The following is a 72089-nucleotide window of genomic DNA, read 5'->3' as shown; positions in this document are numbered from 1 at the left end:
ACAAGACTGTGATGTAAGATCGGTCTGTATAGCGCTTTTCTTCGAATGTCAGCCCCTAAATCAACATAGTTGTGTACATACGCTCCTGGATTTTTCTTGTAAGCCTGTCCCTCGATGTTGTAGGTATCATTCCGTAACTGAGGAAGAAAAATAAAAGTTCATTGTACACTAATGTACAGGAGAAACAGTTGGAAAATCAAGATTTCTCTTTATCATACTTCAGGTTGAAAACCCGTAACTAGAGATTGTTTCTACTGCCTCTGTAATGTTCACTAGAGAAAGTGTTCGATGTAGATACATGAAAAAGAATGTGTAATCTCATCTTCATATCTTCATTCTATCATTCAATCTAGAAAGTTCAGCAGTGATGACCGCATACCACATATGACTTGCATTGATATCCATCAACCATGGCAAACACTGATCCCGGTCAAGTATTCAGTTTTCTCAAAGAAACGAAATTTATGAACCTGGTTATGGACGTAACAAAACCTCCCTCCCCCAACCCTTATTCCCTTACCCCTATCTAAGAGATGCCGTAAATACTATATGTCTTCAAGTAGTACTTTGTGAGAGGGATTCGAACCCTCTACTGGAAAGCGCTGTTCTCGACCTTATCGTTCGTCCCAAGCACCTCAGTATAGAGCTACGTTTATTTCCGTACTGTGGACGCATACAAGGCTTCCACGTCATGGACACTCAACTAGTCAATATCTGTCATCTGCTGATGGAAGCCTCCACTTCACCTTAGGAGAACCCAAGACTTCTGCCGCTAAGTGTGTTTCCCACTTACTGCACAATGGGCATTTTTCCGTCGTACTTTGAGAGCCTGAGGCTCTTCAGGTTCATAACTGCCATTTATGAAAAGGAACGAGTAAGGTCTTCCTTTCAGGAGGCACTGCCCGTTTTCTATGGACCTCTCAGGAAACAATACATTTTTTTCATCCATTTGGAACACTTTAGAATCAAATTAAATTCTGCTTCGTACACTTGCGCAACAGTTGCAGCATCTCTTTTGAGTCCGAATGTCTTATATATGAAGCATATGCATATGCATTCAGTAAGATTTTAAGTCAGTATAGTGGCAAAGTTATGATCAAACATCAAGTCGTGCACATGGATCTGTAAAGGATATTATTGCTGCCTGGCTCGCTACACCAGCTGTCCTTGAGCAGCTGCCGCTCATCAACCATCTGCCTGCACTTCTCACTTTGCTTATATGGAGTCTTCTATCTTTATTTGTCGTTACCCTCCCCCCACATTTATCTTCATCCATCTACAGCACCTCTAACCTTCCCTCAGGCCCTCTCCACATACTTGCTTGTATTTAGTGAGTCATTTATGTACGTTTAAACCTCCTTCTTTCCTCTGTTAGAGGCCATCCAGAACATAAACAAATCTATAACTGACGAGCGAGAGTTACTGAGCACAAACACGGCCTCGCCAGCCAGGCGTCGCTTCCCCTTACCACTGTGGGTCGACTTGCGCCCCACACACCACAGAATGCCTTTTATTTATTATTTCCTAAAGGGGCGGGCTTTTATTTTTCCTTTTGTTGATGAATTGTTAGAATTGTCTGGCGGCAAGGAATATTTGGGACACAACCATGATTTTGTAATACAGGATGAATGTAGAAGGCGAGAATTTCTCCTCTAAATAGTTTTAAAACTATAAATTTTGAGTTCTTTGTTTTGTTTGTTACATTATTAAACCACTCTCCCCTAGGTGGAGTGGAGAACGTATCTATATATACCCTGAAATATCTGTTTTTACTATGCACTGTCTGCCTTATATGAGACCTTACTTACATCCGATGCGTGGAAAAGATACAATACCCTGACTAACACGTATTGTAACAGTTGGTTCCACAACACACACACACACACACACACACACACACACACACACACACACACACACACACACTCATCTCTCGCTTTTGAACCTAATGATGCTCCTGTGTATGTCAAAACTGAGAATGCCTCTCCAATTACATGCTATAAACCGTTTAAGTAAAACTAGTTAAGATCTTGCTGTGCCAATCATACCCTCGAGTGATTCACAAACACATCTTGCTTTTCTACCCTTGCCTCCCTGCCTGCCTGCCTGCTTGTGTACACACACGCACTCACACATCGACCTAAAGGCCCAGTGAGTCAACAGCGCCGCATAAACCAAGTGTTACGGGCCTCTCGCTTCTCCCAGCCGACCACCGACCCTCCAACCCACCTTTATACCGGCTTCTGTCCTAACCACCACCCTAACCTCTGCACTGCTCACTGTCCTGACCACCACCCTAACCTCTGCACTGTTCACTGTCCTGACCACCGCCCTAACCTCTGCACTGTTCACTGTCCTGACCACCGCCCTAACCTCTGCACTGTTCACTGTCCTGACCACCGCCCTAACCTCTGCACTGCTCACTGTCCTGACCACCGCCCTAACCTCTGCACTGCTCACTGTCCTGACCACCGCCCTAACCTCTGCACTGCTCACTGTCCTGACCACCACCCTAACCTCTGCACTGCTCACTGTCCCGAGCGCTGCCGCAGTGACTGCCCTACTGCCCCACTGTCATGATCACTGTCCTGACTGCCCGTGTCATGATCACTATTACCAACGACCAATACCCCGATCACTGCTCCAACCAGTGCCTCAATCAGTGACCCGACCACTAAACGATCACTGCTCCGACCACTGCTGCGACCACCACCGCGATCACTGCAACGACAGCTGCCAGACAAACGCCACGATGTCCACTACCACGACCATGCCCCTGACCATTGTTTTAACCACTGCTTCGACCACTGTCGCCACCACTGCCACGACCACAGCAATTATCACTGCCCTGACTGTTACTACGACCACTTACATCGCCACTGCCACGACCGCTGCCAAGAATGCTTCCACACACATAGCCACAACCACTGCCACTATCACTGCCACAACCACTGCCACTATCACTGCCACAACCACTGCCACTATCACTTCCACAACCACTGCCACTATCACTGCTAAAACCGCTGCCGCAATGGCTGCCATGAATGCTAGGATGACCACTGTCACGACCACTGCCACTATCACTTCCACAACCACTGCCACTATCACTTCCACAACCACTGCTACTATCACTTCCACAACCACTGCCACTATCACTGCCACAACCACTGCCACTATCACTTCCACAACCACTGCCACTATCACTTCCACAACCACTGCTACTATCACTTCCACAACCACTGCCACTATCACTGCCACAACCACTGCCACTATCACTTCCACAACCACTGCCACTATCACTTCCACAACCACTGCTACTATCACTTCCACAACCACTGCTACTATCACTTCCACAACCACTGCCACTATCACTGCTACAACCACTGCCACTATCACTTCCACAACCACTGCCACTATCACTTCCACAACCACTGCCACTATCACTGCTACAACCACTGCCACTATCACTTCCACAACTACTGCCACTATCACTGCCACAACCACTGCCACTATCACTTCCACAACCACTGCCACTATCACTGCCACAACCACTGCCACTATCACTGCCACAACCACTGCCACTATCACTTCCACAACCACTGCTACTATCACTTCCACAACCACTGCTACTATCACTTCCACAACCACTGCTACTATCACTGCCACAACCACTGCTACTATCACTTCCACAACCACTGCTACTATCACTTCCACAACCACTGCCACTATCACTTCCACAACCACTGCTACTATCACTGCCACAACCACTGCCACTATCACTTCCACAACCACTGCTACTATCACTGCCACAACCACTGCTACTATCACTTCCACAACCACTGCCACTATCACTTCCACAACCACTGCTACTATCACTTCCACAACCACTGCTACTATCACTTCCACAACCACTGCTACTATCGCTTCCACAACCACTGCTACTATCACTGCCACAACCACTGCTACTATCACTTCCACAACCACTGCTACTATCACTGCCACAACCACTGCCACTATCACTGCCACAACCACTGCCACTATCACTTCCACAACCACTGCTACTATCACTTCCACAACCACTGCTACTATCACTGCCACAACCACTGCCACTATCACTTCCACAACCACTGCTACTATCACTTCCACAACCACTGCTACTATCACTGCCACAACCACTGCTACTATCACTGCTACAACCGCTGCCGCAATGGCTGCCATGAATGCTAGGATGACCACTGTCACGACCACTGCCACAATCACTGCAACGACCGTTGAAACGACCACTGCCATGATCACTGCCACGATCATTGCCACAATCACCGCCATGACCACTGCCACAATCACTGTCCCTAACGCTGCTACGACCACTGACATGACCACTGCCACTGCTACAGCCACCGTCACAGCCACTGCCACGGCAACTGGACCGATCACTGCTATCCTAATCACCTCCTGAACACCCCAGTCACTGCCTAAACTACTCATTCATTGCTTGAACTTCTTCGTCGCTGTTTAAATTGTTTAATCACTACTTTAAGTGTCCAGTAGCTGCCTGATCTGTCGAGTTACTGTCTCAACCTCCCACTTACTGCCTGAAATGTCGAGGCACTGCCCAAATTTCCCATTCATTGTTTGAGCTTCTCGGTCACTGACTGAATTGTACATTAACTGCCTCAACGTCCTAGTTCTGGCTGCACTGTCCAGTCACTGCCTGAACTTCCCATTACTGCCTGAACTGCCCAGTCACTGCCTGAACTGTCTGGTCACTTTCTCAACTTTCCAGATACTGCTTGAACTGGCCAGTCACTGCCTGAACTGCTCAGTCACTGCCTGGGTTGTCCAGACACTGCTTGAAGTGCCTTGCTACTGCTTCAACTTTGTCTAGCCACTACTTAGACTGCCCTGTCACTGCCTGAAGACCATTCAGTATTTGAATGAATAGTAATTCACTGTCAAATCACTGTCTGAACACTTGAACATTACCCAGTCACTTCTGAACATGGTTCATTCACTACCCAATCATTGTCCATTCACTGTTTAGTTTCTGCTCATCACTACCTAGTCACTGCCTCAATACTTTACGTTCACTGTCTCAGCACTGCTTTGCTACCTAGACACAGCACAGTTACTGCTCACTGTCTTGGTTTGTGCCGGTAGCCCCGGCAAATTCATTGTGCACCCCATGCTCATCTTGTGAGCGGTAGCGCAAAAGAGGACTACAAGGTAGCAAAGGGTCTTTCTCAGACCCCAGGAGGCTGATATTCATTACATAAATTGCTACAACACTGATACTTTACATAAGCTGCATTACATACAGTACACAGTCCTTCGAATAGTAAGGTTTACCGATAAGATGCAAAGACTTTGATACAATCTTAGAATTTCAAGTGTCTGAACTGGCCAATCCACGCTTTAATTGGTCGGTCACTATCTAAACCACTCATTCACAGCCTAAACTGCCCAGTCGCTGTTTGAACTGTACAGTCGCTGCTTAAATACAACCCACACTCTGCCTAAACTGCCTTGTCACTGCTTGAATTGCCCAGTCACTGCCTGATCTGTCCAGTCACTCTTTGACCACACACACACATACACACTCTGAATACTTCTGAGCCAATGTTAAACTGTTCAGTCACAGCTTAAACTTGATCAGTCACTGTTTAAACTGATCAGTCATTTATGAGCTGTCTAGTCACCGCCTGACACACCACACCACTACCCTCCGACTGCCTTCAACCATGGTCTGCGTCACCAACTTCCCTCGCGCTCTGAGTTATCGCCGTTGAGATAACCCAAATGGCCTCTGGCGTCTCCACTCTACTAACACGTACTTTTTAGCGTTCCTCCAGTTTACTTCAGAGAATTGCAGCGTTGCTGGACGATTTTTTCCGTTGTTAGTTACTTTCATCCATCTATGGATGATGACGAGTCTCTGGATGACAATGGATGAGTTCAGATGATGCTGGCGTTCGCGTCCAGCGAGGTAGAGTCACGCGTCTTGTTTGTGCTATCATCTGGCTGTAGTGTGCCTAACGTTTAGATAATGATGGTATCGTGTTATGGTGGTGACCTGTACGACACTAGGATGCTTCGGGGTAAGAGTGTGCTGAACGACTGGTGTGAATGCTTTTAAAAAAAGTGCTAATTTATGGTAAACACATTAGGAATGAGATTCATTCCCTTGTGCTTCACAATGATGATATCGAAGCATTGCCCTCAGACATCTACCTTTGCACCACTGTCGGTCTCTCTCATGATTCACTAATATATCTGACCTGAAAACTATGCTTCGTGATTGCCCACACAGACAAGTGTTGGTGTGGGTATCAACATTACTAAGAACTTGTATTTGTTGTATGTAAGATCTGTAGTAGTTTATTGTGTCGTCCATCAGTTGATGGTTGATCCAGAGCGTCTTCGTCACTTTGATGTGGTACAAAATAAAGCTGTGATACTAATATCATTTGTCCCATCTCGACCAAGGTAATGAATATGACTGAACTTGCACAACCTACAATCACTAACTTACTCAAGGCTTTAATGCAGATTTCAGTGCCAAGTGTCTCAGTATCCCCGTATGCACACTTGGTTTTGTACATCGCCTTTTGAAAGTCATCAACAACCCCATTTTCCTTCATGAAACAAGCCGCTATCATTCATCAGGATACCGCAGGTAGCCTGAGCTTAGCTGATTCCAGCTACGACCGCTGTGTGAAGTAACGCCAATAGATTCTGAAGCAGTATTCTTAAAACCTTGACTCATCAGGCATCTCTAAATTGATTACGTAAGTTGCCATTCTGGGTCAGCTCAGTCCTTATATCCTATGAAGACTAATACTTGAGCAACTAGATAATGTGCTTACCGCCATGCCTGACAATATGCTGCTTACGTATACTGATGGATCCTTGCTGGAAAACGGTAAAGCCGGCGATGTATTCACTCCCAGCAAGAAAAACTTAGCCTTTCGCCCGGCTCTACTCACTGCAAACTCTGTAGAAATTTCATGGCAATGAGATATCTCGTCCAGTTCCGAGTACATGCTTTGATCCTCTCTGACTCCATACTCGCTCTTGCAACACTTTCCTGAACGAATGCTCTGCAGGAAACTGTTCCATCAGTCATTCACTCTCTGCTTATTGATGCCAATAACATTGGCTTACGCACCAAATTTCCATGGATACCTTCACATGTCTGACATTAAGTTCATGAACATGTAGATGAACTCACAAAACATGCTTTTTTGCTCTTGGGTTCCAGCACCAGACTTGGCCTAACATATGACATAGTCCTCACTGATGAAACCACCTTTGCCCACCAAGGAAAAAATTCTTGAGACATTATGAAAGACCAAGTAGCTGTAATACTGTGTACTACGATCATTTCAGGCTAAGGTAACATCAATATGGAAGGCAACAGACCTATAACATACAATGTGTTATTGTAACTGCCACAATGCGCCCAGGCTACAAGTACAGGAACCATGATCCTGAGCATTCCAAATGCCAGCCTCTGCTCTGTACCTGATGAACATACATTAGGACGCTACTGGCGAATGTCCCAAAATCAATAATTTCAAACCTCAAGACTTGCTGTATGGACACCTCTGTTATTACTTTATTGATTGTATTGTCCCTAAAGACATTCTGACGCTATAGAGTTCGCCATGACTTGAGTTAAGTATAAATGTTGTATAGTTCTTCATAGTGCAAGTCAACAAAATATTCTGTATATGTAAGACATTTCAAACTTCATTTGCATTGCACAAATGTTGTTACCTATATCGCTGTCAACATCACTGTGATTACATAGTATGTATTTGTTGTATCCTAAACCTCATCCTCCCCCCTCGACGGAGAAGGGGCCCTTTGGGTCCCTGGACCCCATTCGGGCCACCCGTCAACCTCCTATATCGATGTATTGTACCCACTATACGCTCTATACTTGCCTCCACCTACCGCTAGATAAGTGGCCTTCACCCTTACTCTCACTGACATACTCTGCCCATCTAGAAAATAAATATTCTAACCCTGAAAAACTAGAGCTCTGTTACTGTGTGGTGAGCTCTGCTCAGTTGCACCATGACAACGCTCGTAAAGTCTCCTTAGCTGTACCATAAGAACACTGGTGAGCTCTACTCAGCTGCACCATCACAACACTGGGGAGACCTGCTCAACTGTAGTGTCACAATACTGATGAGGTTTGTTCGCCTATAAATCATTGGTGGGGTCTTTTCATCTGTATCGTCACAACACAGTTGAGGTTTGCTCAGTTGCACCATCACAACACTGGTGAGGTTTGCTCAGCTTCATCATCACAACACTGGTGAGGTTTGCTCAGCTTCATCATCACAACACTGGTGAGGTTTGCTCAGCTTCATCATCACAACACTGGTAAGGTTTGTTCAGCTGCACCATCACAACACTGGTGAGGTTTGCTCAGCTGCATCATCACAACACTGGTGAGGTTTGCTCAGCTTCATCATCACAACACTGGTGAGGTTTGCTCAGCTTCATCATCACAACACTGGTGAGGTTTGCTCAGCTTCATCATCACAACACTGGTAAGGTTTGTTCAGCTGCACCACCACAACACAGTTGAGGTTTGCTCAGCTGCACCATCATAACACTGGTGAGGTTTGCTCAGCTTCATCATCACAACACTGGTGAGGTTTGCTCAGCTTCATCATCACAACACTGGTGAGGTTTGCTCAGCTGCACCATCACAACACTGGTGAGGTTTGCTCAGCTTCATCATCACAACACTGGTAAGGTTTGTTCAGCTGCACCACCACAACACAGTTGAGGTTTGCTCAGCTGCACCATCACAACACTGGTGAGGTTTGCTCAGCTTCATCATCACAACACTGGTGAGGTTTGCTCAGCTGCACCATCACAACACTGGTGAGGTTTGCTCAGCTGCATCATCACAACACTGGTGAGGTTTGCTCAGCTGCATCATCACAACACTGGTGAGGTTTGCTCAGCTTCATCATCACAACACTGGTGAGGTTTGCTCAGCTGCATCATCATCACACTAGTGAGTTGGAGAGGTGTACTCAGCCGTGCCATCAAAACACTGAAGGGGTTTGTTGTGCTCTCCACTCACATCAGCACAGAAGACTGTTGTCTAGCAAGCTATCACACTAGAGCGATTTGTGCCGTAGCAAAACACAGCACCCAAGGTGCTTGTGCTGTTCGCTTACATCACAGTGCTGTAGAAAATTTCTTGACTTACATACACTAAATTGTCATTATCTGTAGTGTTGTATGTTCACAACAGAGAGGTAGATTTTGTCGTAAGCTGACATCAGGGGACAGCTTACCTGTGTTATGCGATTACGACTGGAGAGATCTTGTTTTGTTGTATGTCCACAACTTGGAAAGATCTGTTGTGTTGTGTCATAACGATGAAACATCTTTATGTTGTCGCATGTGCGCAGTACTGAATCTGTTGTACTGTACACCTTCAGCGTTTGGAGAGCATGTCATAAGCCTATAACATCAGGGATCCTGCTATGTTTAGTTTTCAGACATCTACTGTTTAGATATGAATTGATAAAGAATTTCACTAAGAGTATGGATAAAGGGCACATACTTACGGGTAGGTAGAGGCAGGTATAAAACCTAGAGTGGGGGCAGCGCATCGACATGGGATGGTGACAGGTGGACTCAAGTGTGACCCAGGAACCCACAGGGTCTTATCCTGCCAGAGAGGGAGGGGAGGGGAAGGTCTAGGATAAATCAATTACATGATATATTATTACGTGACAGTAAAAGATGCTGACAGCAACATTGGTAATAAAAAAATTGTGTAATATAAAGAAAGTTTTACATATATCGTACAGACATAGTGCAGCCTACAGTTGTTAACACTAATAGCAATATGAAAGGGTATAACAGTTACGGAATATAATGGCACTGACCATATTGTTAACACTGACAATGATATAAAGGACAAGTTGCATTACACACCAGACATTGAAGTTGCAGAACGTGCTTGTACTGGGCATGATTATACATGGTGAATTTTGGATATAGTGTCAGAATGTCTTCAATAAAGTTATCACATTGACAAATATAGTGCTCTAGTTTATGTTCATCAAGTGCAAAACAGAGCAAGCACTTTTGAATGTTCAGGATCATAGTTTCTCACGACTTGTCATATGTGCCTGTACCCTAAACGTATTCTGGCATTTATGATATCACGTTGCCTATCATGGGTCCAACACAGTTCTTATTACCCTGGTTGACATAGTTCATCTTAGAATTGTTCTCATAACTTTATGTTGTGCTACCTCAAAGGAACGACGAAGCTGCAGATCAACCATAGGCAGGTGGATGGCAGGATAAAGTATTACAAAACGTACGTACAACAAACAAAAACTCTTAGCAATGTTGAAGCCCACACTAATTTTCTTACCCTCGAGGTCGCGAAGAGGTTGAGGTCGACCGAAAAGTCTCGTTTTTAGAATGAATACATAAGTTCGTGGATCAGTGAGGGGACCGATATTGATGCCTAGGAAGGCGTAAGTGAGACAAGTTTCAGCTTAATCATTGTGAAGCACAAGGGAGTGATTCTCATTTCTAATATGCTCATCATGAATCAGCACTTTTGATATGACGATTTTGATGAGTAGGCCGACCACGTAAAGTGGCGGAGTGAGTGAGCTGACCAATACTGGTCAAATAGAATGTAAACTCTGCTGGGTGAGCAGACAGACTTAGTCGGCATAACACTGAACGGTAATGGGATGACGACCCCTACTTGTGGGGTTCTTTAGGCAAAAGGGAGCAAGTCGCTGAGGACATCTCTGAACAGAACTCTAGCTAGAGTGGCGGTCAGACAGGTAGAATCTGATCCATCTAAGCATCTGACCCTTTACGCCGAGCTCTGAAAGTTGCTTAAGGATGATGTCCCTATTTTCAATATCAAAGGCCTATCAAGGCTGTACATGTATTTCCTTGTTGGTGGGCAAAATACCCGGCAAAGTAATGGTGTATACTCACATCTGGCTGGAAGTCAAAGAGATGAGGAGATAAGTGAGCTAAGATGACATGCATAAGCCTTCTGAGGATGATGCTCTCTCGTACGTTACAGGAGCAAAAAAGTTGGTCGAAACTGATTAGGGTTAGGCTTGAGTATAGGAATAATAGTTCTACATGTCCAGGCTCGAGGAAGGACTCCTTGTGAAGGCTCATATCATAGAGATCGAGCAGAGAACTAGTTGAAGACATGACATCTGAGAGAAGTCGGAATACGTCATAAGTGACACCATTACCCCCAGGTACTGTGGACTTCCCTTGGAAAAGTGGACGTCGTAGATCTTCTTAGTGAATGGGACGTTGTCCTGTGCAATTATTTGTGACTGTGCAGACCACTGCTGTGCCAGATCTTTGGCGTAGCCAAGGGGACTGTCATGTATGGGTGGCATTCTTTTTTTTGTTGTTGTTGTTGGCAATCGTTCACAGTATGAGAGGCCTGCTGTGTCCTGCGTTGCATCATGGGAAAGATCTGATGTGTCATACGCTCGCATCAAGGCAAAGGTCTTTGACTAACTCTTATTGCAAAACCAACATATTTAGTGTGTACCCCTACCCACGCTGTGGGAAATGCCACAGAAATGAGTGCAAAGTGCATGAAAGGTCGAGGGACTGGGTCCCAATGATCGAATAACGATGATTACGTCAAATATCAAGGTATATGATAAGTGAACTATTCGTGATAAACAAATCTATGATACTTTTCAAGTATCTGAGGTATAACATTGCTGTGGATGAAATGCTTACACCTACCTTGTAAAGCTGTGCAGGAATCACCTCTTGGTTTCCTGATTTTACAACAATTAAATACAAAATATTGCAAGAAATGAGAAGAAATTTGAAGGTAAAGTTTGTATCTAGTCCGCTCAGGATGAGCAGGACGGGCAAATTCCCATGAGTATATACAGTTCAACGTGAGTATGAAAGTATGTAATCGAATTGTAACATACTATGTAATATCAACGCCACTGTGGTCTGACTAAGACCTTTTGTGATCTCTGCTGTCCTTTTGCGCTACCTCTCACAAGATAAGCATGGGGTGTTTCCGGCAGAAATCAAATGAATTAATCTCAGCTCAGGCTAGTGATTTGATCAAAGACTTTTGGTGAAAGTAGGGAATCATGATGATAATATGTTTACGAACAGTGGGGCTGGATGAAGCTGCTGCCGTCTCACGCAATTTGGTTCATGAATACCAATCATTTTGATCTGGGTATTAGGTACAGTAATCCATCTCGACTAGTGTCTTCCATTTGAGTAGAAATTCTGGAATGATTTTGTGCATGCCCTGGGATGTGTTTAGCATCCGGATCCCTATAAGAAAACTGAGTTCAGATTTTTCCGTCCCTGCTACATGGAAGGCCAAGTTTTTCCCCAAATCTATCGTGTTTGCTGTTCTGGATGACCGAAGATAATTCTCGTTGTTTGTGGCTTACGTTAAGCATACCGAGGAAGTCTGTCGTCTTACGTCCATATTTCTGATGTCGTTGGATCCTGGCATTAGTGAGGTCTATTCTGTGGTACACTTATGACGTGAAAAGCTTTGATCATATGGATATACGGCAGTAACACGTCTAATGATGTCAAGGCTGTCCATCAAAATAATGAATTTCGTATGCAGGAGGTTGGCTCTGTCAAAGTAAACTTATCGGAACACCCTTCATTTTTTTATATTTATTGTCTAGATATACATAGACGAAGCATTTAGTTGAGTTTGGGTGAAGGGCACATACCTAGGGATAGGTGGAGGGAAGTATAGGGCATACAGTGGCCCGAATAGGGCCCAGTGATCCAAGTGGTCTCAACACCTTATCCTCCTACATTACCTGTTTTTCCCTTTTTTCCCTCTTTCTTTATTTTCATATGTTCGTCTTGTCTTTCAGTTTTCTCCCGACCCTTCTTTTTGTTCGTCCTCTTAGTCTGCTCTAGGTTTCATATCATTTCATTGGTACCATCTTTGTATTCCTCTTTCATCATAATCACTTTACTTTCGTTAGGTTTACGATAAAGTTTATATTCTTCCATTATAAGTCTATTTATTTTTGTTACTATTATTCGGTGTATATTATTGCCAATATTCATAACTAGAGAAGGAATGCCACACCAGAGGGCAAAGTTCAGACTTGCTCATGGACCTTCGCACTCTCTCATGAGACAAACAAAGCAAGACCTGACGTGTAGGTAGGTCCTCCTGAGCACCACTGCTCGAGTAACAGATGATGTTTACGTGCCTTGTCAACCTTATATTCCCGCTCAGTTGATGACGCGTGGCATCCTTTCAAAGAAGCCAGGTGTTGGGGCGAGGGGTGAACTCATCTAGGTTGCCAAGAGTTGTGGTAGAGTGACGCGACAAAATAAATCCTTCAATAATTGTCCAAGAATCACGTCCGTCATGTCCTTGAAATACTGCACACCAATTAAATCGAATGACTCAGGGGGTGGATTTACAAGTACCATATGTGTACCGAAAAAGATATAGGTATAGTTGCAATCTACAACGCTGACAAACATTATAAGAATAGACAAAACCTTCCATGAACCAAAGTTACCCTTTTAAGTATAAGTGGCCAAAGGCCAGAGTACCTCGATAAGGCTCAGTCAATCAAGAGCGAGTCAGTGCTTAGCAGTTATGTGTAATAGATTCATGACAGTAAAGACGAATAACATGTGTGGCCCACAGGTGCTCTGTCACAAACATCGTGCCAATGTAAGAGGGATAAGGAGACAACGAGCACAGCTCATAATATCATATGAAGGATCTCGAGTCCCAGGGGAACTTCCGAAAATCTTTTCTTCATACACATTATGTACAACATCCCAACAACCGCTCCTTCAACAACAAGTCCACTAGCCATGGACGTGAGCAGAAAACGACATTGTTGTTGTAAATAGGGTCAAGGGTGACGCAAGAGACATATAGATTATCGCTACCTATACTACGTGTTTATGACATTCCAAACCAGCCTCCCGTGTGACACACACTTCAATTCTCCACACCTCTAGTTTTCCTACTGTGGGCTCCACTTCTCTCCTTCCTCGCCCTCTCATGTCTTATACTATTAGCTCCTCTTCCCCTTGTGTCATATGCCATCAGTAAGGGGGTGGTGGTGAGTCTGCTGTGACAAATGATGGTGTAGGAGAATGTCCCTTGAAGTGGCCCGGCACTGATGACACCCGGGTATGCACACGCCTCCTGAGACGGGGACCTCCTTTGGGCTCTCTTTGTGGGCGCATCCGTTGTTCTCTGGGCTCAGGACTGGTACATCATCTTCCGCTGTTGACCCGAGTATTCTGTGTCTGACACCGGCATTGCTTATGGTTCTAACGTTGATCATAGCAGTGGAGATTTGATGTTTGTAACACATATTGTGATTTTTGGCACCAAGAGCACCGACGTTACTGAGCACTCGTACACGTCCGTTGGCGTCGCTATCACCACTAAACGTAATCTCTCACAAATATATGACACTAGTATAGGCACTGGTGTTCCTTTGTTTGTAATGACAATCTACTGCTCGTGGCAAGGGTGTAAACGCGACTTGTCCGTTGTTGGTGACACTGGTATTGACTTAACTTTTATTATCTGTCACTTGGAATTGACACTTTTCTTTGGCGACTGTGGTGTCTAGTTTGTATCAGTATGTTTGCGACACTAGCACTGGTTCAAGTGGTGTGTCTATTCTTTGTAACACTGGTAAGGGTATTTTTGGTATCTTATTTATGATACTGATGTTGACGATCTTTTTTCTATAAATGTACTGGTAACAGTGGTATGTTTTATTGTGATACCAACTTCATCATGTTGTGACGCTAGCGTTGGCACTAGTGGCCTTTTGTATGTAAAACTGGCATTGGTATTAGTAATCTTTTTTATGAAACTGGCAATGGCAACAGAGGTCTTTTGCATGCAAAAGCTGGTGTTGGCACCAGTGATCTTTTGTTTTTGAAGCTTGTATTGACACTAATGGTCTTTAGTTTGTGAAAATAATGTTGGCACTAAAGGTCTTATGTTTTTGATGCTGGTGCAGGCACTAGCGGTCTTTTCTTTGACACTTATTTTGTCCTTTTTTGTGACATTAGAATAACTTCTGGCGCTGGGCAGCATATTTGCAATAGCTTAGCAATTTTGATTTTATTACCGATAATATGCTGGACACTGATGTGTTTCATTGCATCCGACACTGATGAAAAAGCCACTGATTTATGTCTAATTTCATCGTAATTTTTGCGCGTCTGGAAACATTTTCTTTCTCTTTTGTAACATTGGTATTATTCATCTGACTGACGTATTTTGTGACACTGAAGTTAGATACAACATTAATGGTCGCCTTCCATATTAGAACGTGGGTGTTTTTGATGGTGTTATATCAACCTCCGTGGTGTCGCGTTTAGCGTTGCTGAATCCGTGAGCATTCAAGGTTTGGACGGTGTTTAGCGCATAGGTTCAAATCCCGGCTTGCGGCAGTCGGTCCACAGTCAACCCTAGGGTTGTCGAAAAATGAAACAGTAAATTCCCAAGTGCACTTTCGTGTAATAAACACATCATCAGGAGAGATACATGAAAGAAATATAAGTCAACTGATATGCAACGAAGAGACGTAGCTAAGACGCCATTTGGTAAACACGTATTTACCTCTTGCCGCTTTCTTTTACACATCTTCCAGTCATTTGCACTCCTTCCTTGAAAGTAATCGTCCAAACGCCTCTCTTTTCTCTTTCACCAACAACGTTACTTCTTCACTTTTTCTAATTTGCCCACCTCCCACCTTTCTCCTGCCACATGCATCTTTTGCAAATGCCATCACTGCTTCCTTAAATACATCACATCCCTCACACACTCCCCTCACGCCATTTGCTCTCACCTTTTGCCATTCTACACTTAATCTCTCCTGTTCTTCCTCAAACAAGTGTCCTTTCCAGGCTCACTTATTCTCACCACTCTCTTCCCAACATCCTCTCTTCTTTTTTAAAACCTTTACAAGTCTTCACCTTCTCTCCGAACAAGATAGTCAGTCATCAGATATACCACCAGCTACCCCTCTCAGCACATTAACTTCCAACAGTCTCTCTTTTATACGCCTATCAATCAACACTAAATCAAAAAGGCTCGTTGACCATCTCTCGTACTCACATACATATACTTATGTATATCTCTTTTTTTAAACCAAGTATTCCTAATCACCAGTCTTTTTTCAGCTCACCAATCCACAAGCTCCTCACCACTTCCATTCCCAACTCTTAACACCCTATGTACATCATACCCTCAACTGCCACATTACTCACCTTCGCATTCAAATCATCCATCACTAATACCCGGTCTCTTGCACCAAAACTTGTGACACACTCACTCAGCTGCTCCCAAAACACTTACCTCCGATGATGTTTCTTCTCATGACCAGGTGTATAAGCACCAACGATCACCCATTTCTCTCCCTCTAGGACCTTCGCATGGTAGTCGGAACGCTTCCGCTCAGATGTGATCGCTCCTATGATTGACCATAGCCCAGCGGTTACCGTTTTCGATTACCACGCAAAGGTCCTGGGTTCGAGTCTTCGCTATTGGAGGATATTATTTGTTCTATGAAACTACGTTTTCATATGCACTATATATACATATATATATATATATGTATATATATATGCCCTTGCCGTCTCAGCTAACGTGAAAACAAATTCATTATCCTAGAAAATCATGTTTCATTGTCTATGGTAATGGATCTGGGAATGGGTGTTGTAAGATGTGACGTTTCCATTTCATGCTCGTGATTAGAGTTGTGTTTTATTCAGAACTGAAACTGCCTCATCTATGGCGCTCGAAGTAGCAATATTGCCAGTTGTGCTTAGGATGTCATTGGCACTGATTACATTTTTTTATGGCACCGTCAATGTTTCTTGCACTAATGCTCCCTGGACGTAGCACTGATTTTGGTTATTGTTCTACTACATGTTATTCGGTTGTAATCATTGATGATGCTGATAGAAATGGTGTTGTTCGTGACAACTTGTTGTGACTTACAAGGCACGGGCAAAATATGTTCCGATCGAGACCATCCCGAGCTTAAGAAAAAAGAGAAGAGAAAAAGATTGTTGACATTAATCAGACATTTGTAAACCTGACTTAAAATCAGAAAGGTCATAGGAAGAGAGAAAGACGAAAACCGGAGGGTGAAGTCCACAGCTTCACTTTTCTAGGAAACAGCAGGTATCAAAATGGTGTCTTCGGGAGTCTGGTGTCTACATAGAAACTGTAGAAAGTAGCAGTCAGAAACGTGCTTTGGGTCCAAGCCTTAGTGGCAAAGACACATGCAGACAGCTAACGGGAGCAGTAGCCAAAATTATACCTATAGGACATAGAAAGGACAGCAACATCACGGCGTACAGAAGGGATGATTGGAGACACACGATGTCTGGAGAGTGAATGAGACGAAAGGCTTTTAACTCCACTTTGGCAAGCGAAGAACTGGACGTAGAACCACTTCAGATATGTGTGCAGGACTCGATACTAGAGGGAATGAAACTCCTAAGATATGAAAAAAAATGCTTGCAAAGAAACAATGATTATGCATCTATATCATACCTTAGCTTTTGGGAAGCAGACATTGAGATGTTGATTATGTGAGGTTTCCAGGATAGAGTAGAGGACATCATTACAATCTACAAGTTTATATTAATACATAGTTGAATTGCGTTGTTTTAAAACTGAATAGAGGGGTATTGCTCATTATCTATACCATACTTAACCTGGTTACTGCTCCCCCAGTTCGAAATATTGCACAGGTCCCTGATGAGAAAAGAGGTATATTCAGTACGAGAAAGAAAGGGAGTATTAGAAAGAATAGGTAAGGGAGAGAGAGACTTCAGGTGTTTGAAGCTGATTCATCAGGATATGAGTTTACGGTGTTAGAATATAAAGAGATATCATATATGTAAAGGAAAACAGGAGTAGGCAATAGGACAGAACCTGGTGGTAGGATAAGAGTGGAAAGTCTGATCCTTAACAACTACTACTATGGAACGGCTGGGGAGGAAGTTACATTTATTTCTTAGTGAAAGTTGCCAACCTTGAGCTGCAGGAGCCTTTAAAAAGGTCTTGAGTGATACCAGGATTCTTTCATAGAAATTGGGCTTGGGATTATCAGAAACAGATAGATGCGTCTATATATATATATATATAGATATATATATATATATATATATATATATATATATATATATATATATATATATATATATATATATATATATATTTCTTCTTTCTTTTAAACTATTCGTCATTTCCCGCGTTAGCGAGGTAGCGTTAGGAACAGAGAACTGGGCCATTTTTGGAATATCCTCACCTGGCCCCCTCTGTTCCTTCTTTTGGAAAATTAAAAAAAAAAAAAAAAAGAGAGAGGGGATGATTTCCAGCCACCCGCTCCCTCCCCTTTTAGTCGCCTTCTACGACACGCAGGGAATACGTGGGAAGTATTCTTAATACCCTATCCCCAGGGATATATATATATATATATATATATATATATATATATATATATATATATTTTTCATACTTTGTCGCTGTCTCCCGCGTTTGCGAGGTAGCGCAAGGAAACAGACGAGAGAAATGGCCCAACCCCCCCCCCCCCATACACACGCATATACACACGTCCACACACGCAAATATACATACCTACACAGCTTTCCATGGTTTACCCCAGACGCTTCACATGCCTTGATATCAACCCACTGACAGCACGTCAACCCCGGTATACCACATCGCTCCAATTCACTCTATTCCTTGCCCTCCTTTCACCCTCCTGCATGTTCAGGCCCCGATCACACAAAATCTTTTTCACTCCATCTTTCCACCTCCAATTTGGTCTCCCTCTTCTCCTCGTTCCCTCCACCTCCGACACATATACCCTCTTGGTCAATCTTTCCTCACTCATTCTCTCCATGTGCCCAAACCACTTCAAAACACTCTCTTCTGCTCTCTCAACCACGCTCTTTTTATTTCCACACATCTCTCTTACCCTTACGTTACTCACTCGATCAAACCAACTCACACCACACATTGTCCTCAAACATCTCATTTCCAGCACATCCATCCTCCTGCGCACAACTCTATCCATAGCCCACGCCTCGCAACCATACAACATTGTTGGAACCACTATTCCTTCAAACATACCCATTTTTGCTTTCCGAGATAATGTTCTCGACTTCCACACATTCTTCAAGGCCCCCAGGATTTAGGCCCCCTCCCCCACCCTATGATCCACTTCCGCTTCCATGGTTCCATCCGCTGCCAGATCCACTCCCAGATATCTAAAACACTTCACTTCCTCCAGTTTTTCTCCATTCAAACTCACCTCCCAATTGACTTGACCCTCAACCCTACTGTACCTAATAACCTTGCTCTTATTCACATTTACTCTTAACTTTCTTCTTCCACACACTTTACCATACTCAGTCACCAGCTTCTGCAGTTTCTCACATGAATCAGCCACCAGCGCTGTATCATCAGCGAACAACAATTGACTCACTTCCCAAGCTCTCTCATCCCCAACAGACTTCATACTTGCCCCTCTTTCCAAAACTCTTGCATTTACCTCCCTAACAACCCCATCCATAAACAAATTAAACAACCATGGAGACATCACACACCCCTGCCGCAAACCTACATTCACTGAGAACCAATCACTTTCCTCTCTTCCTACACGTACACATGCCTTACATCCTTGATAAAAACTTTTCACTGCTTCTAACAACTTGCCTCCCACACCATATATTCTTAATACCTTCCACAGAGCATCTCTATCAACTCTATCATATGCCTTCTCCAGATCCATAAATGCTACATACAAATCCATTTGCTTTTCTAAGTATTTCTCACATACATTCTTCAAAGCAAACACCTGATCCACACATCCTCTACCACTTCTGAAAGGTCATATATATATATATATATATATATATATATATATATATATATATATATATATATATATATATATATATATATATATATATATATATATATATATATATATATATATATATATATATATTATCCCTGGGGATAGGGGAGAAAGAATACTTCCCACGTATTCCCTGCGTGTCGTAGAAGGCGACTAAAAGGGGAGGGAGCGGGTGGCTGGAAATCCTTCCCTCTCGTTTTTTTTAAATTTTCCAAAAGAGGGAACAGAGAAGGGGTCCAGGTGAGGATTTTCCCTCTAAGGCCGAGTCCTCTGTTCTTAACGCTACCTCGCAAACGCGGGAAATGGCGAATAGTATGAAAAAAAAGAAAGAAAAAAAAAAAAAAAATATATATATATATATATATATATATATATATATATATATATATATATATATATATATACATATATATATATATATATATATATATATATATATATATATAAATATATATGTAGGTTTGCGGCAGGGGTGTGTGATGTCTCCATGGTTGTTTAATTTGTTTATGGATGGGGTTGTTAGGGAGGTAAATGCAAGAGTTTTGGAAAGAGGGGCAAGTATGAAGTCAGTTGGGGATGAGAGAGCTTGGGAAGTGAGTCAGTTGTTGTTCGCTGATGATACAGCGCTGGTGGCTGATTCATGTGAGAAACTGCAGAAGCTAGTGACTGAGTTTGGTAAAGTGTGTGGAAGAAGAAAGTTAAGAGTAAATGTGAATAAGAGCAAGGTTATTAGGTACAGTAGGGTTGAGGGTCAAGTCAATTGGGAGGTGAGTTTGAATGGAGAAAAACTGGAGGAAGTGAAGTGTTTTAGATATCTGGGAGTGGATCTGGCAGCGGATGGAACCATGGAAGCGGAAGTGGATCATAGGGTGGGGGAGGGGGCGAAAATTCTGGGGGCCTTGAAGAATGTGTGGAAGTCGAGAACATTATCTCGAAAAGCAAAAATGGCTATGTTTGAAGGAATAGTGGTTCCAACAATGTTGTATGGTTGCGAGGCGTGGGCTATGGATAGAGTTGTGCGCAGGAGGATGGATGTGCTGGAAATGAGATGTTTGAGGACAATGTGTGGTGTGAGGTGGTTTGATCGAGTGAGTAACGTAAGGGTAAGAGAGATGTGTGGAAATAAAAAGAGCGTGGTTGAGAGAGCAGAAGAGGGTGTTTTGAAGTGGTTTGGGCACATGGAGAGGATGAGTGAGGAAAGATTGACCAAGAGGATATATGTGTCGGAGGTGGAGGGAACAAGGAGAAGAGGGTGACCAAATTGGAGGTGGAAAGATGGAGTGAAAAAGATTTTGTGTGATCGGGGCCTGAACATGCAGGAGGGTGAAAGGAGGGCAAGGAATAGAGTGAATCGGAGCGATGTGGTATACCGGGGTTGACGTGCTGTCAGTGGATTGAATCAAGGCATGTGAAGCGTCTGGGGTAAGCCATGGAAAGCTGTGTAGGTATGTATATTTGCGTGTGTGGACGTATGTATATACATGTGTATGGGGGGGGTTGGGCCATTTCTTTCGTCTGTTTCCTTGCGCTACCTCGCAAACGCGGGAGACAGCGACAAAGTATAATAAATAAAATGAATATATATATATATATATATATATATATATATATATATATATATATATATATATATATATATATATTGTCTGGGGATGGGGGAGAAAGAATACTTCCCACGTATTCCCTGCGTGTCGTAGAAGGCGACTAAAAGGGAAGGGAGCGAGGAGCTGGAAATCCTCCCCTCTTGTTTTTTTTTTTTCTATTTCTCCAAAAGAAGGAACAGAGAAGGGGGCCAGGTGAGGACATTCCCTCAAAGGTCCTGTCCTCTGTTCTTAGCGCTACCTCGCTAACGTGGGAAATGGCGAATAGTATGAAAGAAAAGAAAGTTATATATATATATATATATATATATATATATATATATATATATATATATATATATATATATATATAAGGGTCTTTCTCTTAGACTTAAGCAACATAAATATAGCGTAAGAACAGGACAAGAATCAAATGCCTTGTTTAATCACGTTGAAAACTATGATCATTGTATTGACTGGAGTAATACCATCTCAGTTATCAACTCTTAACTCTAGTACCAAGAGAAATATTGAATCTTCTATTATGAAATAGTGAATTGGATAGCTTTATTGATGATAGAATTTGTAAGCAATTCCCCTTCTTGTCCACATAATAAGTTTATGATACGCTCGTTGTCTGTCTTAGACAATCACTTGTTTACCAAATTGCGTCCTAGCTACGTCTCCTCGTTGTAAATAAGCTGACTTATATATTTCTTTTTGTATCTCCCCTGATGATGTGATTATTACACGAAAGTACACTTGGGAACCTATCGTGTTTTATTTTCCCCGTGGACTCATAGGAATATATATATATAAATATTTTTTTTTTTTTTTGCTTTGTCGCTGTCTCCCGCGTTTGCGAGGTAGCGCAAGGAAACAGACGAGAGAAATGGCCCAACCCACCCCCATACACATGTATATACATACGTCCACACACGCAAATATACATACCTACACAGCTTTCCATGGATTACCCCAGACGCTTCACATGCCTTGATTCAATCCACTGACAGCACGTCAACCCCGGTATACCACATCGATCCAATTCACTCTATTCCTTGCCCGCCTTTCACCCTCCTGCATGTTCAGGCCCCGATCACACAAAATCTTTTTCACTCCATCTTTCCACCTCCAATTTGGTCTCCCTCTTCTCCTCGTTCCCTCCACCTCCGACACGTATATCCTCTTGGTCAATCTTTCCTTACTCATTCTCTCCATGTGACCAAACCATTTCAAAACACCCTCTTCTGCTCTCTCAACCACGCTCCTTTTATTTCCACACATCTCTCTTACCCTTACGTTACTTACTCGATCAAACCACCTCACACCACACATTGTCCTCAAACATCTCATTTCCAGCACATCCATCCTCCTGCGCACAACTCTATCCATAGTCCACGCCTCGCAACCATACAACATTGTTGGAACCACTATTTCTTCAAACATACCCATTTTTGCTTTCCGAGATAATGTTCTCGACTTTCACACATTCTTCAAGGCTCCCAGGATTTTCGCCCCCTCCCCCACCCTATGATCCACTTCCGCTTCCATGGTTCCATTCGCTGCCAGATCCACTCCCAGATATCTAAAACACTTCACTTCCTCCAGTTTTTCTCCATTCAAACTCACCTCCCAATTGACTTGACCCTCAACCCTACTGTACCTAATAACCTTGCTCTTATTCACATTTACTCTTAACTTTCTTCTTTCACACACTTTACCAAACTCAGTCACCAGCTTCTGCAGTTTCTCACATGAATCAGCCACCAGCGCTGTATCATCAGCGAACAACAACTGACTCACTTCCCAAGCTCTCTCATCCCCAACAGACTTCATACTTGCCCCTCTTTCCAAAACTCTTGCATTCACCTCCCTAACAACCCCATCCATAAACAAATTAAACAACCATGGAGACATCACACACCCCTGCCGCAAACCTACATTCACTGAGAACCAATCACTTTCCTCTCTTCCTACACGTACACATGCCTTACATATATATATATATATATATATATATATATATATATATATATATATATATATATATGATTGAAGGACTTATCGCCTATGAGAGAAAGCTGAAGGTTATTTAGAATGTTGTTGTGACAGATAAACTTCTAGGGATAGATACATTTGTTCTAGAATCTTACAGAATGGATCAGTCTTGTAACCATAGAGACATGTTTTGTACAGTGGTTGAGTCATAACCCGCTCACTATCCCTGCCATTCAAAGTGATGTGAGTCAAGCATTTGCCGCTTGTGGTAGAATGACGCCTGATCCCTATCAGGTAGCGTGATTTGAGCCACTGAAAACCAGACACCACAACTACCTCCAGTCTAACAAGATCGCATGAGCGACTTGGGTGAGTGACAGGGAACTCCAGCAGCCATGAATGTGTAATGTCTTGCGATGTTTAAAACAAGAATAATAAATTTTCTGTCATAAAGAGACTTCCTACAAAAAAATAAGTAAATATATGACATACGACTCCCTGCTTTCTTGCATGTCGCTAGACAAGACGGTACATCCGCGAACAAAGTCAATTTCAGTATTAATCTTCTCACGGAATTGGAAAATCGCTTCAGGGCAGCTCGTTGACCAGACAAAGATGACACAAATCAAAACTGATGTATATTTCCATCTTTTGTTAACTCATCAAATTTATGATTAATGTAGAGAGAAAGGAAATCCTGAACTGTATCAAATCTGAGATTCATACCTTTCTAATGGTTGAATCACGTGTGATGCGTTAGTGATCGGCGGAGGAACGCAGAGCGAAGGAAGACTTGGTGTGTGTGGTGTCGGTGACCAGCAAGGTGAGTCATACTCTAGGGAGCTGTGCTAGTCAAAGGGAGTTTCCTTGAGAGTATTTTCCAAGCTGGTGCTGCAAGACGTAAGTCTCTCTCTCTCTCTCTCTCTCTCTCTCTCTCTCTCTCTCTCTCTCTCTCTCTCTCTCTCTCTCTCTCTCTCTCTCTCTCTCTCTCTCTCTCCTAATCATGTCATCATGTTTCCCATTCCTTCGCCTCATTTCTTCTCACCCTCTCACACTAGCGGCTCCTCTCATCCCTACTCACACCTCTGTTACGGAAGGGTGAGGACTTGATGCAGGTAACAGGACCTTGTAGAACCTGGTGCACGTTCCCTGAGAACGCTGTTGGTCCTGCCTGGCGCCCACCTCCCTCCCACCGTCTCACCCTCACTGAAAAGCTGAGACGACGGTAGTACTGAAGGGGACGGCGGTGGTCTTCTCCCACTCTTGATTGTGGAAGCTCGGGTTTTGTCGGACTATGTGTGTCAGTAGTCATCTCTAGGTCTGCATTATGCCGCCGCCAAGATCTACCGAAATATTCCATTGGTAATGTTGTCATGAAGAAGGAAAGAAGGGAGGAAAGGGGAAAAAGTGTGAAGATTGAGAGACGAGGGGAGACAGATGGTGCGGGATTGAGGTACATGACGTATCAATCTCCTCGCAAATGTCATTCCATCGCTACACAAAACCAGATTCCAGGTTCGGCAGCAGTTCACTATCTATCTTCAGGCTACACTAGCTTCTCTGCAAATTTCCTACGGCTACCTCGCCTCACACAAAGGGGGACCTCGAATTTTATGTGGCCAAATGCTCTAGATTATATCAATTCTATTCGAATCTTAAGTTTCGTGCACAGCACTTATGTTGTTAAGGGATATAAATATAATCGGTATTCCAGTACTTTTCAAAAAGTTTTCCATCTTAGAAATAAATACGAATAGTCTGCTGGGTATCTTCTTGTATGTTTAGGGAATTCACCATCTTCAACAGAACTTTCATAACATGGCGGTATCTGATAAAAATCAATTTCATGGCTTCAAAACCTCTTATCCCTCTACATCACGAAAAAGAAGCATTGAAGGTAGATACTTGAAAAGCAGTACAATAGATGAAATGTAAGTTACAGCTGGTCCTCCTGTGGTCGACCATTACAAGTCCGCGAAGATCAAGTGAATGTTAAATCGGTCACAACAGCAAAACCAAACACAGGAAACCGCTTCACATGTACGTGCGTGACTCACTGCGTCCCATCGCCGTGGGCCATGCTGGACCGGTCCAGCAACGGCCGGATCACGAACACACGTATACCTTCAGAATTTCGTAATTGTTTTACGTCGTGTTTGGACAAGCCTCTTGTCACTCAGAAAATATCGAGGAGAAAAAATATTTTCATGGAGGTTTCGGGCATGTAATCTCAGGGGTACAGATGCATTATCATTTGTTACCTTCTACATTTGCTGAAGAAAGATTTTAAATCCGCAACATGCAACATGCTGTAAGCGAGTGAGACTCCCCAAGGATGATCCTTGTCTCATGTACACATACGCTATGCAAACAAACAGAGCGAGCCACATTTCGTCGTCCTGCCTGTGGCCACGAGCAAACAAGGGAGCCAGAGCGTCAAGCTCCCGTCTCAACCTCAGACAAACTGTATCTCATCACTTCCAAATATTTGTCTAACAATACGAGTAGCTTCCTGTGGTTTATTTGTGCTTTGAAATTTCCTGTTCATCAAAGACTGACACAGCAGATCTTATCATAAAGTATGTCATCAGCGATTGAGTCTCGTCTCCCAACCTCTCGTGCGGGAGGATTTGCTTACGAGCACAGCCAGCGCAGATTCCGAGCACGTGCGCTCGTACATCCTGATTGGCTGTCACTGCCGGCCCGCGGGGACGCCCCACCCACACACTACTTATATCTACTTTTGCTTTTCAATAAACGTCATTTGATGCATCTTAGATTCTTCTTTAGGATAACATCGTATGGAATGCCACCATGAATTACTTTTAAAGTTCCCAGTTTCGTTTAAATATAACGAGTGAATAAACCTGAGAAAAAACTCGTACGCGTGGCCGGTGACCAGCCAGAGTGTGCGCGCGCACTTGTCCCCCTCAGTAGAATTACAACCTGTTACACGGGCGTCGGTTTCCAGTCTACGCTGTGATGCTGCAGGAAGTGGTTGTGCCGAGCGTCGAGTGGATACTCCTGCATAATGTTGAACTTGCTCATCGACGGTGCAGTGCCATTTGGCTACACGGCTGAAGTGAATGACAGTGACTTTATCTACGCTGACGAGTATATTTCCGTTGCAGCCATGAACTGGCAAAATCTCCAAAATACTCAAAGTAAGTAAAACTGTTCGCTCCTGTTTCGCTGTTTAGTTAAGGAGGCAAGTGTGGCCGTCATGCTGACTACCTAACAGTGAGTTCGTCGCACAGTTTTTTGTTTCTTGACAACATTTTGCTCATCTGCGCGTAAGTTCCCGCTGAGGTTGAAGAGTGTGAGAAGATTCCATAAACCTGTCCGTATGGTAGTCACACTATAGAGGTCACACTGATCCTTCACGAAGGTCGTCCATTGTTCTCCAAGTCGGTTGGACTCCCAGAGTGATGAACTCCAACACTAGATGATGATATGTGAAATTAACAACAATTCGAGTTCCATGATGTAATTTTGTGTCACGAATGGAAGGCTTCAGGTAATTGGTTGACGTGATTTCACAGAAGAGCATGGACGCACTTTGATAAATAAAAGATACATAAAGTTTTGATGTTCAGGAAAATTAGCACGAGCAGCACGGATACGCTGACAGAGGAGAGGGCGTAAGGTAAACATATTTACAAAGGTGAAGGTTACTGGAGGGGCGTGGGTGGTGGCTTGTGGCGCGTGGCTCTCTCGGGGCCACGCACGTGCTCCGGTACTTCCTGTGTTGACCTCCAGTGACCTCCAGTCGCGCTGTGGCCCATTTAATGTGATATCCTGTGTTTTTTGACGTACTGATCACTGTTTTGTGGAACGTGTAAGAGTTTTGTTTATAAGTGGACACGTTTAGGGACTATTATGTTCTTTGCTTTTATAGATATATCACAAACACTAGCTTCAAGAACTGAATTCTTACTGAACATCACTGACCAGTGATATAATACAGAACACTTTAATACAAAATGAAGATATTTTCAAGAGTGTAGAGATTAACGCAGCAGGCATTGCGCAAGTATTATGCATAGTTGCCATGGATGTATCTTGCATGAATGTCGTTGTTTGTAAGGCAGGGGTGACCGCGGCATCAGGTGGCCTTGAAGGGCGTACCCCTGCTGAGGGAGGGACGGTGACGTGAGCCACTGTTAGTGATGGTGGTGACGATGATGATGGAAACAATATAATGTTACTTCTGTCAGTATGGGTATAACTACGAATGATGTTACTTATCTTCGCTAGTCACTAAACATTTATGCGGCCCATCATAGCTGTTAATACTTCTGCTTCTATTACTACAATAGTACACCGACACTGCCTTTGCTAGTATAATAATACATTTTCACTGCTTTTGTCAGTAATATTGTGCTATCACTGCTACTGGTTTTGTTATGTTTACTACCACTGCTGAACTCATTTATTATTTTTTTTCTTGTATTGCTGTTGCTGTCATTTTTGACTTCGTCTTTGACTTGAATTCAGAATTCTGAGCTTAATGAATGTGTGTGTGTGTGTGTGTGTGTGTGTGTGTGTGTGTGTGTGTGTGCTACTTAATCTTACGGACTCTCTCTCTCTCTCTCTCTCTCTCTCTCTCTCTCTCTCTCTCTCTCTCTCTCTCTCCTCTCTCTCTCTCTCTCTCTCTCTCAAACGTATGGTCAGAATATTTAAGCTACGTTGGGTGCGGTTAGTACCTGTGAATGACCACCCGGAAACACCACATCTCTTGGATCAGACAGGACAGAAGAGCATCAACTTAAGATATGTCAGTTATACTGTCAGTGATGGTAAAGGTCCTTACCATATGATCGTTATATTGAGATTAAGAGTAAAGACAAACTTGAAATGTGGTACGATGCAGTATTGATGGAGGTGATATATGCCTTGCGTCAGAGACAAGGTTAGATATTCGTCGCTGTTACGGTATACGTGAACGGTTTTATCCGTTGGTTTCTGTTTAACCTCAAAAGATATCGCCGGCGCTAAGACCTGTCAGCCATTGGACTAATTAAGATCAACGGAGATCCGTAAAAGCTATTTAGTTGACACAGTGAGTCATCTGTGTTTTACTGCTTGGAGGAACTTAATGCTGTAACAGGTGACTGTTCCTTTGTGTGGCCAGTGGTGGTGATGGTGGGGTCGGGGGAGGGCTGGACGAAGGGCTGGCGCTGGCACGTTTGTTTTAATCTGCTGACGACATGAGACGTGTGCCCAGTTTGCACTTAAGAGGGTGACGTGTTCTAGTGTCTCCTTTCAAGCGAAATATTCTTGTAACTTATCTGCTAGCAAATGGAGAAATTATTTTAAAATCTTATTTATAATTTGTTTATCAGATTTGTAAAATTGTTATCAATGTTTCTGAAACCTGATAATGTGTAGTTGTTCGTCTGTCACTGGGAGCAGCCACCGAGAGGTTCCAGCGGTGGAGGCTAGTGTGAGGTGCGGCTCCCCGGCAGACACGCCCACTCCTCCGTCTTTGTTATACCAGCCTTACCACCACCAGTGCCAGGGGCAGTGCTGCGCCACCCGTCCCAGAAGGCAATGCCAATTGCCGTGCTGGGGCACCCTTCCCAGGGGCCAGTGCCTGGGGCAGTTCTACGGCAGTCGCCCTAGGGGCCAGTGACAGGGGTAATTCTGTGGCACCCGACCACAGGGGACTAGAGCCAGGGACAGTGCTGCAGTGCCCATGCCAGGGACAGTGCCACAGCGCCCTCTCCAGGGACTAGTAGAGTCGTCCTAGGTACAAGTGCCAGGGGCAGTGATGCCGCATGCGTCTCAAAGACGAGTGTCAGGGGCATCGCTGTGGCACCTGCCCTAGGGACCAGTGTTAGAGGAGGTGCCATAGGACTCGTCCCTGGGATTATTGCTAAGGACTGTTTCCGAGGCACCCATCCCAGGGACCACTGTTAGGGTCAGTGCCGTGACAGTGCCTCTGTCCTAGCGACCAGCACCTGTGGCAGTGCCGCAGTAGCTGTTCTAGCAATCAATAGCAGGGGCACTGCTGCACCACCTGTCCTAGGAGCTAATGTCATTGGTAGTGCCACAGCACCCTGTTACAGAGGTCAGTGACGGGAAGTGCCCCAACAACCATCCCAATGGTACTGCCGCAGTAACCGTCCCAGGGACAAGGGGCAGTACCACTGCACCTGTGTCAGGGTAAGTGCCACAATATCAGTGCCATGGTTAGTGCCGTAGCACCCGCCTCAGGGATCAGTACCTGGTGTAGTGCCACGGTGTCCGTCCCAGGGACCAGTGCCGCAGTGCCGAGCCCTAGGATTAGTGCTGCAGTGCTCCTCCCAGTGACCAGTATCGTGGTACCCGTCCCAGGGATCAGTGGCGCGGTGCACGTCCCAGGGACCAATGCCGCAGTACCCATTCCAGGAACCAGTGCCACCGCACTCACCTTTGGGACCGATGTTGCGGAACCCGTCCTAGGTAACAGTACCAGGGCATTACTGCGGCACCCCTTCCAGTGACGACGGGCAACGCTGCGGCACCAGTGTTAGGGAGAATGTTATGGCACCCGTCCTAGGAACCAGTACTAGGGACAATGTTGAGGCACCTGCGTCAGTGACAAGTGCCAGGGGCAGCGCTGTAGATCTTGTGCCAGGTACCAGTAACACGGTGTCAGTGCCAGGGTCCAGTGCGAGGTACCAGCAGTACAGCATGCACAAAGGACCAGGGGCATGGCACCAAATCCAATGGATAGGAGCGCTACGCAGTCTCATGGATCACTGATATTGCACTAGCGCCAGGGGCCAGTGCCAGGTGCCAACGACAAAGCCTGTCGAACGCGTATACCCTTATCCTGCACTAGACAGACGACCGTCCCTCACGCTGGCCAGAAAACCGTCATTGTCAGTTTTACTTCGTTTGGGTTCCAGGTAAGAGGAGATCGAGTCTCACTCTAATGTCGTTTATTTTCCTTCTGTTTTCAACATATTATAAAGGACGAGTTAAAGTGAGCAAGTTCTTGCTTTGAGTTCTGTTGTTTGCTTCTCAGCTTTGTGACTGTATAAGGCTTACATTGTCGCTTCAGCTTAATAGTTTCATTCGTCTACTTGTTCCTTCATTCGCCCTCCACTTCCTTCATTTGGACCTGATATAACTAAGCAAATTGTCTGTTTTTTCCTTGATTATTACATCGTAGATAAACCTCTCCCATATCGATACCTAAGGCAACTCATGTTAACAGGCAAGAAATTTACGAAACTCTTGTAGATACTGTGTTTATGGTACATTTTGATAGTAATTGGTTTGTGGACATCAAATGAGAATGAGTTTGCAGCCAAATTGGTGTAAGATAACCGTCACGCTGTTTTTAGCAGAAGGATGAGTGGCCTTGAGACTTCTGAGACAGAATGAAATAGAATACGATGGAATGTAGGGAGAAGGTAGGAATGTTAAAAGGGGGAATGGGAAATGGAATTGCGGTCTAGAGAAGGAGGCTCACTTGTGAGAGATATGAGATGATCATGCAGTGTATGTTGCCTAAGTGTACAACAGTGTGAATTTGCTTTGTGTGAGCAGTCACCATTGGTTGCCTTGACCCATGCGACTCATAGACTGGACCTTCATGCAGAGAGAGAGAGAGAGAGAGAGAGAGAGAGAGAGAGAGAGAGAGAGAGAGAGAGAGAGAGATTTCCTGTTCATGGACAAAAACTTGGATAGAGACATTTGCTTTTTTTTCATCAATTTAACTGGTCTTACTAGTACATAGGAACCCTCACTATTTATCCTCAGTGAGGCATTCAGACAAACTACTTATAGAATCCTAACAATGATATTTAAACAGGAAAACAGTTTCATATGGCTGTAATCAGACGTAAACATATTCCACTAACGTCATCTTAACAACCACAGGGCATGTGCCGCTGCCGGACGTGATCCTGAGCAACACGCCACCACCATCACCTTTGCGACGAGCTCATTCTTACCTCACCCTTTTTCCTGAGAAGCCGTGCGACCAACCTACCTCGTCGACTCTGCTCCAACCTGACCTGGATGTACCGAACAGCAGCCCAGAGGGCGAGAAGAGCGTCCCCACTCGCACTGCCGGCGTTGGGGAGTTCATGGATGAAGAAGAGAAGGTAAGGACGGGGCTGGAGCACATCGAGGAGGTCCGACGAAGGCTTCGGAGCAGCCCGATTCAACCTCATCTCTACTTACCGAAGCTATCCTGGCCTCTACCGCAGCTCAATCACTCTCTCCAGAACATTGGAGAAGGCAAGAGTAACGATGAAGATAAACGGGATCAAAGAGAAAGGGAGATCAAAAAGGGAGAAAGTAGAAATAATGAAGAAAAAAGGAGCGTCCATGGACCAATGGATAAGGGCCAAGAACAGAGGCGATGGCAAATCGTTGGTGGAGACTTGAGGAAAATTGCTGACCAGTTCCAGCTCGACAATTCTAAGGTTAGTCAGAAATTAGGAAGGATTCTAACATCCTGAAGTATATGGGATATATTTAGTTTCGCTTTGTGATTGTATATAATTTTCATACTCGATTGCCGTTTCCCGCGCTACTGAGGTAACGCCAGGAACAGACAAAGAAGTTCCGTATTCGCTTTGATCCATTCTCCAGCTGTCATTTGTAATGCAAAGAAATCACAGTTCCCTATCCACATCCAGGTCCCATAGACCTTTCCTTGGTTCACCACGAACGCTTCACATGCCCTAGTCCAGTCTATTGACAGTACGTCGACCCCTCTACACCACATCGTTCCAGTTCACTCTATCCCGTCCAAGCCTTCTATTCTACTGCATATTCAGACCCCAATTAATCAAATCTTTTTCATTCCATCCTTCCATCTCCAGTTTGATCTCTCCTTTCTTGTTCCATGCCTTTTAACAAACCTTTTCTCTCATTCTCTCCATATATCCAAACTCCTGTTATTTCCACACCTCTCTTTTACTCTTTTGTTACTTGATCAAACCACCTCACACATTTGATATCCAAAGCATCGACTCTTTTCCACACATCCTCATCTATAGTCCATGCCTTGTATCTCTGATTTTGCTGAGACTACCATACCTTCACATATACCCAATTTTGCTCCAACAGTACGATCTCTCTTTCCTCATACACATACCAAATACCCTTGATAGATACTTCTCTGCTGCTATCAGCTTTCTTCTTTCACCATTTATTCTTAGAGCCTTCTACAAGGCATCTCTATCAATCCAATCATATGCTTTCACCATATCCATAAATGCCACATACAAATCTTATTTCTTTCAGTATTTTTCATATACATTCTTTAAAGAAGACATCTCATCCTCACATCTACCTTTTCTTAAACCACATTGTTCCCTTCCAGTCTGATGTTCAGTACATACCTACCTCCTCTTAGTGAGTGCTTTTCCGTACAACTTAACATACACCCAGTAAGATTATACATATGTAATTTGAATACTCACCATATATTCACTGAAAATCCTGACTAACCAATCGACAACACAGCACTCCCTTTATGAAGAAATTCAACTGCAGGACCATCCACTCCAGCCGCCATGTAACATTTCATCTTACGCAAGGCATAAATTTCATCACTTCTTTTATTTTCACCAAACCATTCTCCACAGTCCTTCAAATTACTCACTCAATCTCCTTTTCACCTCACTCCTACCTGTTGTCTTTTCCTCATTTGCCCCCTTCACCGATGTTCTCTTTTGTTCTATTGTTCTTTGCATACAATTAACCTCCTTCCAAAACATCTTATTCTTGCTTGATTAGGGCATGCAGTTGCCTGTGTCGTCTTAGCTAACATGAAAAGTAAAGTATCCAGGGAGAAACTCCTGAAGCTGCTGACTGTTTTGGAAACAAGATGAATTAAGAAATTTAAGAACATTTATGAAGAAAGTTATGGTAATGATTCCCAGTGGAGAAAGTGTGTGTGTGTGTGTGTGTGGGGGGGGGGGGTGACACAGTTGGTTTGAGTGCAAGTTTGAATGAAAGTAAACTGCAGAAAATGGACTACTTTAGATACTTAGGAGTGGACATGGCACTGTACGGAACCATGGGGTCTGAAGTGACGTGGTGGAATAGGTAGCTAGATTCTGTTGCATTAAGAGGTGTGCGAAAAGAGAAGTCAGTTTGGAAAAGTGTGAGAAAGAAGAAACTTGAGATTAAGTTTGGATAATAGCAAGGTTGTAAGGTTCAGCAAGGTAGAGGGAGAAGTTAGTTGGAATGTAAGTTTGAATAGAGTAAAATCAGAGGAGGTGAAGTGTTTTAGATATCTGGGAATGGAATTGGCAGCGAATGGAACCATGGAAGCTGTAGTGGGTCATAGGGTGTGGGAGGGAGTGAAGGTTCTGGAAGCAATGAAGAATGTGTGGAAAGAGAGAACGTTACCTTGAAGAGCAAAAATGGGTATGTTTGAAGGAATAGTGGTTCCAACAATATTATATGGTTGCGAGGTATGGGCTTTAGATAGTTGTACGGAGGAGGATGGATGAGGTAGGAATGAAATTTTTGAGAACAATCTGTGGTGTGAGGTGGTTTGATCGAGTAAGTAATGAAAGGGTAATAGCGATATGTGGTAATAAAAAGAGCGTGGTTGAGAGAGCAGAAGAGGGTATTTTGAAATGGTTTGGTCACATGGAGAGAATGAGTGAGGAAAGATTGACAAAGAGGATATATATGTCAGAATTGTTGGGAAGAAGAAGCGGGAGACTAAATAGGAGGTGGAAGGATGAAGTGAAAAAGGTTTTGAGCGATAAGAACGTGGACATAGAGGCGGGTGGAAAGCGTGCAAAAGCGTGCACGGAATAGGGTAAATTAGGAATCATGAGTTGTACTGGGGTCGGCGTGTCGACACTGGACTGAACCAGTGCATATGAAACGTCTGGGGTAAACCATGGAAAGGTCTGTGGCTCCTGGTTGTGGATAGGGAGCTGTGGCTACGATGCATTACACATGACTGCTAGAGAATGAGTGTAAGCTCATGTGGCCTTTTTTCGTATGTTTTTTGGCTCTACCTCTGACGCAGTGGGTGTCACTGCTGTTTCCTATGGGGGCGGAGTGGATTCGGAATCGAGAAAGGCGAGCAAAGTACTGATATATATATATATATATATGTATGTATATATATATATATATATATATATATATATATATATATATATATATATATATATATATATATATATATATCCCTGGGAATAGGGGAGAAAGAGTACTTCCCACGTATTCCCTGCGTGTCGTAGAAGGCGACTAAAAGGGAAGGGAGCGGGGGCTGGAAATTCTCCCCTCTCTTTTTTTTTTTTTTTTTCTCCAAAAGAAGGAACAGAGAAGGGGGCCAGATGATGATATTCCCTCAAAGGCCCAGACCTCTGTTCTTAGCGCTACCTCGCTAATGCGGGAAATCGCGAATAGTGTGAAAAAAAGAATAAGAAAAAAAAAAAAAAATATATATATATATATATATATATATATATATATATATATATATATATATATATATATATATATATATATACCTTTCTTTTCTTTCAAACAATTCGCCATTTCCCGCATTAGCGAGGTAGCGTTAAGAACAGAGGACTGGGCCTTTGAGGGAATACCCTCACCTGGCCCAATTTCTCTGTTCCTTATCTTGGAAAATTAAAAAAAAAAACGAGAGGGGAGGATTTCCAGCCCCCCGCTCCCTCCCCTTTTAGTCGCCTTTTACGACACGCAGGGAATACGTGGGAAGTAATCTTTCTCCCCTATCCCCAGGGATAATATATATATATATATATATATATATATATATATATATATATATATATATATATATATATATATATATATATTCCTATGAGTCCACGGGAAAAAATGAAACACGAAAAGTTCCCAAGTGCACTTTCGTGTAATAATCACATCATCAGGGGAGACACAAGAGAGAAATATAACAGTCAGTTGATATATAGCGAAATCATGTAGCTAGGACGCCATTTGGTAAACAAGTGATTGTCCAAGACGATACCCACACAAGTCTCCTTTCCAAGCTCACCTACTTTCACCACTTTTCTCCCCAACATTCATCTTTTTTGAAAACCTCTACAGATCTTCACCTTCGACTTCAGAAGATAGTGATAAGACATTTCCTCGGTTGCTCCTCTCAGCATATTAACGTCCAAAAGTCTCTCTTTTATACGCCTATCAATTAAGACGTAATCCAATAATGCACTTTGACCATCTCTCCCACTCACATACGTATACTTATGTATATCTTTCTATTTAAACAAGGTATTCCCTATCGCCAGTCTTTTTTCGGCACACAAATCCACAAGCTTTTCACCATTTCACCATTTCCCTCAACTGCCACATTACTCACCATTGGAATTAAATCACCCATCACTAAAATCCGGTCTCGTGCATCAAAGCTGCTGACACACTCACTCACCTGCTCCCAAAACACTTGCGTCTCATGTTCTTTCTTCTCATGACCAGGTGTGCATAAGCTCCAATAATCACCCATCTCTCTCCATCCACATTCAGTTTTACCCACATCAATCTAAAATTTATTTTCTTACACACTATCACAACGCCTGCTACTCCTTTCTTAGCTCTTGTCCTCTCGCCCACTCTTGACTTCACTCTCAAGACTTTCCCAAACCACTCTTCCCCTTTAACCTTAAGCTTCGTTTCACTCAGAGCCAGGCATCTTTCCTCAAACATACTACTCTTCAAGACATCCAGGTTCCTTTCCTCAAACATACAACCTATCTCTCCTTTTTTCTCATCTTGGTTACATCCGCACACATTCAGACATCCCAGTCTGAGCCTTCGAGGAGGATGAGCACTTCCCACTTGACTCCCTCTTCTGTTTCCCCTTTTAGAAATTGAAATACAAGGAGGGGAGCGTTTCCTGCACCCCGCTCCCGCCCCCTTTAGTCGCCTAAAACACGCGGGGAATACGTGGGAAGTGTTACTTCTCCCCTACACACACACACACACACACACACACACACATATATATATATATATATATATATATATATATATATATATATATATATATATATATATATATATATATATATGTATATATATATATGAATATGTATATATATATATATATATGAATATATATATATATATATATATATATATATATATATATATATATATATATATATATATATATATATATATATATATATATATATGTATGTATATATATATATATATATATATATATATATATATATATATATATATATATATATATATATATATATATATATATATATATATGTATAAAACAGAAGAAGGAATCATGCGTGGAGTGCTCATCCTCCTCTAAGGCTCAGATTGAAGTGTCTAGATGTGTGTGGATGTAACCGAGATGAGGAAAAAGGAGAGATAGGTAGGAAAGGAACCTGGATGTTTTATCTCTGATTGAAACGAAGTTCAAGGGTAAAGGGGAAGATTGGTTTGGGATTATCTTGGGAGTAGAGTCAGGGGTTCGTGAGAGGACAACAGCAAAGGAAGGAGTAGCATTACTCCTGATGCAGGAGTTGTGGGAGTATGTGATAGAATGTAAGAAAGTAAACTATAGATTGATATGGGTAAAACCGAATGTAGATGTAGAGAGAGATGGGTGAGTATTGGTGCCTATGCACCTGGTCGTGAGAATAATGATCATGAGAGGCAAGTGTTTTGGGAGCAGCTGAGTGAGTGTGTTAGTAGTTTTGATGCACGAGACCGGGTTATAGTGATGAGTGATTTGAATGCAAAGTGATTAATGAGGTAGTTGCGGGTATAATTGGTGTACATGGGGTGTTCAGTGTTGTAATTGGAAATGGTGAAGAGCCTGTAGATTTGTGGGCTGAAAAAGAACTAGTGATTGGGAATACCTTGTTGTAAAGAGAGATATACATAAGTATACGTATGTAAGTAGGAGAGATGGTCAGAGAGCGTTATTGGATTACGTGTTGATTGATAGGCGCGTGAAAGACAGACTTTTGGATGTTAATGTGCAGAGAGTGGCAACTGGAGGGATGTCTGATCACTATCTTGTGGAGGCGAAGGTGAAGATTTGTAGAGGTTTTCAGAATAGAAGAGAGAATGTTAGGGTGAAGAGAGTGGTGAGAGTAAGTGAGCTTGGAAAGGAGACTTGTGTGAGGAAGTACCAGGAGAGAATGAGCGCAGAATGGAAAAGGTGAGAGCAAATGACGTAAGAGTAGTGGGGGAGGAATTGGATATATTTATGCAAGCAGTGATGGCTTGCGCAAAAGATGCCTGTTGCATGAGAAAGGTGGGAGGTGGGCAGATTAGAAAGGGTAATGAGTGGTTGGGATGAAGAAGTAAGATTGTTAGTGAAAGAGACGAGAGAGGCATTTGGACGATTTTTCTAAGGAAATAGTGCAAATGACTGGGAGATGTATAAAAGAAAGATGCGGGAGGTCAAGAGAAAGGTGCAAGAGGTGAAAAAGAGGGGAAATGAGAGTTGAGGTGAGAGAGTAGCGTTAAATTTTAGGGGAGGATAAAAAGAAGTTTTAGAAGGAGGTAAATAAAATGCGTAAGATAAGAGAACAAATGGGAACATCGGTGAAGGGGGCTAATGGAAATGTAATAACAAGTAGTGGTAAAGTGAGAAGGAGATGGAGTGAGTATTTTTAAGGTTTGTTGAATGTGTTGGATGATGGAGTGGCAGATACAAGGTGTTTTGGTCGAGGTGGTATGCGGAGTGAGAGGGTTTGGGAGAATGGTTTGCGGAAGATGAAAGCCGCGCTGGCAAGGCAACGGGTTTGTATGGTATTGCAGTGGAATTTATTAAAAAAGGGGGTGATTGTGTTGTTGACTGGTTGGTGAGGATATTCAGTGCATGTATGGTTCATGGTGAAGGGCCTGAGGATTATCGGAATGCATGCATAGTGCCATTGCACAAAGGCAAAGTGGATAAAGGTGAGTGTTCAAATTACAGAGGCATAAGTTTGTTGAGTATTCCTGGGAAATTATATGCGAGGGTATTGATTGAGAGGGTGAAGGGATGTACGGGACATCAGATTGAGAGAGCAGTGTGATTTCGGAAGTAGTAGAGGATGTGTGGATCAGATGTTTGCTTTGAAGAATGTATGTGAGAAATGATTTGTATGTAGTATTTATGTATCTGGAGGAGGCATATGATAGAGTTGATAGAGATGCTTTGTGGAAGGTATTAAGAGTATATGGTGTGGGAGGTAAGTTGCTAGAAGCAATGAAAAGTTTTTATCGAGGATGTAAGGCATGTGTACGAATAGGAAGAGAGAAAAGTGATTGGTTCCCAATGAATGTCGGTTTGCGGCAGGGGTGCATGATGTTTCCTTGGTTGTTTACTTTGTTTATGGATAGAGTTGTTAGGGAGGTGAATGCAAGCGTTTTGGAGAGAGGGGCAAGTATGTAGTCCGTTGTGGATGAGAGGGCTTGGGAAGTGAGTCAGTTGTTGTTCGCCGATAATGCAGCGTTGGTGGCTGATTCAGGTAAGAAACTGCAGAAGCTGGTGGCTGGTGACTGATTTTGGTAAAGTGTGTGAAAGGTAAGTTTGAATGGAGAAAAACTGGAGGAAGTGAATTGTTTAAGATATCTGGGAGTGGATTTAGTAGCGGATGGCACCATGGAAGCGATAGGGTGGGGACGGGGGCGAAGGTTCTGGGAGCGTTAAGGAATGTACGGAAGGCGAGAACGTTATCTCAGAGAGCAAAAATGGGTATGTTTGAAGGAATAGTCATTCCAACAATATTATATGGTTGCGAGACGTGGGGAGGAGGGTGGATGTGTTGGAAATGAAATATTTGGGGACTATGTGGTGTAAGGTGGTTTGATCGAGTGAGTAATGTAAGGGTAAGAGAGATGTGTGTTGATAAAAAGAGTTTGGTTGAGAGAGCAGAAGAGGATATATTGAAATGGTTTGGTCATATGGAGAGAATGAGTGAGGAAAGATTGACAAAGGGAATGTATGTGTCAGAGGTGGAGGGAACGAGGAGAAGTGGGAGACCAAATTGGAGTTGGAAGGATGGAGTGAAAAAGATTTTGAGCAATTGGGGCCTGAGCAAACAAGAGGGTGAAAGGCGTGCAAGGAATAGAGTGAATTGGAACGATGTGGTGAACTGTTGTCGACGTACTGTCAGTGGATTGAACCAGGGCATGTGAAGCGTCTGAGATAAACCATGGATATTTTTGTGGGGCCTGGATGTGGAAAGGGAGCTGTGGCTTCGGTGCGTTACACATGACAGCTAGAGACAGTGAACAAATATGGGTTTTGTTGTCTTTTCCTAGCACTACCTAGCGCGCGCGCGGGGGTAGGGGGGTGCCATTCATGTGTAGTGGGGTGGCGACCGGAATGGATGAAGGCAGCAAGTATGAATATATACATCTGTATATACATGTATATGTCTGTGTATGTATATGTATGAATGCATTGAAATGCATAGGTATGTAAATGTGCGTGTATGGGCGTGCATATATGTATATATATATATATATATATATATATATATATATATATATATATATATATATATATATATATATATATATATATGTATATATATGTGTGTGTGTGTGTGTGTGTGTGTTCATGTGGGTGGGTTGGGCCATTCTTTCGTCTGTTTCCTCGCGCTACCTCGCTAATGCGGGAGTCAGCCATAAAGTATAAGTATAAGTATATATATATACCTCGCAAACGCGGGAGACAGCGACAAAGTATAATAAAAAAAAAATAATATATATATATATATATATATATATATATATATATATATATAGAGAGAGAGAGAGAGAGAGAGAGAGAGAGAGAGAGAGTGTGTGTGTGTGTGTGTGTGTGTGTCTGTGTGTGTGTGTGTGATTACTCTTGAAGATTTAAGAGATGAGAGTTTTTCATTTGTGTTTCTCCACCTGTTTGTTTGCATGGGTTGCGTGTGTGTGTTTTGACAGACTTTGGCTGCGTGTGTTATGCTAAGTTTATTGAGAACCATCATTGCCTGAGGACGAAAAGAAGTTTAGTGTCGTCGAGAAACTTCTCATTGAAAGGTAGTTCATCATTTACCTCCTGCAAAGTGTAGCGCTGCCATGAAGCTGCAGGAATCCTGTAGAGGGGTTCTTGTGGTTATATAAGTTAAGATAATTATATACAGTATATGCATGTATATATATCTGTGCACTTGTGTTTACAATATGTAGTTTTTATTAAATACTTGTACAAGAAGTTTTCTTTTGATATTTGCAGGCTGCAATGAAGAACGAGAGCAAGGAGCGCCTGAGTCTGGCAGTTCCCTCGGCCTCCACTCGGTACCTGACAGCCTTCATCCTGTCTCTTATCCGACTCGTCACGACGCTCCAGCATGCTCCACTGATCTCAGATGTCACTGTCACTCGTATCTCTTTTTGTACCTCTTTGGTCTCTATGTGGGCCTTTGTGAGTGTCTTTAGAAATCTGGCATCATGAAGGATTTCCTTGAATCTTACTGGTGGATTCATGAGGCTTGAATCAGTTGAAGATGACCTTTTAAAATATAGTCTCGTTTTCTCTTGGGTTTGGATGGAGGGTCTTCCTCATAGATTGCGTCTCATAGCTAGAGGAGAAAGGCTCTACAGGTGAAGTACTTCCAGCCTGCACCTGCTACTCTTCTGGAAAATACAGCTTTTTGGATTGTCTACCTCAAACGTAAACCAGTAAACCAGATCCACCTTGATTCTCCCTCAGCTTTACTGAAGCCAGTCTTTTTCTTGATGGTGTTTTAACGAATAACAGAAGACACAATGTACAATTGAACGTAGAATCTTGAAGAATACATAACCGTGTACTTACCATGGAACTGATAATGTTGATGCGCCACCCGATTCTATTAATTTCTTAGATGTATTTCTTGAAGAGTCGCTGGATGTTTTATGATGCATTTTGAAGCAAAGACCATCATGTTTTATAGATGTAATTACTGACGCAGGGCACTGCCCAGGGTTGCCAGCTGAAAACCCTGAAAATGAAAGTGCCTTGAGGTGGTACGCTGTGCATGTAGTTGGTCACGTGTGAGTCATGAAGAACTCCAGAGTGCTCCCGACCTTCCAGGGAGTACCCGAGGTGACCATGTAACTAGTCCGTTCTATCATCCAGTACTACCCACGTGTCTTTCACTACCATTAGGTTAACTGACTTAAGTAACCCAATAACTCAACCCAGCTCTCCTGTACTTCAGAGAAAAAGAGAATAACCGAAGTTTCTTGTGAATTGCTATGTAGACTTTGGCCACAACTCAGAGCTGGATAGCTACTGGACAAGCCAGACATAATTAACATAGGTAACCTTTGGTCGATGCTTACGTGCAACTGGTCCTTGGTGAATATCTTGTTTGCTAGACCTAATTTTCAGAGATGTAGAACAGCAGTAGTGTGTGGTGTCAAAGCAAAGTTGAGGCTCTGAAAGACTGGTTGTTAGTACTTTTAAGTAACCAGTTGTTAGCACTCATGATAAGGATCAGTTGTGCATGGCTGGACTCCTGTTGGTACCAAGGGAACTTGGTGTAGCTTTATCATAAGGCAAATGACAGATCTCATCCATCACGAATGTTTGTGAATACCGCATAAGACTTTTGGTCTTTTGAACGGGTGGCTTCAAGGCTTACCCAAGCGGTAAGGTTGTACCAAAAGACAGGATTCTCATTGCTTTAATTATTATGATTTGATTGTGTGGGTGGGTGTGTGTGTGTGTGTCTATGTAGTCACATTTTGACATAGCCCTTTTTTTAAATTTTTTACCAGAAATTTGAATAGAGTAATAGATGTAATTACTAAAAGATTAAGGATTCTAGATGCAAATCTACATTGCATATTTATAGTGTAAGGATTCCTTAGAGTAATGTGTCATTAGTATATCTATTCACGAGGGAATATTTCTGCCACCTCTGTAAGCATTATTACTCCTGAACCAAATCTTTTATTTTGCTTATGTAAATAGCATAGTTTGCCTGGTGCTCCAAGTTATGTATTAAGCAATACTTTCCCCCTGGACACAGCCAAGTTACCCCAACATGTGTAGGGTTAATCAGATATGGTAAATGCTTTTTTTAACTAAATAATCGGGAAAGAGATACAGCAGTGTAAAATCACGATATCTTGGGCAGCTTTGATCTAATGTGATCGTAGTATAACTAGATATCAAAATCATTGCATTATTAGCTAAGTGAAATGACTTCTTTTTATTTAATGTTTTTGGTCATATATTTGCTGAAGTGACTCTGACTATAGTGTTGGAAGACCTGCCTGTGTCCACGGTCATCAAAGCTGTAAGAAGTGATAATTATAAATAATATACACAGATTCATCGGGCCCAAAACTTGGAAGCCAATTGGTTCTTACTAGGTCCTGTTATTATATCCCTGCCTGAATTAGTAATAGTTTATTCTTTACTGGTGTTAACGAATGCCAAGGCTGATGCATTCTTCACGGTACAGTCCTACCAGAGCAGGGTCATGGTTGGTATGGATCATGCCAAGCTAGTGAGGCCTGACCTGATGCCTGCCAGGTCTGTACAGCCTTCTCTTGTTCCTTCCTGGTTAGTAAGGCATGGATTGGTTCTTGCCAGGCTAGTAGGCCCTGACTGGGCTCCTGCATGGTTTGTAAGGCCTGACCTAGATCCTGACAGTCTTGTGAGTAAAGGCCCTAGCAATGTAGAACCAAACTCTCTTGAGGAGCTTTGTAACATCTGATAAGTAGATCAATTTGACATTAATAATGCCAAGAATAACATATAGGGATATTTTTACTATTATTTTTTTTATTGATGTCATCTGATAAGTTTCTTCAATGTAGTTAGATGCCTGGAAAATAGGAAAAGGGTCCTTTACAAATCTTTGCAAAGTAAATATGAACGACCACAGAACTGTAAACTGTAAACCTTTTCAAATACAACAGGAAATTTTTTTTGTGGTCTACAATCTAGTGATAAGAGCAGTTTACTATACAGTAACTCAGTAATGTATGTTGCGATTGAACTATACTAAATCCATGAACCCTCCGTTTGGCATTTTCAACAACATTCAGACAAACGTCTATGGTAGGCTGAGACCTGGCGATTCTAATACCACTGCCAACATCACCTCCACAAATCTTCGCCTCTTCCCCCAACACCCAGTCTCTTCCTCAGTATCCAGATCTATCCAACTAGATTATTTATCTAGATACTTATCATAATCAACCCACAATTACAGACATAACCGGAAGGAAATGCATGAGGTTGCCGTTGCGACGAACCTATGAAACTAAGACAGATCAAGCTAATGTAAGCCTTGAGATCGACAGAAACAAGGTAATCCTTCATCTTTGTATGCATTACTGATGTAAACATGTCTCTGGAATATCTGTCCTATCACAGGAATTGTATATATAGATATTCATGAACTGTAAACTTCTCAAATGACATTACTCATTTTTTTGAAATGTGTTTCTGTAATTTAAATGTTACTGTAGGGAATCTATGTGCTGAATAATAAAGCCTGTATTTGAACAACAGTCTTCAATAATATACTGTAAATTGACATAGGTTTGATAGCAGTATGAGTAGCAAATGATGTGATTTGGAGAAATTTTAGCAAACCAGTCAGTCGTCTTAATTCGACCAGCAGGACTGACAAATAATAAAGAAGTAAGTTTGTATTTTTTTAATGTTAGTTGAAACTGCGTCATTTTTTCTTGGTGTCAGTCCACACTGGGATCTGACTGACTGACGTTTCTCCCAAACACGCCTTTTTTCGTCTTTCAGTAGAAGAGGAGCCTCTGAGGCTCATAGACATGTGTAGAAAGTAAAGTAGATGTCATTTATTATTTTATTACTATTGCCACATAAGGACAAAGAAAATCATAGTATTTTCCTCAAAGACAGATTTATATTTAGTGAACGTGAGCTATAGATGGACATTTGTGTCAGTAGATGCACATTAATTCGCTGTGTTGTACTGTAGGTTATCGCAGGGCTGAGTTTTACTGCCAGACTTATAGAGGTGTACCATTGTGGGTCGCCTTAACCTTAAGAGAGTGTTTTATTTTGATGTATTTTCTAGACTAGAACTAACTCTCTCTGTCTCTCTCTCTCTCTGTCTCTCTCTCTCTCTGTCTCTCTCTCTCTCTGTCTCTCTCTCTCTCTCTGTCTCTCTCTCTCTCTCTCCCTCTGTCTCTCTCTCTCTCTCTCTGTCTCTCTCTCTCTCTGTGTCTCTCTCTCTCTCTGTCTGTCTCTCTCTCTCTGTCTGTCTCTCTCTCTGTCTGTCTCTCTCTCTCTGTCTGTCTCTCTCTCTGTCTGTCTCTCTCTGTCTGTCCCTCTCTCTGTCTGTCTCTCTCTCTCTCTGTCTCTCTCTCTCTCTGTCTGTCTCTGTCTGTCTGTCTGTCTCTCTGTCTCTCTCTCTCTCTCTCTCTCTCTCTCTCTCTCTCTCTCTCTCTCTCTCTCTCTCTCTCTCTCTCTCTCTCTCTCTCTCATGCATTTTCTAAATTCTTAAACATGAAATCAATACAATTAACTTGTGCCTTTTATTTCCTTTTTATTTTACCAAGACAGAACTTATGTCTCTGAACATCCCATCTTAAAGATATTTTTGCCAAATTTGTATATATTTTAGCACTGTTTCTCAATGTGACTTTTAACGTATTATGTGTGCAATCTTCAGAGCCACATGGCTACTATTTTCTAGGACTGTCATACTGACGTTGTAGTGTAAACAAGAATCTAAATGGCCTTCATGTTATGATTATCCCCAAGTTACTGCAAATTGTATTTTGTGACGTGATGGAAGTACAAAGAATAAAGGAATTATCATAGTACTATAGAGAACAGAACTTAAAATGGTTGGGTGGAATTACTTACTATATTGGAAGATTAGATTGAAAGAATAATCATATGGAGAACATCAGTAGAGTTAAGGTTATTGCAGAGAAGAGAAGGGTATAGAATGTATGAGCAGAGAGGGAAGGGGAAGGTTTGGTAAACTGCAGTGGAATGCCAGAGGAGAATGGAACATGGATGGAGAGAGATGAGGTGTGTGTCGACTGTGACAGCAGAAAAGGCATTGAACGGGAACTGTGAGGACGTGAGTGTGAGCAGACGTCGCTATTTGATTGAAAGATAAATCAAGCTTGACCGAAATTGATGGAATTATATAAGAAAAAAGTTTTTTCCTACTTTAAAAGATTGCATTTAATTTGGTCCGAAAACAATTATTCATGAACTCATATACATCCCCAGACAGGATGCAATAATAGAAACTTCTCACAGTTCTTATTTTCTCATTCCAGTGTTGACTGTGCATATATCCACTGAACTGAAGGTTCTGCATATATATATATATATATATATATATATATATATATATATATATATATATATATATATATATATATATATATATATATATATTTTTTTTTTTTTCATACTATTCGCTATTTCCCGCGATAGCGAGGTAGCGTTAAGAACAGAGGACTGGGCCTTTGAGGGAATATCCTCACCTGGACCTCTTCTCGGTTCCTTCTTTTGGGAAAAAAAAAAAAAAAAAAAAAATATATATATATATATATATATATATATATATATATATATATATATATATATATATATATATATATATATATATATATATATTTATATTTTTATTTTTGCCGCTGTCTCCCGCGTTTGCGAGGTAGCGCAAGGAAACAGACGAAAGAAATGGCCCAACCCACCCCCATACACATGTATATACATACGTCCACACACGCAAATATACATACCTACACAGCTTTCCATGGTTTACCCCAGACGCTTCACATGCCCTGATTCAATCCACTGACAGCACGTCAACCCCGGTATACCACATCGCTCCAATTCACTCTATTCCTTGCCCTCCTTTCACCCTCCTGCATGTTCAGGCCCCGATCACACAAAATCTTTTTCACTCCATCTTTCCACCTCCAATTTGGTCTCCCTCTTCTCCTCGTTCCCTACACCTCCGACACATATATCCTCTTGGTCAACCTTTCCTCACTCATTCTCTCCATGTGCCCAAACCATTTCAAAACACCCTCTTCTGCTCTCTCAACCACGCTCTTTTTATTTCCACACATCTCTCTTACCCTTACGTTACTTACTCGATCAAACCACCTCACACCACACATTGTCCTCAAACATCTCATTTCCAGCACATCCATCCTCCTGCGCACCACTCTATCCATAGCCCACGCCTCGCAACTATACAACATTGTTGGAACCACTATTACTTCAAACATACCCATTTTTGCTTTCCGAGATAATGTTCTCGACTTCCACACATTCTTCAAGGCTCCCAGAATTTTCGCCCCCTCCCCCGCCCTATGATCCACTTCCGCTTCCATGGTTCCATCCGCTGCCAGATCCACTCCCAGATATCTAAAACACTTTACTTCCTCCAGTTTTTCTCCATTCAAACTCACCTCCCAATTGACTTGACCCTCAACCCTACTGTACCTAATAACCTTGCTCTTATTCACATTTACTCTTAACTTTCTTCTTTCACACACTTTACCAAACTCAGTCACCAGCTTCTGCAGTTTCTCACATGAATCAGCCACCAGCGCTGTATCATCAGCGAACAACAACTGACTCACTTCCCAAGCTCTCTCATCCCCAACAGACTTCATACTTGCCCCTCTTTCCAAAACTCTTGCATTCACCTCCCTAACAACCCCATCCATAAACAAATTAAACAACCATGGAGACATCACACACCCCTGCCGCAAACCTACATTCACTGAGAACCAATCACTTTCCTCTCTTCCTACACGTACACACACATATATATATATATATATATATATATATATATATATATATATATATATATATATATATATATATATATATATATATATATATACATATATATATAAAGGTAGAAAGGGTATAAAGGGGAAAAGTTGGGAATGTCTTGGGAGTAAGGTCAGGGGTTAGTGAGAGGACAAGAGCAAGGGAAGGAGTAGCACTACTCCTGAAACAGGAGTGGTGGGAGTATGTGATAGAGCGTAAGAAAGTAAACTCTAGATTGATATGGGTAAAACTAAAAGTGGGTGGAGAGAGATGGGTGATTATTGGTGCATATGCACCTGTGCATGAGAAGAAAGATCATGAGAGGCAAGTGTTTTGGGAGCAGCTGACTGAGTGTGTAATTATTGGTGCACGAGACCAGGTTATAGTGATGGGTAATTTGAATGTAAAGGTGAGTAATGTGACAGTTGAGGGAATATTTGGTGTACGTTGTGTGTTCAGTGTTGTAAATGGAAATGGTAAAGAGTTTGTGGATGTGTGCTGAAAAAGGACTGGTGATAGGGAATACCTGGTTTAAAAAGAGTGATATACATTAGTATATGTATGTAAGTAGGAGAGATGGCCAAAGAGCGTTATTGGATTACATGTTAATTGATAGGCGCGTGAAAGAGAGACTTTTGGATGTTAATGTACTGAGAGGTGCAACTGGAGGGATGTCTGATCATTATCTTGGGAGGCGAAGGTGAAGATTTGTAGAGATTTTCCGAAAAGAAGAGAGAATGCTGGGTTGAAGAGAGTGGTGAGAGTAAGTGAGCTTGGGAAGGAGACTTCTGTGAGTAAGTACCAGGAGAGACTGAGTGCAGAATGGAAAAGGGTGAGAACAAAGGACGTAAGGGGAATGGGGGAGAAATGGGATGTATCTAGGGAAGCAGTGATGGCTTGCGCAAAAGATGCTTGTGGCATGAGAAACGTGGGAGGTGGGCAGATTAGAAAGGGTAGTGATGAAAGCCGGCAAGGCAGCTGTTTTGGATGGTATTGCAGTGAAATTTATTATAAAAGGGGTGACTGTGTTGTTGATTGGTTGGTAAGGATATTTGATGTATGTATGACCTATGGTGAGGTGCCTGAGGATTGGCGGAATGTATGCGTAGTGCCATTGTACAAAGGCAAAAGGGATAAAGGTGATTCCTCAAATTACAGAGGTATAAGTTCGTTGAGTATTCGTAGGAAATTATATGGGAGGGTATTGATTGAGAGGGTGAAAGCATGTACAGAGCATCTGAGTGGGGAGCAGTGTGGTTTTAGAAGTGGTAGAGGATATGTGGATCAGGTGTTTGCTTTGAAGAATGTATGCGAGAAATACTTAGAAAAGCAAATGGATTTGTATGTAGCATTTATGGATCTGGAGAAGGCATATGATAGAGTTGATAGAGATGCTCTGTAGAAGGTATTAAGAATGTTCAGACCCCGATCACTCAAAATCTTTTTCACTCCATCTTTCCACCGCCAATTTGGTCTCCCACTTCTCATTCCCTGCACCTCTGACACATATATACTCTTTGTCAATCTTTACTCACTCATTCTCTCCATGTAACCAAACCATTTCAAAACACCCTCTTCTGGTCTCTCAACCATACTCTTTTTATTGCCACACATCTCTCTTACCCTTTCATTATTCACTCGATCAGACCTCTTCACACCACATATTGTCCTCAGACATCTCATTTCCTGCACATCCACCCTCCTCCGCACAACTCTATCTATAGCCCAAGCCTCGCAACCATATATAATTGTTGGAACCACTATTCCTTCAAACATACCCCTTTTTGCTTTCCAAGATAACGTTCTCGACTTCCACACATTTTTAACGCTCGCAGAACTTTCGCCCCCTACCCCACCCTATGATTCACTAACGCTTCCGTGGTTCCATCCGCTGCCAAATCCACTCCCAGATATCTAAAACACTTTACTTCCTCCAGTTTTTCTCCATTCAAACTTACCTCCCAATTGACTTGCCCCTCAACCCTACTGCACCTAATAACCTTGCTCTTATTCACATTTACTCTCAGCTTTCTTCTTTGACACACTTTACCAAACTCAGTCACTAGCTTCTGCAGTTTCTCACCCGAATCAGCCACCAGCGCTGTATCATCAGCGAACAACAACTGACTCGCTTCCCAAGCTCTCTCATCCAAAACAGACTGCATACTGGCTCCTCTTTCCAAGACTCTTGCATTCACCTCCCTAACAACCCCATCCATAAACAAATTAAACAACCATGGAGACATCACGCACCCCTGCCGGAAACCAACATTCACTGATAACCAATCACTTTCCTCTCTTCCTACACGTACACATGCCTTACATCCTCGATAAAAACTTTTCACTGCTTCTAGCAACTTATCTCCCACACCATATATTCTTAATACCTTCCACAGAGCATCTCTATCAACTCTATCATATGCCGTCTCCAAATCCATAAATGATACATACAAATCCATTTGCTTTTCTAAGTATTTCTCACATACATTCTTCAAAGCAAACACCTGATCCACACATCCTCTACCACTTCTGAAACCACACTGCTCTCCCCCAATCTGATACTCTGTACATGCTTTCATCCTCTCAATCAATACCCTCCCATATAATTTCCTACGAATACTCAACAAACTTATACCTCTGTAATTTGAGCACTCACTCTTATCCCCTTTGCCTTTGTACAATGGCACTATGCAAGCATTCCGCCAGTCCTCAGGCAGCTCACCATGAGTCATACATACATTAAATAACCATACCAACCAGTCAACAATACAGTCACCCCTTTTCTAATAAATTCCACTGCAATACCATCCAAAACAGCTGCCTTGCCGGCTTTCATCTTCGCAAAGTTTTCACTACCTCTTATCTGTTTATCAAATCATTCTCCTTGACACTCTCACTTCGCACACCACCTCGACCAAAACACCGTATATCTGCCACTCTATCATATAACATTTAACAAACCTTTGAAATACTCACTCCATCTCACATCAGCACTACTTGTTATTACCTCCCCATTAGCCCCCTTCACCGATGTTCCCGTTTGTTCTCTTGTCTTACGCACGATATTTACCTCCTTCTAAAACATCTTTTTATTCTCCCTAAAATTCAATGATACTCTCTCACCCCAATTCTCATTTGGCCGTTCTTTCTTCCACCTTTCTCTTGACTTCCTACCTCTTTCCTTTATACATCTCCCAGTCATCTGGCCATCTCTCCTACTTCCATAAGTATACTAATGTATATCTCTCTTTTTAGACCAGGTATTCCCAATCAGCAGTCCTTTTTCAGCACACAAATCCACAAACTCTTCACCATTTCCATTTACAACACTGAACACACCATGTACACCAATCATTCCCTCAACTGCCACATTACTCACCTTTACATTCAAATTACCCATAACTATAACCTGGTCTCGTGCATCAAAACTACTAACACACTCACTCAGCTGCTCCCAAAACACTTGCCTCTCATGATCTTTCTTCTCATGCCCAGGTGCATATGCACCAATAATCACCCATCTAGAGTTTACTTTCTTATACTCTATCACATGGCAGCGGATGGAACCATGGAGGCGGAAGTGAATCATAGGATGGGGGAGGGGGCGAAAGTTCTGGGAGCGTTGAAGAATGTGTGGAAGTCGAGAACATTATCTCGGAAAGCAGAAATGGGTATGTTTGAAGGAATAGTGGTTCCAACAGTGTTATATGGTTGCGAAGCGTGGGCTATACATAGAGTTGTGCGGAAGAGGGAGAATGTGCTGGAAATGAGATGTTTGAGGACAGTATGTGGTGTAAGGTGGTTTGGTCGAGTAAGTAATAATAGGGTAAGAGAAATGTGTGGTAATAAAAAGAGTATGGTTGAGAGAGCAGAAGAGGGTGTTTTGAAATGGTTTGGTCACATGGAGAGAATGAATGAGGAAAGATTGACCAAGAGGATATATGTGTCGGAGGTGGAGGGAACGAGGAGAAGTGGGAGACCAAATTGGAGCTGGAAGGATGGGGTGAAAAATATTTTGAGTGATCGGGGCTGAACATGCAGGACGGTGAAAGGCGTGCAAGGAATAGAGTGAATTGGAATGATGTGGTATACCGGGGTCGACGTGCTGTCAATGGATTGAACCAGGGAATGTGAAGCGTCTTGGGTAAACCATGGAAAGTTCTGTGGGACCTGGATGTGGAAAGAGAGCTGTGGTTTCGGTGCATTATACATGACAGCTAGAGACTAAGTATGAACGAATGGGGCCTTTGTTGTCTTTTCCTAGCGCTACCTCGCGCACATGCGGGGGGAGGGGAATATTATTTCCTTTGTGGCGGGGTGGCGATGGCAATGAATAAAGGCAGACAGTATGAATTATGTACATGTGCATATAAGTACATGTCTGTGTGAGTATATATATGTATACGTTGAGATGTATAGGTATGTATATTTGCGTGTGTGGACGTGTATGTATATACATGTGTATATGGGTGGGTTGGGCCATTCATTCGTCTGTTTCCTTGCGCTGCCTTGCTAACGCGGGAGACAGCGATAAAGCAGAATAGACAATAAATAAATAAATAAATAAATATATATATATATATATATATATACATATATATATATATATATATATATATATATATATATATATATATATATATATATATATATATATATATATATATATATTTGTATATGTGTGTATGTTGATATGTAAGTGTGTATATGAGTGGATGGATCTTTCCTCGTCTGTTTCCTGGCGATACCTCGCTGACACAAGACACGGCGATCAGGTATTATAATAATGATGATAATAATAATGATAATAATAATAATAATAATAGTAATAATAATAATAATAATAATGATAATAATAATAATAATAATAATAATAATAATAATAATAATAATAATAATAATGATAATAATAATAATAATAATAATAATGATAATGATGATAATGATAATAATAACAATAATAATGATAGTAATAATAGTAATAATAATAATAATAATAGTAATAGTGATGTATCCGAGTATAATGCATATGAACGAGCACTTCCATAGAACATACAAACCAACAACCAGGCTCGAACCCAGTACCCCTGCGTAGCAGGCGGGAGCGCTACTGCTATGCTATGATGTCCCTGAACAGGGAACACTTCACTTCTTCAATTTTTCCTCCATTCAGGCTTACACCTTAACTAACTTGCCTCTTAAGCTTGCTATCCCTGACCTTACTTTTATTCTCATTTATTCTCAATTTTCTCCTTTGACACAGTCTTTCAAACTCAGTCATCAACTTCTGCAGTTCCTCACTCGAATCTGCCACCAGTGCTGTATCATCAGCAAACTAAATGACACTTCCTGGGCCCCTCTCTCCAAGACTCTCGCATGTACCTCCCTCACCACTCCGTCCATTAACAACTTAAAGAACATCTTACACCCCTGCTGCAAACCATCCTTCACTTGGAATCATTCACTCTCTTCTCTTCTCACTGGTACACATGCCTCTCACCCTTGATAAAAACCCACTGCTTCTAGCAGCTTTCTTCCCACACCTTATATTCTTAGACCTTCCACAAGGAATCTCTGTCAACCCTAATATATCCACACTCCAGATCAATGAGTGCCAAATAAATCCATCTGTTTTTCTGTCACTCACACGCATTCTTTAAAGTAAACAAGTAAACGCTTATTCCACACATCCTCTACCACTTCTGTAACCACACTGCTCCTACCCCGTCTGATGCTCTCTTCACCAAACCATTCTCCATAACTCTCTCACTTTGCATACTAACCTGACCCAAACACCCTACATCTGCCACCCTATATTGAAACCCATTCAACAGTCCCACAAAATACTCACTTCATCTCTTCTCCACATCATCAGCAGCTGTTACCACTTCCCCTTTTAACCTCTGCCCCTTTCTCTTGATCTCCTGCCGCTTATTTTTATATAACATTTGCATTCCTTGTTCACCTTTTTTCAGAGCTTCAGTAGGATCGGAGGTGATGCGGCGAAATTTTCAGCTCTGAAAAGGAGAATGAGCAATTTTTCTCAGCTGCTAATGCTGGAGCTGATCAACATCACTTCATTATAAGACAGTATAGCCCGGGTTACGTATGTGGCAATGTGAAAATACATAGAATCGGCGATCCACTCCGCTCCATGATTTCCCAGGTTACTATATCCACATACAGGTTAGCGAAACACATCAACCAGATGATCTCTCCCTACATTACTCTCTACGATCAACCAATGAATTTATAGACATTCTCTGTAGCACTAGACCAGACGGAGTCTTGGAATCACTGAACGTAGAGAGTTTAACCTTTAATTTCTTGTAAAACCAACCATTGAGATGATATTCAACGTTGTCTATAATCACCCACCAAGACCACCACCTAAAGTTCGTAGTGCCACACTAGAAGGCCTACTGCGTGTTTATACCACCGAAGCTCCACTCTGCAGCCCTAACCGTAAGCTATGTTATCAGGTACAGGGAGTCGCCACGGGCTCGCCATTGGGCCTGACTTTTGCTGAACTTCTGCACATGTCATGTAGAAAACCAAGTTCTGCAAGACAGCACCATCTGTCCGACTACACACTTCCGATACGTTGATGATATATATATGTCGTATAAGAAATGAAGAGCATCTTAAGATACTACAGGAGTCTATGGAGGAGACATCTGTCCTGAGGTTCACTTATCAGTTGGGTGTGGGCAACACGATTCCCTTTGTTGATGTAGACATCTGGGCTCTTACTGGGGGATATCAAACCAGTGCTCACAGTAAGTCTAACGATTTGGGAAGGTGTCTGAACGCTGGAAGTGAGCGACCCGAAAGGTACAAAGAAAGCGTTATAAAAGCCTACTAAATCGTGCTTACAAGAACTGTCATCATGGCACTTCCTTCACCAAGATTTCACCAGAGTCAAGCAAATATCAGGGAACTTTTCTTTTCAAATAAAGTCGCTGATAAAGAGACAAGTGCGTTTCTGAACTCGACTAGTCAATCCCGGCCAACAACAACCTGGAACTGTTCGTCGAGTTTTCTACAAAAAACAGACATTTTCTGCCTATCGGATTTATGAACGTATCCTGGAGGAGGTAATTGATAGGAACATCACCTGCAACATCCCTGAAGATCGTCTCAATATCATCATTTACTACAAGATCATGAAAACTAGTGACTACATTATGAGAAACACTTCCAAGAGAGCAATACCCACTTCAGGAGTACTTGTTGTTATAGTCTGCAAGTACTCCTGACCAGTTGAAATTTGCAAACTTCAACCAACGTGAATTACGTCGGTATGACTATAGCATCACTCAGTCGACGCCTGTCACTTCATTCTTCAAAGTGGAAGCCTTACACTACATATACAACAACGTAACATGAGTCTCACTCGTCAGCATGTCACTGAACACAAGTATGAACTGAAACATTACCATGACCCTACGAGACTACAGATCTCAGAAGCCACGTGCAGAAGAGAAGATAATCCCTTTATAAATCATCACCGTACAGGTCAAGCCAGGACTCTAAAATGACCCTACCGCCTACCTCCACTGAACTCTCCCAAGCGCTGAGATCTCAGGCAAACCTCCCAACCGTTGACCCAACCAGTTTGACTCCTGCCGACCACACCACCACGCATGAACTCGAGGGAAATTCGGTTCACCAATCAACATATCGTCTACGTCACTTCTATCATTTGTAACATCTCGAGATGTAATCAATTCCTGTTTTGTTCTTCATATTATCATCTATCATTAATAATCAATTTGACTGAAGATGGGCAGTGTTCGTGAGCACAAAACGTGTCATGTATTTCAAGAATAAAGTGAGAACGAATATAAGACGTCTAATTCACACTTCATCTGATGAAGCAAAAGGTATGGCGAGAAAAATTGAAAAACTAGTTGAAAAACCGAAGCATATATTTCATATCTATCATACTTGTTTGCCGTTTCAAACATGAACCGATCCAGGTTTCTTTTCATACTCGTTGGCTGTTTCCTATGCGTGCAAGGTAGCGCTGGGAACAGACGAAGAACAACGACATTAATCACATCCACTCCCTAGATGTCATGTATGACGCACACAGACCAAAGCCTCCAGCAACAGCCAAGCTCCACCACAGACCTTTCCTTGGTTCACCCTGACCACTTCATATTCCATAGTTCAGTTCCGAGACAGTATTCCGCTATGTATGTACTACAGCATTCCAATTCTCTCTATTCTGTGCACTCTTTACACTTTCTTGCATGTCCAGGCCACTATCACCCAAAGTATCTTTCACTCAATCCTTTCATCAGCAATTGTTCTCTCCCTTCTTGTCTCTTCAATTTTTGTCACGTATACAATATATCCTCTTAGTCTGCCTCTTCTCCCTTATCATTTTCATATGTCCAAACCATTTCAAATACTCTCGCCAGCTCTCTCAACCATACTTTTCTTACCACCACATCTCACTCTTACCCTGTCATTTTCTAATAGATCACACATCTTTGTAATACATAATGTTATCAAGTATTCAATTTCCATCACATCCACCCTCTTCCGTACTTTTTGACCTAGAGCCCATGCCTCGCGTCCATAACACACTGCTAAGAACACTGTACAACGAAACATACTCGTCTGTGACCTCATAGGCAGTGACTTCTTTTCACACGCTACTTCACTGCACCCAGGTGCTTAGCATCTTCTCAAATCCTCCCATTGTTCCCACCATCGTCCCCTCCTGCCCTCATTCTCTTACCTCTCTTCCCTCAGCCCCCTCCCTCACCAGCGTCTCTGCACGGCAGGCAACACAATTACCTCATCAGAGCGGAGCTGTTTTACAAGCAGCTGCCCGTGAGATCCTGTTTACGTGAACTCCGGTCAATTTGACCCTCCCTGATGGTGCCGCTCATTGTATGCATCCCGTAGGGTTTAGAATCCAGTAGTTTCATACATTATTTTGACCTTTGTGGTTTGTATATCAGTGCATTTTCTATTCATCTAAATGTTCAGTTTCAGTGAGAGGTTCCCAAAATTCGTAATCGGCTAATTGGATTGTTTCTGCGGTCCATCTCATCCGGGTTTTTGGCGGATTAAATGGAAGGATTTTTTTTTCGTATTCCTTTGTCATTTTTGCATTGCAGACTTAGGGATTTACAAGAGACTGGTTCACGACTGTGGGTATTTGTTGTTTTGTTGTGTATAGGAGGAGTATGTAGTGAATTCCTCAGTGTAAAGTACTTGTAAGGAATTTGGATCACTGGTTTCTTAAGTGTTTGTGTTCCAAGTGGAAATCACTAGCGGTTTTGTTTGTTGACTCTTGATCTACGTGAGGTACTCGGCAGGAGGGTCCTCGGCTGGAGAGTGTCATAGATAACGGTTGAAGATCGTGTTTCTATAATGTCTTGAGAGCTGTTAACTAGATGTAGGACACTGCTAGATCGTATAGCTTATTTCCTGACATATCGCTCTTCTCTGCAGTTGAATACCTTAGTGAATGTGATGCATTTATCATAGTCCTGTGGTTCACAGGGTCACAGGGAGGTCAACAACAGTGTTCTAATCTACACGTTAACTTGTAAGTTTTGTATCAACAGTCGTTCATGTAGACAAGACACATTACTGAAAAACGGAAGGTAATTGGCATTTCTTGTTTAACGTTTTTTCCCAACTTCAGAAAGATATCTAAACGTTATGAGAAACTATTAAGGTTTGACATAAACCCTGACAGACACTATTCATGTGATTGTGTTTCACGTACGAGTCGCTGAAAATTATGAGAATCATAACACAAGGCATTACAGCTATACATAGGTACAGGAATCCTATTGCGGACCTGTAGATGCAGTAGGTGTAATCTGTCTATTAGTGTAACTTTTATAAGCGTTGCTCCCTGGAGCCACAGGACAGCCTCTCAGGAGTAAACAAACTCAACATTTGTCCTCCAGTAGCAGAGTTCTACGCGGGTTGAATGTTTGGAAGTTCCAGGTCACGAGTTATACAAAAGTGAATTCACAGTATAAGTCATTATGTGTAATGCTATGTAGAGAGAATTCTACCAAGGAAGTAATTAAGTTCGTAACTCGATTAATGGCATATGTTCTGAGTAGAGGACTCCATATGAATGTTTGAGTCTTTAGTTACGGCAGTGAATTTTTGTCTTTTGTGATTTCATTCTCCTTGACTTTATTACGGGCCAAGGTCTGTTCTGGGTTGATAAGCTCCGTCAAGGACGTATAGGAAGGAGAGAACGACCTTAAGGGAAAGAGGTAAATGGAAAGAAATATTATTCTTCCTTAAGAAAAATATCAGAGGACTGAGAGGACAATCCGCTGAGTAAGTTGTGGTTAAGGGGAAAATAAATCATGAGTTGGCTGACTGAAATGAAATACACAGAGATAACTGAAAGAGGAAGCATACAAGGAAGAGAAGGAACATCCACACTTACAACACCGAAAGAAAATGGAGCTTGGATCTGCTGTGTGTTTTCAGAGAGCTTGCGGTGAGCATCGCCATCCGTGTGTCACACTTAGCATACGTGTTGTCAACCTAACCTTCTGCCACCAACCATCCTCAACGCTAACAAAGGAATGCCTCCCCGCGCACCATCAGTCACGTGACCCCTTTCCTATATCTAGTAACATTATCCCGTGTTGATCCATTTAACTTTTTATTGTCAAAACCCCAGCACAGTTGCCGCGTTCGTTACCATCAAATCTTGGCAAATGTTTCCATGTCCCTTTTCAAACTGGATTTAACGCGCCCATAAAATGATATTTAAAAGTGAATGTAAATGAAGAGCTTGGCTGTAATGGAAGGGCGGGATTTTGGGTATTGAGAACCCAGTTGGTGGCAGGAAGTGTTGAGGGTCCAGGGGTGGGTGACCAGGGGTGAGGGGATGGCAAGCAGAGTGGGCGGATCCTGGGGGAGGAGGCCCAGAGGGGGAGGAGAGAAGCTGGGGCTGCCAGGGAGCGGGTTGGGGGGAGGAGTCCTGGGGGACAAGTCCAGGAGGGTTATGGCGAAGAGAAATACGCGCGGGTTGAATTGAAACGCCGGTATGACGAGGACGACCACAGCAGTCAAGGTTTTCTGGCAGGGGACGCCATCTGAACCCCCGGGTCTGTCGACATTAGGAACATTTACGGAGGACTTAACATTGATAATGCTAGGAGTTTTAGTCAGCCACACCACCACTTAAGTGCTGTACGATTCACACTTAGTGATATGATGCGCCGGTCCGTCAGTTAGAACACTAAGAGTCTACAAGGTTATGATATGGACCAACATCACGAATCTCTTTCGGTTTCCGTAGCTTACTCAACTAAGACAACCACATTCTCGGGGAATGGAATTATGCAATTTGCACACAAGACAACCCAAACTGAACCTGAACATGTTATTTGTTTGCTTGCTTTAAGTGTCGTCCAGTTGAGTAACACGCAAAAAAAGACTGTTAATACCCGAAAGAATCTAAGATATTTTTCCGTGTGCTCAGAAGGGAAAGAAAGCACAGTAAACCAGATTAGAATGAATGAACTATATTGATCCTAAACCCGCCACCGCCAGCGGTAAAACGTCAGATATATGGCCTTTAGAAACCAGAGGACAACGTGAACACTGGCAGAGTACCTTCATACCTGCCCGTACGCCAAAGTCCTCCAGACACGAAAGCAAGACAACGTCCATAACTCTCTTATACAAATGGACATAAAACTAACTGCCCTTCTGATGTCTGCCGTGGTAGAAGACAAGACAAAACTCACATGATGCGTTTCATTCTAGCTGCAAGAGAAACGAATCTACTGTGTAACGCTACTCATCCTGTGGGCAGGTGGCGGAAAATGCAATACAGTGTGCAAAAAAGTGGCCAGAGACTGGGCTTGACACTACAGGGTACGTAACGTATTAAGTGACCTCTTTATAAGAAGTGGGCAACAGTCTATGAATTATCTAACAAGTCGCATAGTACGTGAACTGTTTATAATGGCTGAGCAGCAATGATTGGGTCATGTAACAAGGTATATGATTAGTGAATTGTTTATAATAAGCAGAGTTAGGATACCTTTCATGTACCTGGAGAAGATCATGATGAATAAACTGATCACATATATCATGTAATAATCGTTAGGTATCATATCTAAATTTATCAATCTTACAAGAATCTAGTAAATAATGCTGCAGTATTGATTAATAAAGAGAGCTGCAGTGGAAACTTTCACTTGATCTGACATATATTAACAGGAGAAGCACACTTACATGAGTATCAGTAATCTAATGTGAGTCAGGCAACAGCATCATCAAGAATACTTTTACTTCTGTACTTGAAACCATATTGATGTAAAGGGTTCTTCAAGCATAATGGATCATTTTGTGTTGATTTTACTCCGCCCTTGAGTCAGGCTGGCAGGACGATCTATCAAGACATGTAACGAACTATGACACAGACAGTGTTACTTATGACAGCACAATCTTTAAACTCTGTTGAGACAACTACTTAAGCGCCCGAGACAGGATCATCTGACTCACATATTCCTCGGTGCCTTAACCATTCAGGCAGCACAGCCACAAGATGAGCAGGAGTACTGAATAAAATCGTCGCTGTTGCGGCAAAGATCAAAATCAATCATCAGGGCAGCTCACCCTCCCGCGCCCGGGAAAATAAAGAACTCCCCCACTGATCTGTAATCTACTGGTGACGAAAGTGATTACATTGGCTCCCTGAACTGCTAAGCAAATACACACAAATGATCCAACCACTAGAGGTTGATAACACCAACCATCGTCCCACCTGCACCCCTACATCCCAGAACAACAGCTGAGCCAATATTAGACATCAAAACGACGAGGCAAATAAAGACAATTGTCCCATAAAGTGTCACAACACTAAATGTTTCACAACATCGTATACAACACTCCGCAAATAGACATCGATCTTGTAAACGCATACATTCTAATGCAACCGGTTGTCATCCTCGTCAAAAGCCACGGTCTACCAAACCATCAAACCCTTACAAAATCTGAACCACATTGCCTACTGAAACTATTCCCTGAACATATCCACTTTGCACAGTAAGAGGCATCCAGGCTGAACGTTTATGAAAGAGACAGGAAGATGAAATATATGTTAACAACTGAACAGCTGTGGCAGAGTGTATCAGTGGAACAAGCCATTAGCGGGATATCAGATACATTTATCAGGAAGCTGAGAAGCACTGGGCCACACACTAACGTCATAAGATTTGATAGCAAACTATACTAGCAGTAAAGCTACTCGAGGCAAAGTAATCCTGAAAAGCATTGCACGGATTCCAAGATCTCTTGGAGAAACAGACATCACATCTGACAGAGGCTACAGTTCCTCCTATATCAAACTCATATCGTGTACTAGGCTCCTGTGCTAAGATCGTATATCAAACTCATGTATTAGACTCTATATTTAAATCATATATCAGACTCATATGATTAGGCCATACGATTTGCCACTGTTGTATGCATCCGCACATTGCAAATACTGAGGACCAACAACTGCGAATTTACAATAAAGCGACTGAAACATGATCATAAGAAACAGAGGAAGCAGAAAAAAAGATATAAGATAAAGTTTTAAGACAATGAAGACAGACATTACAAATATGTCTATAATTCTGAGACCAACAGTGACATGAACACACTTGGTTCCCGCAAATCATGTTCCTATGATGCTCCATCCATTATACACGATGAGCAACTCTTATACTACCTTAGTTATCTTCTTTCCTAAAACTATAATGACATAGTTAAGTACACACACACACGCACACACACACACAAACACACACACACACACACACACAAACACAGTTCCATTACTGTAACTATTCATCATTTAATGTTCAGCCAAGTGCATAATGTACACACCATACTATTCACTCTGTAAGTATCCCTGTCTATCTATCTGCCATCCTATCAGCCATAAACTTATCCAAATTGTGAAAATATCCATCTCATCTTGATCTTAAGCTCTTATATGACTACTTCACTGTAACCATCATGACCTCCCACCTCTGTTATATCTGTAATACTTCAGCTGTGTATTATCTCATGTTTCTCCACTTTACCTTTCCTATGCGACCCTCTCTCCCTTCCCCCCTCCCCTCCCCCGCATAATCCCCTCCCAATTAAAAAAGAGATGAAAAGATAAGGGGGGGGGGGGTGAGGGGTAGAGCTGGGAGTATGGATAAGGGGAGGGAGGTTCCTGGAGTAAGTGGTCTGGAGAAGAGGAGGGGAGTAGTACATCGGCAGAGAGAGAGAGAGAGAGAGAGAGAGAGAGAGAGAGAGAGAGAGAGAGAGAGAGAGAGAGAGAGAGAGAGAGAGAGAGAGAGAGAGAGAGGCCAGGTTGGGCAAAAAACGGAGGATCCTGGGTAAGAGGTTGAGGCAGATACTAAAGGTAAGAAGATATGAGGTGGGGAAGTGAAGCTGAGGGAGGCAGAGTATGAGGCTGCTAAGGAAACGAGGTCGGGGAGAAAAAGAGGTAATTATGCGACATCCTGTCACGAAGCAATGCACCCTTCACATCCACCTGCTGAAATCCTTCATGCAGAGGATTTCAAAGTACATGACAAGGATTGGTTGGAATCTACCCAAGATCATCCCGACAAAGCCGAGGCCTTTTCGTTTCCCGTTTTAACGATCTGGAACAGATAATCAAGCGCCCAACATGAGTACCCCACCGTCATGAAACTACACTCTCAATCCATGACTCTTTTTTTTTTCGTCTGAGGCTCCAATCACAGACAAAAGCCCATATCAAGGCAGAGCTTTAATGAAAATATGGAGAAATTAATGACAGGGAAGAGATGAGACAAAAGGAAGTATTTACGAATTTAGGAGGAAGTGAAAAACCTTGTCGTTTGAAAAGTGTCACGTCATGGTTGCTGGAAAAGACATGAGAAGGTAGAGTGTTCCAAAGCTGTGAGGTGTAGGGAAATAAGAGTTATCAAAGCGGTTCACCCTTGAGTTGCCAACGACCACACACTAACCATGTGACGCAACAGCTGGCCGAGTTTTGTGCGGTAAGATGGTGGTGGGGGCACACAAGCAGCCACTTCTCTGGAGCAAATGCCAAAGTAATATCTATGGAAGAAGGGAAATAAAGCAACATCAACATTGCGGTGTAGGAGAAGTGGGTCAAGTTCTGAAGTTAGCCTGGAAGAGATGAGGAATCGGACTACTTTCGACTCGACTCTTTCAAGTAAGGCTGCATAGCCAGAACCACCCCAGATGTGAGAGCAGTATTCCAAACAAGGATGGATCAATCCTTTGTAAACGGAACAACTGTTTAGAAGAGATGAAATTTCGACACCTTACTAGGATTCCCAGCTTCTAAGAGGCAGACTTAGCTATTTCCGTAATGTGGGATTTCCAAGAAATAGACGATGTTACTGTAATACCAACCATGATTATAGATAGAGTCAGGAGGTGGACTTGTAGAACAGACGGAGGAGAGAGGAAAGTTGTGCGAAAATTTTGACTGTGAAGAACCGATACTGGGTCTTAGAGGCATTAAACTTAACCAAATTTCGTCAACCCCACTGAGATATCCTGTCCAAGACTGAGTCTATTGAGGAAATTGTGTCAAGACGAGATACAGATCGAGTGAGAGAAGGAGAATAATTGAAGGATGTGGATGAATGCTTTGGTGAGTCGTTAGCATATAAGTACATTTGGCTATTTGGAGAAAGGAAATCGTTGATATAAAAGATATAAAGCGAAGGAGACACGAGAGAACCTTAAGGGACACCATTGTTGGTAGACAAAGGGGGAGCGGCTGATCCATCTACAACCACAGAGATAGATCTGCCAGTGAGGAAGCTAGATATGAGGAAGCAAAGCGAGGGAGGGAAGCCAAAAGAGAGAACTTAGAGATGAGACCCCGATGCCACACCCTGTCAAGTCTTTGGTTATATTAACCGCATCTACACAGGATTTCCCCAAAATCTTTCAGGAATGTTGACCAGAGCAGTAGGAAATGATATCACCCGTAGGTCTTGTCTGACTGAATTCATACTGGTGATCAGAGAAGAGATTGAGGATTCAAGATGTCTAAGGATATGGGAGTTAAGGAGGGATTCAAAGACTTTGGAAGTGGTAGCAGTCAAAGCAACAGACGATAGTTGTAGAGGCTAGAATGATCACCCTTCTTAGGGAAGGGATGCAACAAACGTATGCTTCTGAGAAGAAAGAGAAGTTCTGGTTTTTAAACAGAAACGGAACAGACGAGTCAACACAGGTGTAATTTGAGAGGCCTTGTTTGTGTTCCTTAAGATCCTACAACAACAATTTCACTTCCTTCTCTCTTAATTCGGCAAATCGACTCTTCAAAGCTCCGATTGGAGCTTTGAAGGGTTGGATGGTCATCCGTGCACGGGTTCTTCACTGACTCAGTCTGGTATGGGTGTTGCTTCGCTGGCCAGGATGCCTCAAGTTGTGGTGAACGCATAGCTGAGGTTCTGTAGCTGGGATGGAGTACCACATCCCATCTACTAAATAACTGTCCTATTAGTCATAGTTTGACTGCTCCTGTGCTGATGCTTGTGACATGAGGGACAGAGCATACTGGTCTGTGAAACTCTTCCCTTCCCTTAACGTTCACAGTGCTTTCATTTCTGCTCGAAATCATTGCAAAGCTGTTCTTCGTAATACACTTTCATGAAACCTTTTGGCACTTAACTAAGAACATTTCCAATAACTTCTGTAATTCAGCCACTCCATCACTCTTCCGTCTTGATCAGGAATTCACAACTGATAAAGACACTATTTTTGTTGGATTCCTCAGCTTCTGATTTTAACCTGAGGTTCATACCGAGGTTGTCTTTCGGGGTGACCTAAAGATAGTTGTCGGAAAAGGAGATCAAAGCATAGGGCACCTCCTGATTCATTTCTTCTTCTGTCTTAACTGCCGGCAGGGAAAAGAGGAAAATAATGTTTGTGTTCATGTGTGTGTGTGTGTGTGTGTGTGTGTGTGTGTGTGTGTGTGTGTGTGTGTGTGTTTGTGTGTGCATGTGTGCATGTGTGTGTGTGTGTGTGTGTGTGTGTGTGTGTGTGTGTGTGTGTGTGTGTGTGTGTGTGTGTGTTTTGGGGAATTTTATAAGAGAGCGTGGACTGGAAAAACTCCTTTCAGGTTAAACGTCTGCTCATTGGTTGGGTTCTTACACGATTAGCGGTAAACATGATTTTTAATAATAACAGATATCACTGGCGTATTTATCTGATCTTCATTTGAAAGTATTAATTGATAATCTTTGCATCTATCATAGCAAGAGGGAGCTTGTTACATGGCTCAACTGCTCTACACGTGAAGTAACTTTTATCCTCACCTGTTGTTACATCTTCCTTTTATCCCCATACTGTTATTTCTAGTCACTGGATCTCTTCTACGTTGAAGAAAAATTTCATATTCTATGTTGTCAAGATCAATCAATACTTTGAAAACTACTATTAGATTTCCTCGGAGTATGCGCTTTTCATTTCTTTTTTGAGAGAGAATAATCGTACGTATTTGTGCCTTTCTCATAATGCTTATTTCTCTTATTCCTGTGTGAAAGAATTAGTTTATCTGTTAATATCTGTAATCGTTGTAATATATGGTCAGGTGCGGTGACCGAAATTGAACAGCTTACTCCAGGTGTGGTCTAACCTGGGCGTCATAAAGGGTGAGTATTGTATCATTTGTATTATAGTTTATGCTTCTGGTTATGAAACCTGGCATTCTTTTTATAGTGACCGACATGGCACAGGCAAAACATGCCTCAATCAAAGATCATCTCGGTGGAAAAAAAATGAAAGTGGAAACATATCAGGCAGGTCTCTGCAAGTGTTTGTTCACCTGATTCTCAGGGGAAGCAATGTTGTATGAAGAGTGGAAGACAGTAAAGGAAGAGAACTCCACAGTGTAGATGTAATGGGGAGGAAGGAGGCATTATAACAGCCAATCCTTGAATTGTCGGCCTCCGCATAGAAACTGTAAGAAGGAGCAATTACAGTGTTCAACCATTGTTTACCTGATATAGAATCATTACTGATATCTCCAAGGTCGTTCTTCTCTTTAACTTCTAACTGTGGTTTGCTAAGCATCTTGTATTCATCATTTATATTTCTGGCACCAGAGTGCATTACTTTGCTTCTGTCCACACTGACATCCATCCGCCATACCTCCGTCCATTATTGCCAGCTTATCTGGAATTGCATACAACGTAATGACGATCACCTCCCGTTGTAAGCGATAACCATCACCGTATGGACGATCACCACGCGCTGTTTGGACGATCACTACACTGTGTAAACGATCGGCAGCACACACTGGATGATCATCAACGCTTTATGGAGTATCACCACAGATAACGGAGACGATTGTATTAATGCTGTACGGACGATGATATCAACGCTGTGTGGACGATTATCAGCCCTGAGTAAACGATCGCCACACGATGTGTGGACGATCACCAACACTGTATGAACGATCACCGGACGATCACCATGAAATATGTGAACCATTGTCTCATGATTTTGGATGATAACCAGAGGCTATGTAGATGGTCGTCTCATGTATAACATAAATGTAGATAGTCATCGCCGAAATACATTACCTAGTAAAGTTACCCGGTGCCTTATAGGATAAAATATAAGCGCAGGACCTGATCAGGGAGGTTCTCGTCACGCTAGCTAGCACTGTTGTCCGCCTGAACTTCCAGACTCGTGGTAAAGGTTGGCAGGTCTGTCCACAACAGTGACCTAAGGTTGGGCGTTGACATCTGTCGGCAGGTCGCACAGGGGTGGAAAAACGTAGGGCAGGCCTTACAGGCCTCAGCAGCAGTGGAGGGCCTAATGAACGTGGTATTTCAGAAGGAAATGTCTAGCATTATCATATTGATAAAATATGGAGACCTGTGAGTAATGACGGCAATACATTTGACTAATGTCTCCCCAGTGGACAAAGACGACGCCAGGCACCAGTGCTTCCCGCTCCTTCCTTCCTCTGGCTGTCTGCTCCCATAATAACAATTTGTGAACTGTCAAATTGGCCATGAAATTACCGGACCATTTTGAATTTTGATGGCTTAGATCGAGGTCCCTAGTCTCCCTTGACGGATGAGGTGATTTTCTTCCCAGTAAGAACGACGATATTCGAAGATCTGTCGAATATTTCTCGATTGGCAAAATCGGACAGAATTAACTTGAATCCAGTTTTCTTTACCTCTGTGATTCGACTTAGACTGAGTTCAGTTAGATAATCTCAGGGTCTTCATGAAGGAGGAATGTAACCTTACCCTTGCTTCTACTGGGGATAAATACTTCGGGGGTAATTTGAGTATAGTCCTACTATACCGCACTGAGGGCGAGGGTGGCAAGCCTCTGTTTGTGATTTATTGTTATGGCTCTAATATTATGCCAGGGTGACATTATGCAATAAATCACTCCAGGAAGAATTACAGGAGACGGTTACGAACAGCAGAGTAAACACGGGACGAGGTAGAGACCTATAGATGGAAGAAGGCGAGAAGTATTAAGACTGAGTTCCGTGGGTGTTTCTAGTTGTGACTCTGCAGGTGTACCGAAACCAAAAGTTCAAGTCATTTGACTGAGGCACATCCTCGATGCTTATGCTGCAGCAGCCCCATGAAAGACTTTCCTTGGGATATATATATATATATGTATATATATATATATATATATATATATATATATATATATATATATATATATATATATATCATACAAACCTCCAACAGCCAGGATCGAACCCGGGACCCCTAAATACGAATAAAGTGCATGTAACGGTAGCATTCCCGCCTGTGGCACAGGGGTCCCGGGTTCGATCCTGGCTGTTGGAAGTTTGTATATTCTATGAAGGTGCGCGTTCATATGCACTTTATTCGTATTCATATACCTCCGCGTTGTACAATTAGGTTCGGTAAAATGCTATCTGCTGGCTATGTGCGACTGTTGGGAAATAATCGGTGTAGACCCCGTTGCTCACCAACGTGAGACGAAGGGTATTCGAGTACATAGTATTCGAATAGTTATTTCCTATTAGCCAGGCCTATAGCCTAGCGGTAGCATTCCCACCTGTGGCACAGGGGTCCCGGGTTCGATCCTGACTGTTGGAGCTTTGTATGTTCTATGAAGGTGCGCGTTCATATGCACTTTATTCGTATACAAACACACACACACACACATATATATATATGTATATATATATATATATATATATATATATATATATATATATATATATCATCCCTGGGCATAGGGGAGAAAGAATACTTCCCACGTATTCCCTGCGTGAGATGTGTGCAAGGAATAGAGTGAATCGGTACGTTGTGGTATACCGGGGTCAACGTGCTGCTAATGGACTGAACCAGGGCATGTGAAGCCTCTGGGGTAAACCATGGAAAGTTTTGTGGAGCCTGGATGTGGAGAGGGAGCTGTGGTTTCGGTGCATTATACATGACAGCTAGAGACTTAGTGTGAACGAATGTGGCCTTTGTTGTCTTTTCCTAGCGCTACCTCGCGCGCATGCTGGGGGAGGGGGTTGTCATTTCATGTGTGGCTGGGTGGCGACGGGAATGAATAAATGCAGCAAGTATGAATTATGTGCATGTGTATATATGTATATGTCTGTATATGTATATATATGCATACGTTGAAATGTATAGGTATGTATATGTGCGTGTGGATTGGGCCATTCCTTCGTCTGTTTCCTCGCGCTTCCTCGCTAACGCAGGAGACAGCGACAAAGTATAATATTATATAATGATAATATATATATATATATATATATATATATATATATATATATATATATATATATATATATATATATATATATATATATATATGTATATATATATATATAAATATATATGAATATATATATATATATATATATATATATATATATATATATATATATATATATATATATATATATATATATTCTTTTTTCTTTCATACTATTCGCCATTTCCCGCATTAGCGAGGTAGCGTTGAGAACAGAGGACTAGGCCCTTGAGGGAATATCCTCACCTGGGCCCCTTCTCTGTTCCCTCTTTTGGAAAATTAAAAAAAAAAGTGAGAGGGGAGGATTTCCAGCCCCCCGCTCCCTCCCCTTTTAGTCGCCTTCTACGACACGCAGGGAATACGTGGGAAGTATTCTTTCTCCCCTATCCCCAGGGATATATATATATATATATATATATATATATATATATATATATATATATATATATATATATATATATATATATATATATTTCTTTTTTCTTTCATACTATTCGCCATTTCCCGCGTTAGCGAGGTAGCGTTAAGAACAGAGGACTGGGCCTTTAAGGGAATATCCTCACCTGGCCCCCTTCTCTGTTCTTTCTTTTGGAAAAAAAAAAACGAGAGGGGAGGATTTCCAGCGCCCCCCCCCCCCCCCTCTCTCTCTTCCCTTTTAGTTGCCCTCTACGACACGCAGGGAATACGTGGGAAGTATTCTTTCTCCCCTATCCCCATATATATATATATATATATATATATATATATATATATATATATATATATATATATATATATATGGGAGCGGGAGGCTGGAAATCCTCCCCTCTTGTTTTTTTTGCTTTTTTTTAATTTTCCAAAAGAAGGAACAGAGGGGGGCCAGGTGAGGATATTCCACAAAGGCCCAGTCCTCTGTTCTTAACGCTACCTCGCTAATGCGGGAAATGGCGGATAGTTTAAAAGAAAGAAAGATATATATATATATATATATATGTATATATATATTTCTGAGTACAAGGGGAAAATGAAACACGATAAGTCCCCAAGTGCACTTTCGTGTAATAATCACATCATCAGGGGAGACACAAGAGAGAAATATAAGTCCGTTGATATACAACGAAGAGACGTAGCTTGGACGCCATTTGGGAAACGTGCGATTGTCGAAGACAGACAACGAGTGTATCATTAAACTTATCATTTTACAAATCTTATCAACAATAAAGTCATTTAATTTGGGTAGACCATCACTAATACTAAGATTATAATTCTTTGTGTATTTAATAATAGAATATTGAATGATATTTCTCGTGGTAATAGAGTTAGAGTTAGTAACTGAGATGGCATTACTCCAGTCAATACAATGATCATATTTTTAACGTGATTGAACAAGGCATTTGATTCTTGTCCCGTTCTTATACTATATTCATGTTGCTTAAGTCTAAACGAAAGATCCTTACCCGTCTGCCCAACATAAAACTTATCACAATTTCTACATGACACTTTATAGATGCAGCCAGGACAATTTTCTGGTGAATTCCTGATTAAGATATTCTTTATAGTATTATTGTTGCTGAAGGCAACATTTACATTAAAGGATTTAAGCAACATGAGACATAAATTAGAATTATTATCAAAAAAGAGAACTAAAACATTCTTGTTGTCAATGAGAGGTTTGGGCTCAACTCTGTAAAATTATTTCTTTGCTAACTTAAGGAATATATCAATGAAAAACTAGGGTACTTTAACTTAGATCCAATATAATATATTTTCTCAAACTTATCATGAATATACTTTGGACTGCAAATACGTAATCCCCTAAGAAATATAGATTGAAATGATCATAATTTAACTCTGTCATGTTGAGATGAGCAATAATGGGTATATGAGCATACATTGGTAGGTTTTCTGTATAAGCTAAACTTAAACTTGTTTCCTTGCCTATGGATCATGCAATCTAAAAATGGTAACATACCATTTTTTTTTCATTCTCTACAGTAAATTTGATGGAAGATACTAAATTCTTAAGGAAGGGGAGAAATGTTTGTAAATTTTCACGTTGGCCAAACACAAAGAACATCATCTACCTACCTAAATCAAATTGCCTTAGAAGGTAAGATATCCTTTAGTAATTTTGTTTAAAAAATAATTCCATATAAAGATTACTTTGTACAGATAGAAGAGGGTTATCCATTGCCATACCAAATTTTTTAGCATAGTAATCTCCATTGAATTGAAATACAGTCTTTTATACACAATTTTATCAGTTCATTGAAAACAGACTTTGAAACAGGTGAATGAATATCATCCAAGACATCAAATGAATATTCAAAAAGGTCATCAACTGGAACTTTAGTGAAAAGTGAGGAAACATCAAAGCTAACTAGTTTGAAATCAAAATTAACATTGATATTGTTAAGCTTGTTGACTAAATCTACATTGTTAATGATATTAGAATTTGATATCTTATCCACTAAAGGACTTAATAAAGAAACTAACCATTTTGACAATTTATATGTGATGGAGCCTACTGAACTCGCTATAGGTCTTGCTGGAAAATTTTGTTTATGTGTTTTGATACGTCCATACATATATGGCAATGAAGGGGATAAAGATGACAAACTTTTGATAAGAGAAATGTTACCTTTCAACAACAACTTCATTTCTTTATTGAAATGGGAATTAACTGCTTCTTGGGGATTCTTACTGAGTTTAGAATATGTTGTGTCATCATTTAAAAGATAATTCATTTTAGATGAATAATTACTTTTGTCCATAATCACAACAGTGTTAACCTTATCTGCTTTAGTAATATGTATATCCTTGTCTTTTTTAAGGTGTTAGCAGCTCTTATAAATCTTTTAGGGCAATTAGGTTCCACTGGTTTTGACAACAGTCATACACTAAACCCTTACGGATATTAATATCATCATTACTTAAATTACTGTATTTCTCTAAATTACAAAAAGACTATGACATCAACACAGCTGGCTTCCCTGTTTGAGCACACAAAACTTAATCCATAGCCTAATGCACACAAGGAATAATGATCTAGTTGTTTATTGGACAGGTTTATGACAAAAGAAGGGTTTGTGTTCTTAGTCCAGTCGCTGTTTTTGATAAGATGGTCCAACTTACGATTTAGTTTCATTTGTAGCCTATTGCGTTCATTCCTTAATCTGTTATAGCAATAGTCCAACATCCGGTTCTTCCGATATGTCGGTATTGCAATTACAACAGAGAAGAAACGTGCCTTTCAAATGACAATACCAACATATTGGAAGAACCGGATGTTGGACTGTTGCTATAATAGACTAAGGAATATATATATATATATATATATATATATATATATATATATATATATATATATATATATATATACGAATAAAGTGCATAGGAACTCGCACCTTTATAGAACATACAAACCTAACAGCCAGGATCGAACCCGCTAGGCTATGAGCCTATAGCCTAGCGGTAGCATTCCCGCCTGTGACACAGGGGTCCCGGGTTCGATCCTGGCTGTTGGAGGTTTGTATATGATATGTATATATATATATATATATATATATATATATATATATATAAGTTAGAAGATACGTGGGATAAGGTTCGGGTCATGTGGTTGGGATAGAAGAAGGGGAACCAAATAATGGTTTCTTCCTCTGGGAAACAAATACAATTAAATTTTACTGATGCTTCAGTTATATCAGTGAGGGACCATTGCTGTGTGTCTTATCTTATTTATTTTGTGTGTCATACCTTTTATGTTACAGCCAACTGGGAACATGCATGATAAAACAATAACAGTAATGATGATAATTAAATACTTGTGATACTGATAATGATAATGTTAATAATGACAGTAAAATGTTAGTACTTTGTGCAGTGGATGGCGACCACAGCGAGCTTAACTGGTGGTTGGGGGTCATGTAAGATAAATCTTTCGGT

General features: G+C 41.9%; 1 protein-coding gene across 1 annotated transcript; it reads left to right on the top strand.

Moving 5' to 3' along the window:
* Window positions 1-26537: 26537 nt before the first annotated feature.
* On the top strand, window positions 26538-45272 carry LOC139752814 (uncharacterized). Its single transcript, XM_071668757.1, has 3 exons — window positions 26538-26739; window positions 31451-32001; window positions 40782-45272. The coding sequence occupies exons 1-3, from the start codon at window positions 26607-26609 to the stop codon at window positions 40998-41000; spliced, it is 903 nt and encodes a 300-aa protein (XP_071524858.1). The 5' UTR covers window positions 26538-26606; the 3' UTR covers window positions 41001-45272.
* The last annotated feature ends 26817 nt before the right edge of the window (window positions 45273-72089 follow it).

The sequence above is a fragment of the Panulirus ornatus genome, chromosome 13, assembly GCF_036320965.1.
Source record: "Panulirus ornatus isolate Po-2019 chromosome 13, ASM3632096v1, whole genome shotgun sequence".
Lineage (NCBI taxonomy): Eukaryota > Metazoa > Arthropoda > Malacostraca > Decapoda > Palinuridae > Panulirus > Panulirus ornatus.
Note: the sequence above shows the minus strand (reverse complement) of the source record. Positions and strands in the feature narration are given on the sequence as shown.

Coding starts and splice junctions, on each gene's coding strand:
- LOC139752814 (XM_071668757.1), top strand. CDS start 26,607: ATGTTGAACTTGCTCATCGACGGTGCAGTGCCATTTGGCTACACGGCT. Junction 26,740..31,450: donor AAATCTCCAAAATACTCAAA/GTAAGTAAAACT, acceptor TAACAACCACAG/GGCATGTGCCGCTGCCGGAC. Junction 32,002..40,781: donor TCCAGCTCGACAATTCTAAG/GTTAGTCAGAAA, acceptor TGATATTTGCAG/GCTGCAATGAAGAACGAGAG.